Source organism: Lactuca serriola, chromosome 1 (assembly GCF_051521515.1).
Source record: "Lactuca serriola cultivar US96UC23 chromosome 1, Lser_US96UC23_V15, whole genome shotgun sequence".
Lineage (NCBI taxonomy): Eukaryota > Viridiplantae > Streptophyta > Magnoliopsida > Asterales > Asteraceae > Lactuca > Lactuca serriola.
The window spans coordinates 252,304,216-252,376,304 of NC_136408.1; the positions used below are offsets into that span (position 1 = coordinate 252,304,216).

A 72,089-nucleotide genomic window follows, 5' to 3' on the forward strand; every position below is an offset into this window, starting at 1 on the left:
AACTTTATGTGAAACCAAGGAGCTAAAGGCCCAAAACACTCTAATGCTAGGGTTTAAGACAAAGGGGATTCACCAACAACTTATTGACATAAACTTTATGACCTTCAGGACCAACACAAGTCTAGATCTGAGATAGCAACCTCAGATCTAGGCCTCTAACTCGACATAGATCTTAATCATGCCCAAAATGTCCCAAATCTCAAACATATGATAGATCTAATTGAAATAAAGCCAAAGAAACAGCTTATTACCTTCAATATATGCTCCAACTGAAGTAGATCTCGAATCTACACCACTCCTTTGCAGCAAGCCTCTTGACCTCCAAGCCCCTTTCCACCAAAATCACTTATTTAGGGTTTATGGATATCAAAAGGGGAGTAAAGAGGCTGGGGAAGGGATGTAATGTTCTTTAAATAGGGCACAACCCTCGGGATTAGGGTTTTCTCGCCCAAACCAGACTCGTCGAGTCGGTCACTTACTCTATGCCCCAGATCCCGCTCCGACTCGTCGAGTTCCTCCCTGGACTCGACGAGTTTACTCATAACTTAGATATTTTCCTTTCTTTTCTTGGTCTTTCTGATTCTAGGGGTTACAACTCTCCCCCACTTAAACTAGACTTCGTCATCGATGTCCGCTATGGCCATCTGACCTACAATCCTCTTGCATCACCCTTGCCTGATGAATATAACTCCGGCCGACCACCTCCATGGACCTTCCGCCCGGTTACCCAGAATAAACTAGTCCTTTTAGATATCAATCCTCAAGTGCACTCAAATCCCATCAATCCTGAGCACCCAACTCACTCAACTGACAATCCTTCCAGTACTCCCCGAGTACTTATGCTTGAAAATCCTAGGGGTTCAACCCTCCTTTTTCCATGCGTGTTTTCTGGCCTTCCCAAGGCAGCATTCTACCATGAACCACCTCCTCTACTATTGCAAAAGACATATCCTTCCTGGTATCCATTAATCCAGCCACTCCTAGTGCTCGTCACAACTGTCGATGCCTACTTAACACTTCATGCTACTATAACTTCGCGCTGAGCACCCAGCCCAGCATATGGATCAGATAATCCTTCAAGTCAAAGATTCATCCCCGTAACGGTTAGACTCCTACGACAGTTGCGCAACAGGGTCAAACCCTTCCCTCTGAGATTATCCCACCTTGTTGCGAGAGGTGTAGCACTCCTTGGTCAACTAGCTGTCTCGCGCTATACTTCTCTGTCATCACTTCCCTGCCTTAAAGTCCTGCCATTTCTCATTCTCCTTCCGAATGGACCGAGCCCACCCTGGTCCCTCTACAAATTTTGTCGATAACAGGGTTATTGGATATTCACCGGTCACGATAACTAGCACAATCTCTTAGTCGCTCACAGCAACTTCCGAAGAAAATTTGGCTATCTAAACTGCTCTATCTATCCTACCACTCTGGCGCTACAAGTGTTGGGATCCTCGATCCCCAATCTTGACCCTAAGGTCCCTACCAGGACCCACCTGCACTGCTATAATCTCACGGGCCTAGCCCATGGGTCTCACCCGACTATACTACTAAGCAATCCTGCTCCCAAGTCTCACCTATACTATTGCTAACATACGGGCCTCGCCCACGGGTCTCACCCAACTGCATATTGGAGTGGCCTCACCTAACAAGGGCTATGCAGGCCAACTCCATACTAACCTCAACGACTTAGCCTTTCCCGATCCCTATCGATCTAACTAGGAGATACGGGCCTCCGCCCACACTCCGCAAATTAGGAGATACAGGCCTCTGCCCACACTCTGCGAACTAAACTGCTAATGAATGCTACAGCCCACCCACAGTCTTACATCACTTCCCTCACTGACTCGCTGCTGGGGAATGTTGCGGCTATCTTGCAGTCCTACTACACCCTCCATGTGGTCTCTACCACTGACTACTATTCCGAGGGCATCCTGACTCACCTGAGTCCTGCTAACGATCCTTCAACCAGCCCTCAGTCATCACATGCTACAACCACCTTGTGGTCTTACTTCCTTGCTATACTCGCGTCCTGTCAGGAAATCCTCAACTTGGTTTCCCAAACCAATCGTCTACTAATCCCAAATACATGAATCCGACATTGGGAACTTTCCCCAAATTCCCAACTCTTGTACTCCTGGACCCACTCAACCCCTTGGGCTGCTTTTGCTTCCTTCTCGGAGGTCTCAAATCCTTCTGAGTTTAGCATGCTACCGCCTCAGAATACTTGAAGGGTTCTCCCTCACTTTGATCCTGCTAATACCTTACGGCTCAGTGCTTGAAAAGGATTCCCAATCCTTCCTATCATCCACTGACTGATCTGCTGAACACCCCAAGCTTACCACAGCTAGGGATCTACCCGATCTATCCCCAAACGACACCTTCCTAAAACTAGCGAGGCTACCGACCGAGTCTCGCATATACATGCTACAGCTACTACCTCTGAAGTAACCTGCTCTACAGGGGACGTCCTCAACTATCATTCTAAATCCAAGGTATGCAGATGGCATATAACTCAATCTCAACCACGCCGCAAAATTCTGAAGTATCATTATTAATACCGAAGTAGAACCATAACAATAAAACCATATCATAAGCTGATAGAGAAATGAAATAAGATATGTACCTGACATATCAGGCTGCTCACACCTCATCTGAAACCAACTGATACGCCCTGCTCCTCGCTGCAAGCGTCTCTGCCCGACCCTGACGCCCGTTAGTGATCCTCAAGGTTGCAGGGACAGGTGCTATCACCTATCCCGCTGAATGCAAAATCGGACATTGGGCCTTCTTGTGGCCCTTCGGACTGTAATTGAAACATAATAGTTCTGATCCCTGGGTGGTGGTGGCAGTACAATCTCTACTGAAATAACCAATTTGGCCGCACTTGAAGCAACCAGAATCACCACCGCTGCCACTCTTACACACACCCTCATGCGTCCTGCCGCACTTGCCACAGTGGCCCCGGTCCTGAGGACCTCTTAATCTAGAGTCGGTTGTCTCGGGCCTCTTGCCCGATCCCGTAGATACCTGAACCTCCTCCGGCTTCCTCTTCCCGAGGTGCTCCAGGTCGATCTCCTTTTCCCTGGCCTGACCAATCATATCCTCCAGCGTCTTGCAGCTGGACCGACTCACAAACTCTCTAATGTCGTCTCTCATCATATCGTGATATCGATCCTTCTTCATCTCCTCATTCGTGACATATTGCAGAACAAGAAGAGCCCTCTCCCTGAACTTGGCGGTGATCTCCACCACCGTCTCGGTCGTCTGCTGTAGATCCTAGAACTCCCAGGCTAACGATTGCACCTCAATAATCGGTGCAAACTCGGCCTTGAACCTGGCCAAGAAATCACTCCATGTCATCATGTCCAATGCGGCATCATTCCCAATAGCATGACCAACCTCCTCCCACCAATCCTGTTCTCTGTCCTTCAGAAGACAGGAGGTGAGTCGAACCTTATCCCGCTTGGGACACCGGATAGAACGAAAAGCATTGGCAACATCAGCCAACCATCTGCTACTAGTAATGGGATCCCTAGCCCCATGATAATCTGGAGCTCCACAAGCCCTGAACTCCCGGAAAGTCAAAGTACGTGCTCCCAACATAGCCATTAGCTCTGTGCGAAAGGCTCCAAGCCTCTCATCCAAAATCTCCTAAATGCCCTCCTTGACCGTGCCAAAGATCATAGGAGTCTGGTCAAGAATACCGTGCGTAATCTCAGCTAATACAAACTCTCTCATCCGCTCCTCGAGCTGCTCGATCCGTGAACCCGAGCCTGATCCCTCTCTGACACCTGATCCATCCACTGGTCCATCTTGCGATGTCATCATACTGAAAGCATGCCATAATAATCATCAAAATACACATCACTGCTAAGGGACCTCACACGCACTGCAAGTTCCCTGGTTTTGTCTCGGCCCCTCTTGAATCGAGTACGGATCCTCTGCTTGCAGTAGTACGGGCCCATACTACCTTTCACATCTATCCGTACTTTCCTTAAGAGTTCCCTCGACTCCACCAAGTCCCTTGCACGACTACCACTGCTCCCAGCACTAAACTCATCCTAGGCCTACCCTAGGGAAATCTCTGACCCAAACCAGTCCTTAGCTACTAAAGGTTTCCTCATAATGCCTATCAGCCATTACTTGCATACCATCACATGTGAAGAAGCTCAGATAATCCTTCAAGTAAAGGACTCGTCCCTACAATGGTTAGACTCAAACAAGAGCTGTGCAGTTGGGTCAAATTCAGAACTCTGAGATTATTCAACCCTGATCACCCGTGACTTAATGTATTCATCTAACAGCTAAATCCCATCACTCAGAATCCCACAAAGCACAAAGCAAGCAGCATTCAGACCAAAGGGAAATCTAACCAGAACATAATTAAGCAGTTCTATCAAAATATAAGAATATGTACTAGCATGCAATATAAGCTCACATAATCAGGCATAACCTAAACAGGTCATCCTACCACTATCTAACCAATGCTAGCATATAGCTCAAAAAGCATATATAACAAGAACATAAGGCATCCTCCTAGATCCTTAGCCCTAAATCTAGCATGTTGATCACATAATCATATCATAGCATAAACTTGTATGGGTAATTTGGGAGAACTCACTTGAGCTCGGTTGATTGCATGCACCACAACCTTTTCTCTTTTCAAAGTTCCTTTTGCTTTTTCTAAAACCCTTTTATTTCCTCAAAATCCTTTTATAAATATGGTTTTTCTTTTGGAAAATTTTATACCACTTCCTCAGTTTGAGTTTAGACACCCGAGAGTGTGCCCGAATCCCTCAAACCAAGGCTCTGATACCAACTTGTAACATCCCAAATTTCGAGTCCAAAAATTTCTTTTAAAAACTTTACTAATTTATAGCGTTAAGTCATTCAAACATACAAAAAGGTTTTATATGACAAATCATAGTTTCATTTCCAAAACACTTATTTAATTAGTAGAGTAAACATCCCAGGCTAGCTTGCCATGGTGTGTGCACTGCAACCCTCCCGAGCTCCTCTTCTGAAAACTGAAAACCTGAAACCAAAACTGAAAACCGTAAGCACGAAGCTTAGTGAGTTCCCCAACCTACCGCATACCATACATATCTGTTGGTCCATACATGCCATACATAACACTGAGCACATAACCACATACTGGGCTCCCTCCCGCTACATTGGGCCTCACCCGCTATCGCACCCCATCCGCCACCAGGTCCCGCCTGGCTTCCAGCCCCGCTCGGCATACAAATTTGTTTTCCTTAGGCCACGCCTGTCTCCGGGCCCCGCTCACTAACATATACTTGCATACAATCATATCACAACACATAACTAACATACTATACCGGATTATTGTACTAAGGCCTCGCCTATCCTGAGCCTTTCCCCTGTCCTGCTACTTACGAGTCGTGGAACCCCGTCCACACTCCTACTGACAGTGAGATACGGCCCTAGCCCACTCTCACCCTTTTCCTAACTTGGGCCGCGCCCCTGCTCTACTGCTAATGAGGTATGGAACACCGTCCACACTCTGCTATTGGTGAGATACGGGACCTCGCCCACACTCACCTCCCTACCAAGCACATACATGTATCACACAAACAACAAGTATAACTACCATACAAACCATTCCTTGGGCACCCACCCACTAACATTGGACCTTAGTCTGAATGTCATACTAGCATACTGTGCCTAGGGCTAACCCCCGGGTCTTCCTACTCATAACTATATGGGCCGACATTGTGGCCGTAGACCCATTCACATAAAGGGAAACTCACCTGCACTACTGAACTTTTGCTGATAACCCTCTAGCTGCTGACAGACAACTCTCTGAACTGTTGCTCCTCTAACTCCCTGAGCTACTAATATCAATATAACACTTAGTTCCAAACTAAACTCTAGAAGTCAAACTAAGTCAACTCCGGTCAAAGTCAAAGCCCTGGTCAAAGTCAACCTTCTAGTTGACTCGACTCGCCGAGTCAACTCATAGACTCACCGAGTCCTTAAACTCAGAAACTCTCAAAATACGACTCAACTCGCCGAGTTACCCCAAGACTCGTCGAGTTCAATGATCTCTGAGTCCCATCCTATCCAACTCGCTGAGTCAGCACTCAACTCACTGATCTGCGTCTTCACCAGAAAAGGTTGAGGTGCTGCGATCAGACTCGCTGAGTCCAAGAACAGACTCGCCGAGTCCAATGCAATCTTCAATAGACTCGCCGAGTTGTTCTTCCAACTCGTCGAGTCCATCCTCATGTTCATAAAACTCGTCGAGTACACCCATGTGACTCGCCGAGTCTCTTCAGATCTCAATCCATACAGTGGCTTTTCAAGCCATGTAGGGGCTCTAATCCATAGATCCACTGTTCTACAGTCTATCCCCCACGTAAATTTGCAAACTTTACGTGAAACCAAGGAGCTAAAGGCCCAAAACACTCTAAGCTAGGGTTTAAGACAAAGGGGCTTCACCAACAACTTATTGACATAAACTTTATGACCTTCAGACCAACACAAGTCTAGATCTGAGGTAGCAACCTCAGATCTAGGCCTCTAACTCGACATAGATCTCAATCATGCCCAAAATGCCCCAAATCTCAAACATATGATAGATCTAATTGCAATAAATCCAAAGCAACAGCTTATTACCTCCAATATATGCTCCAACTGAAGTAGATCCCGAATCTACACCACTCCTTTCTAGCAAGTGTGACAACCCTATATTATCCAAAAGCATTGTAACACTCGAAAGCCAAATACAACGAAAGTAACCTCGAAAATAAAGTGTTCAAGTATCTAAGTTGGGATGCATCAAATATTAGATATCATGCCAAGGTTTCCAAAAACATAAAGAAGGCTCAAAACCGGGTTATATTGAAGAAATTATAACCACTCGTATATTTACGACACGACGTTAAAACATTATTTGACGTAAAAAGTAAAAATCTAAATAAAATGCATTTTAGCCTTAAGTATCTAAACAAAAGTCGTAGATCTCGTTGAAAGGTGAGCGTGCATAAAAACATCGCCCAAATTGGACTTCGTATGAAGAAGTTACAAATTTCCTAAGTTTCGTAACAGTAGTAGAGGGCTAAAAACTCAAATTGAAGATTGAGTGTTATTTAGCTATCACCACCTAAACGGAAGTTGAAGATCTCCACAGTAGTAATAAAACGATAAAAAGACAAACGAAAACCGACGTCGAATAAAAAACCTATGAATTTTTTACGAACTTTAGGAGGCCCGGCCTATTAAAAATATATCATTAAAAATAAAGTCAAAACTAGCCGACGGAGTCTAAATGAAAGTTGTAGAACATAATCTCACCTACGCGTGGATATTAAGAACACGAAAAACGGAGCTCGTACGCGAAAGTTACGGAATTTAGAAGAGGACAGGCCGGATTACGCCCCGCGTCCTCTGGGAGTACGCCCCGCGTACTAGACCCAGAGTCGAGTCCCATCGGCCCGCCCCCTCTACGCTTAGCTAGCCATGAGTCGTAAGCCATGACGCCATATTACGCCCAGCGTAACGAGGTGCGCGACGCGTACTCCAAAATTACGCCCCGCGTACTCACTCTTCCAGCACTATAAATAGATGGCATGAGCTTCGAGTTATGGCACACCTTCACAATTCCTCAGCCATTCTCCCAGCTCCAGAGACCATTTCCTTACCTTGGTTTCCGCACTCGAGCCCCCGACGAAACTCTGCTCAACTTTTCACGGTCGAAACTCTGCTCAACTCTAGCCTCTCTCTTCAAACTTAACGAGTGAGTTCATACCCCTACTTTTCAATTCTTTTCACGCTTTAGAGGGGGGGAATACAAGTACATTACAAGTCAAAGTATCATTTCATAAACATAATTATAATATCGTTCTTATAGGGTTTTGATACAAAAATAACGTTATGTTTAAAGGGCTATTATATCACCAAGTTGTTCTTACTAAATGGAAACATACTTTTGAGAAACTATAATGAGTGTAGTATTCAAGTGATTCATACATTTTACATATACATCTCGACAAATGAAATGCTTTCAAAAGAAGTAAAGTCTTTATTATCGTAAATCTGTTTATACCAAGTAATGTGAGACATTTAAACTTCAACGTACTCGTATGTATGCATTTCAAGTCCTGTATTATATACCATAATCTCTTGGAGAGAGAGCGTGATACTTGTGTATAGATCTATACGGGATTGACAACCCCGCACCTAAACTATTAGCTATAGTTAGACCGACAGGTCTGGGGTGACAAATGTCATAACACTACAACACCTGAAGAATGTTGTTACAGGCCGTCAGTGTCAATAGTATGGTTATAAAACTCACATAAAAGTATAAAAACAAGTTTGATTTACGAGATTCATATATGCATTTCAGTTTTCCATTTTATTGTTAACACAAATTTTATCACTATTATTCAAGTATGGAAAACACTAACGCACTCCAACACGGGAAACTTTTCAAATCATTTATAGAAAATATTGGATTTTCTGAAAACCTCGTTCATGGATTTACTATCAAAAAGGACATACTTTTCAATGCAAAACACTTATGAACTCACCAACTTAATTGTTGACACTTTTTCGAAACCACTTGTATTTCTCAGGGAATCAGTAATACAGGTAACCACCAGCTTTTGGAGAAGGGAACACTAAGGATGTTTTATTATTGAACATTTATCATCTTATTGTAATATTCTTTTGCTAATATGTATAACGCAACAACATACGTTTTCATTATATATGTGATGGTTGTGTTACTTTCTTTACAATATTCAATGGTTGTGATACTACGTGAAGTCATCCATCCCCGAATGTTTTCGCCATTCTGGTTTGGGGGTGTGACAGATTGGTATCAGAGCATTGTTTATAGTGAACTAAGTATATCGAACCACATACAATATACAAACTATAAATGCAAAGGGGACCAAAAACCCTCTGACGAAACATTTTCATGAACAAAATACTTTCTTTTAAAGATATACATTTTTACAAGCATGCATTAATCTCGTATCAAAACAAGTTGTACTAAAAAGTATTAAGGCAAGTTACGACACTACGATTGAGCCTCGGGGTATGTAATCAGGTCGAGAATAAATATAGCCTGATCAACTATATTTATCCTGGATTTGACCAACGTACGTCGAGGAATGGTCGTAGTGGACAACAAGCCAAAAACTTACCAAATACAAATTATTTTAGTTTCGCCAAGTTGAAACATTATAGGAGTATTTTTAAAAATAGTTGTACAATAAAAATTATAGTTAAAAATAGTAAGTCGTTAAATAGAAATTTCTTTTCTTATAAAGTTCTCATACATCTATCCTAGTACAGACAAATGGCCGGATTCCATTTACCAGGAGATCCCTACTACCCAAACCAAGGCAACGGCGGTTGGATAGAAGAAGACCCGGAGGAAGACCCAGAGGAAATCGAAGAAGAGGTCGAGGAAGAACCCGAAGGGCTTATCGAGGAAGAATTTGAAGTCGAAGTCGGAGAGGAATTCGAAATCGACGAAGAGATCGAGGAGATTTCTAGTGGGACAGACTCCGAGCCGGAAGTGATCGACCCTCCCATCCCTCATCCTCCCGTAATCAGACCATATCAACCGGGACCCATCCCCATCTGGGGAAGCCACCTCTACTACTGGAGCCGCTAGCAAGGTGTACGCCCTCCTTTCGGCATGTGCCGAGATTTTTACAATGTCAGTGGGGGAGGCTCAGCTGATCGAGCACTTCCTGTCGTCGTGAATGCTATAGCTAACCAGAACTACCAGGCGGACCAACAAGCAGCCAGAGTTCGCGAGATCAATGCTGCTACCCAAGGTAACGCCGCTGACATCCGCCGTTTGGAAGGACTACATGAGAATACCCAAATCTACACAGGAACACTTCAGAACCAAATGATAATGGCTCTGGCAGAAATAAGAGAGATGAAGGAACAACAAGCAGATCTCGAGAGGCGACTGATGGGAGTCAAATGGTCGGATGCCGAATCTAGCTCCAAACCCCGCAAGTAGAACTTGTTCGAGCCCCAACAATTTTGTTATAGATTAGGATTTCAGATAAAAGTTTTTCCCTTATTTCCCTTTTGTATCTGTAATCGGAGACATTTTAGCGGGGTCAAATTTTCCAAACAAGATATGTAATGTAACACACCTCAGGTGTGACCTATATGTATAAATATGAAGTATTTCTTATTATATACCTCTCAGAAATTATGAGTTTTAAATTTCTATGCCTACCTTGAAACCATAAACTAAAGTCAAAACAAATTACAAGATACAACTAACACACGATTGTCAAAACATTAGAAACTTATAGTGTTCATTCTTATTTTTCTCTACCAGAACATGCCTCCTCGTAGATCAACACGCAGAAACTCAACTTCAACACCACCTCCACCACCTCCTCCAATTATGGACACTGTTATGTTCCAGACTGCTGTAACCGCTGCTGTAACTGCAGCAATGGCACAAATGAGCAACAACGGATCGGGGGGAGGAACAAACAGTTTTACAAATGGCCAAGGTCAAAGCCGTTCAGGGGTATGCACTTACAAAGACTTCACCAACGGAAAACCTATTCCCTTTTACGGGACTGGGGGAGTATTGGCTCTATCTCAATGGATAGAGAAAACGGAAGTTGTATTCGAAATTTGTGCATGTCCTGAAGAAAGCAAAGTAAAGTTTGCCGCTTTTACTTTCTCTGAACGCGCCCTGACATGGTGGAACGGCCACGTCCAGACACTAACCCTAGTGGTGGCGAACTCCATGGGTTGGGAAAACCTGAAAAGAATGCTCCTTCGAGAATACTGCCCAAGAGGCGAGATTCAGAAGCTTGAACAGGAACTGTGGAACCTCTCGATGGTAGGTTCGGATATAGCAGGTTACACCAACTGGTTCAGTGACTTAATAACACTTTGCCCAGGAATGTTATCCCTGGAAAGCCAAAAGGTCGAGAGATACATCTGGGGACTATCACCCCAACTTTGAGGAAGTGTGTTAGCTTCCAAACCCTTGACCTTCGCCAGCGCCAAGGAACTAGCGCAATCTCTTGTTGATCATGGTGTCTGTCAAGGAGTCATGGCTATTATGGCTGAACCAACCAAAGGGAACAACAACAACGAGATCAATGCCAACAACAACAAGAAGAAGAAATTCTGGAACAAAAGGAAGGGGCAAACTTCGCAAGAACCTTCAAAGAAGCAAATGGTTGCGGTTCATGCTGCTACTACCCCCACCACAACTCCTGCTACCTCTGCACCAACAAAACCATATGCGGGAAATCTGCCCAAGTGCAGCAAGTGCAACTACCATCACCACGGTAATTGTCGCGAGATGCACTGCAAGAACTGTGACAGAAAAGGGCACACAGCCCGTTTCTGTAAAGCACCGGCACGACCAATCACTCAAGTTTCTGGTACTGGAGTAAGCCAGGCGTGTTATGGGTGCGGAGAGACTGGACACTTCAGGAGAAATTGTCCCAAGGAAAGGAACGTTGGCGGTGTGGGGAGAGTGTTGGCAGTAGGACAGAATGAAGCAATAGCAGACCCCACGGTGGTTACGGGTACGTTCCTACTCAACAACACTTATGCATGCATACTTTTTGACTGCGGTGCGGAGAGAAGTTTTGTGAGTCATAAATTCAAACACCTACTTAGTCAAAAACCCAAACCACTCAATAAAATGTTCACTGTAGAAATGGCAAACGGTAAAACAGAACACGCAAACGATTTATACGTAGGGTGCACACTAAATTTAAAAGAGCGCTTGTTTCGAGTCAATCTTATGCCCATTTCCATAAGAAGTTTCGATGTCATCATCGGTATGGACTGGTTGAGCCTTCACCATGCCGATATCCTTTGCCACGAAAGGGCTATTCGCCTAAATCTGCCAAACGGCGAAACTATTGTCATTTATGGCGACAAACCTAGTTCAAATTTACAAATCATTTCCCGTATTAAAGCACAAAAGTATCTTCGTAAGGAATATCATGCCTTTCTAGCCCACGTAGTAGACAAGAAACGAGAATCGAAAAACATTAAAGACATTCCAGAAGTCTGCAACTTCCCAGATATTTTCCCAGAAGATCTTCCAGGAATCCCACCGGAACGTCAAGTCGAGTTCAGAATCGACTTAATCCCCGGAGCTACCCCGGTAGCAAAGTCACCTTACCGCTTAGCCCCAGCCGAAATACAGGAACTATCCAGTCAATTAAACGAGCTGCTGAGCAAGGCATTCATCAGACCGAGCTTCTCACCATGGGGAGCACCATTCCTATTCGTGAAAAAGAAGGACGGATCCTTCCGCATGTGCATCGATTATCAGGAGCTAAACAAACTCACGATCAAGAACCGATATCCCTTACCGCGCATAGACGATCTATTCGACCAACTACAGGGAGCAAGCTACTTCTCAAAGATCGATCTAAGATCTGGTTATCACCAACTATGAGTACTGAAAGGAGACATCTCCAAAACGGCTTTCCGAACACGTTATGGTCACTACGAATTTGTGGTAATGCCCTTCGGATTGACAAATGCTCCAGCAGTGTTCATGGACTTGATGAACCGAGTATGTCGTCCCTTCCTGGATAAATTCGTGATCGTGTTCATAGATGATATACTTATCTATTCAAGAAGCCAGGAAGAACACAGTCAACATCTCCGCCAAGTACTGGAAACATTAAGGGCAGAGAAACTTTACGCAAAATTTTCCAAATGTGAATTTTGGATTCGGGAAGTGGATTTCCTAGGACATGTTGTAAGCAAAGAAGGAATACACGTGGACCCCTCCAAGATAAAGGCAATAGATAGTTGGACTACTCCAAGAACCCCTATAGAAATCCGGCAATTTTTGGGACTCGCCGGGTATTACCGAAGATTCATACCAAACTTTTCAAAGATTGCCAAGCCACTTACCACCCTAACCTAGAAGAATGTGACCTTCGACTGGGGAGAAAAACAAGACAACGCATTTCAGACACTAAAGCGAGCCTTATGTAGTGCGCCCATCTTAACCCTGCCAAAGGGAACGGAGGACTTCGTGGTCTATTGTGATGCATCAAACCAAGGACTTGGGTGTGTCTTAATGCAAAGAGGGAAGGTCATCGCCTACGCCTCAAGGCAACTAAAGACGCACGAAGTGAACTACACAACGCACGATCTTGAACTAGGGGCAGTCGTCTTCGCTCGGAAGATATGGAGACACTACCTCTACGGCACAAAATGTACAATCTTCACCGATCATAAAAGCCTCCAACATATCCTCAATCAAAAGGAACTCAACAGATTACGAATGCGAAATTCGATATCACCCCGGAAAGGCTAATGTAGTGGCTGATGCACTCAGTCGGAAGGAGTACTCAGGTCGCCGAGTGAAGTCCCTAACTATGACGATCCATTCACACCTGTTCACGCAAATCAAGGAAGCCCAAATAGAAGCCTTGAAATTCGAAAATGTGACAGGAGAAGCCCTAAGGGGAATGGATAAGAACCTTGAGACCAAGAGCAACGAGATTCGTTATTTCATGGATCGAATTTGGATACCGAAGTTGGGTGGATTCAGAGAAATCATTATGGACGAAGCCCATAAAACACGATACTCCATACATCCCGGCGCCGATAAGATGTATCTCGACCTCAAGAAGTTGTACTGGTGGCAAAACATGAAAGCCGAAATTGCTACCTACGTGAGCAAATGCCTGACATGTGCCAAAGTCAAGGTGGAATACCAGAAGCCCTCGGGTTTATTACAACAACCAGAAATACCCGAATGGAAGTGGGAGCGGATAACCATGGATTTCATAACAAAATTACCCAAAACAACAAGCAGACTCGACACCATTTGGGTAATTGTCGACAGGTTAACTAAGTCAGTGCATTTCCTACCAATCAAAGAGACGGATAAATTGGAGAAGTTAACAAGGACATACCTCAGAGAAATTGTACGACTGCATGGTGTGCCCATATCCATTATCTCGGACCGAGATAGTAGATTCACCTCAAAGTTCTGGCAGTCGCTACAAAAAGCTTTGGGGACGAGACTAGACATGAGTACCGCTTATCACCCACAAACCGACGGCCAGAGCGAGAGAACCATACAAACACTAGAAGACATGCTGAGAGCTTGCGTGATCGATTTTGGCAAAGCATGGGACACACATCTACCCTTGGTCGAGTTCTCGTACAACAATAGCTACCACACCAGTATCAAAGCTGCCCCGTTCGAAGCCCTCTATGGCCGCAAATGCAGGTCACCTTTGTGCTGGGCCGAAGTGGGGGACACACAACTAGCAAAAGGGCAAGCAACTGACAACACGCTCACTGGACCAGAAATCATAAGGGAGACTACGGAGAAGATTGTTCAAATCCGAGAACGTCTAAAAGCATCAAGGGATAGACAAAAGAGTTACGCAGATAAGAGACGAAAACCCTTGGAATTCCAAGTTGGAGACCATGTCCTACTCAAAGTCTCGCCTTGGAAAGGTTTAATACGCTTCGGAAAACGTGGAAAACTGAACCCTAGATACATCGGACCATTCGAGATCCTTGCCAGGATCGGTCCAGTGGCTTACAAACTTAGACTACCTCAAGAGCTCCACAACGTACACCCTACCTTTCACATATCGAACCTAAAGAAGTGCTTATCCGACGAGACCCTTGTCGTCCCTCTATACGAAATTGCAATAAATGAAAACCTCCAATTTGTGGAGGAACCAGTAGAGATCATGGATCGGGAAATCAAAAGGACTAAACAAAGCCGCATACCCATTGTAAAGGTCCGCTGGAACGCCAAGCAAGGACCTGAATACACCTGGGAACGCGAAGATCAGATCAAACAAAAGTACCCGCATCTTTTTCCTAAAACTGTAAACTTTATCTTAGATTAAATTTCGGGACGAAATTCCCTTAACAGGGGGATGATGTGACAACCCTATATTATCCAAAAGCATTGTAACACTCGAAAGCCAAATACAACGAAATTAACCTCGAAAATAAAGTGTTCAAGTATCTAAGTTGGGATGCATCAAATATTAGATATCATGCCAAGGTTTCCAAAAACATAAAGAACGCTCAAAACCGGGTTATATTGAAGAAATTATAACTACTCGTATATTTACGACACGACGTTAAAACATTATTTGACGTAAAAAGTAAAAATCTCAATAAAATGCATTTTAGCCTTAAGTATCTAAAAAAAAGTCGTAGATCTCATTGAAAGGTGAGCGTGCATAAAAAGATCGCCCAAATTGGACTTCGTATGAAGAAGTTACGAATTTCCTAAGTTTCGTAACAGTAGTAGAGGGCTAAAAACTCAAATTGAAGATTGAGTGTTATTTAGCTATCGCCACCTAAATGGAAGTTGAAGATCTCCACAGTAGTAATAAAACGATAAAAAGACAAACGAAAACCGACGTCGAATAAAGAACCTATGAATTTTTAACGAACTTTAGGAGGCCCGGCCTATTAAAAATATATCATTAAAAATAAAGTCAAAACTAGCCGACGGAGTCTAAATGAAAGTTGTAGAGCATAATCTCACCTACGCGTGGATATAAAGAACACGAAAAACGGAGCTCGTACGCGAAAGTTACGGAATTTAGAAGAGGACAGGCCGGATTACGCCCCGCATCCTCTTGGAGTATTAGGCCTGGCAATGGAGCGGGTTTTGACCCTGATCCGATCCAAACCCTTAACAATTATACGGGTTTGGAGCATAGTTTTTGATCCGTTTAACCGTTAACGACCCATACCCGCTAACCCTTTTATTAAAAGGGTCGGGTATGGATCATCACCGATCCGATCCGTTTATAACCCACCCCATATAAATTTTAGAATTATACATTTATATTATATATTTCATAAAGTTTACATTAAATTCCAATCAAAAGTCTAAAAGGAAAAGGCCAAAAACTAAACTGTTTTTACATAGGACTCGAGGACTCAACTTCTAGACTTCTAGTCTTCTCCCAAGAGCCATAATTTCATTTCATTTATATATCATCATGTAATCACTAATTTCATTTATAAATCAATAAGGTCATTTATCAACCGGAAGAAAGTTTGTAATTCTTATTCCCTATCAATGCAATCGACGGTCAAAAACCAATTAGAAGTAACTAAATTAATGATTTTAATTCCAATAGAAAGTCCTCGAGTACATAATGCATTTTCTAAATCAACACTTAGTTTTACTTAATAAATGTGATTTTATGATTTAAGTAAAATGTGTTTGATTATTCAAAAAACCTACGGGTTACGGGGCGGGTTTGGATATCTACTGATTTGGTGGATAAGGGTGTGGGTTTGATTATTCAAAACCCTGCGGGTTACGGAGCGGGTTTGGATCGGATTTTAAAATTTGTTAAAAGGTTTTGGATCAAGGTCGATTCGCTCCAAACCCGCCCCATTGCCAGGTCTAGGGAGTATGCCCCGCGTACTAGACCCAGAGTCGAGTCCCATCGGCCCGCCCCCTCTACGCTTAGCTAGCCAGGAGTCGTAAGCCATGACGCCATATTACGCCCAGCGTAACGAGGTACGCGCCACGTACGTGAGTACGCCCCGCGTACTCCAAAATTACGCCCCGCGTACTCACTCTTCCAGCACTATAAATAGATGGAATGAGCTTCGAGTTTTGGCACACCTTCACAATTCCTCAGCCATTCTCCCAGCTCCAGAGACCATTTCCTTACCTTGGTTTCCGCACTCGAGCCCCCGACGAAGGATCTACGCTGCAGAGATTCCCGAGAACCCGAAGACGCAACTTTCCACGGTCAAAACTCTGCTCAACTCTAGCCTCTCTCTTCAAACTTAACGAGTGAGTTCATACCCCTACTTTTCAATTCTTTTCACGCTTTAGGGGGGGAATACAAGTACATTACAAGTCAAAGTATCATTTCATAAACATAATTATAATATCGTTCTTATAGGGTTTTGATACAAAAATAACGTTATGTTTAAAGGGCTATTATATCACCAAGTTGTTCTTACTAAATGGAAACATACTTTTGAGAAACTATAATGAGTGTAGTATTCAAGTGATTCATACATTTTACATATACATCTCGACAAATGAAATGCTTTCAAAAGAAGTAAAGTCTTTATTATCGTAAATCTGTTCATACCAAGTAATGTGAGACATTTAAACTTCAACGTACTCGTATGTATGCATTTCAAGTCCTGTATTATATACCATAATCTCTTGGAGAGAGAGCGTGATACTTGTGTATAGATCTATACGGGATTGACAACCCCGCACCTAAACTATTAGCTATAGTTAGACCGGCAGGTCTGGGGTGACAAATGTCATAACACTACAACACCTGAAGAATGTTGTTACAGGCCGTCAGTGTCAATAGTATGGTTATAAAACTCACATAAAAGTATAAAAACAAGTTTGATTTACGAGATTCATATATGCATTTCAGTTTTCCATTTTATTATTAACACAAATTTTATCACTATTATTCAAGTATGGAAAACACTAACGCACTCCAACACGGGAAACTTTTCAAATCATTTATAGAAAATATTGGATTTTCTGAAAACCTCGTTCATCGATTTACTATCAAAAAGGACATACTTTTCAATGCAAAACACTTATGAACTCACCAACTTAATTGTTGACACTTTTTCGAAACCACTTGTATTTCTCAGGGAATCAGTAATACAGGTAACCACCAGCTTTTGGAGAAGGGAACACTAAGGATGTTTTATTATTGAACATTTATCATCTTATTGTAATATTCTTTTGCTAATATGTATAACGCAACAACATACGTTTTCATTATATATGTGATGGTTGTGTTACTTTCTTTACAATATTCAATGGTTGTGATACTACGTGAAGTCATCCATCCCCGAATGTTTCCGCCATTCTGGTTTTGGGGTGTGACAGCAAGCCTCTTGACCTCCAAGCCCCTTTCCACCAAAATCACTTATCTAGGCCCAAAATTTCTCCCAAGGGCTCTCACTCATGATTTAGGGTTTCTGGATCTCAAAAGGGGAGTAAAGAGGTTGGGGAAGGGATGTAATGTTCTTTAAATAGGGCACAGCCCTCGGGATTAGGGTTTTCTCGCCCAGACCAGACTCGTCGAGTCCACTCGCCGACTCACCGAGTCGGTCACTTACTCTATGCCCCGGATCCCGATCTGACTCGTCGAGTTCCTCCCTGGACTCGACGAGTTTACTCATGACTTAGAGATTTTCCTTTCTTTTCTTGGTCTTTCTGATTCTGGGTGTTACACGAAAGGTGGTGGCACGGCATGGAGTGTCGACATTGACAGTGTCAAATCGAGATATGCATTTTACTTCCAGGTTCTAGAAGAAATTTCATGTGGAGTTAGGTACCCGTTTTCACTTCAGTACCACATGTCACCCACAGACAGACGGGCAGAGTGAGCGGACGATTCTAACACTCGAGGACATGCTATGTGCATGTGTTATGGACTTCGGTGGAAGTTGGGACACTTATTTGCCCTTGGCTGAGTTTTCATACAACAAGAGCCATCATTCAAGTATTGGTATGCCTCCCTTTGAGCTCTTATATGGGAGGAGGTTTCGGACTCCCATCTGTTGGGGAGAGGTAGGGTAGAGAGTGATGGGGGCACTGAGATAGTACTCAAGAGGATAGAGCAGATCCAACATGTCATATAGAGGTTACTGACGGCCCAGATTCGCCAGAAGAGTTACACCGATCGGCGTTGTTCAGAGCTAGAGTTTTAGGTTGGAGATTTTGTCCTCCTAAAGGTATCCACATGGAAAGGGGTGATCCGATTCAGGAAACGGGGTAAGTTGGGCCCTAGAAACATTGGTCCTTTTAGGGTCGTCTCCCGAATGGGTAAGGTAGCTTATCAGTTGGAGTTGCCAGCAGAGTTGAGCCAAATTCATAACACCTTCCACGTGTCCCAGCGGAGGAAGTGTGTAGCCAATGAGATGACAGTCGTCCCTTTAGAGGACATTCAGGTTGATGAAAACTTGAACTACATAGAGAGGACTATAGTGATCTTGGGTAGGAAGGTGAAGGTCATGAGGAATAAAGAGGTTCCCTAGGTTCAGGTTCAGTGGCAACATCGGAAGGGATCTGAGTGGAATTGGGAGCCGGATTCTGAGATACAGGAGTAGTACCCAGAGTTGTTTCCATAGGATGACTTCGAGGGTGAAGTCTGATTCTAGTGGGGGAGAATTGTAACATCTTGACTCCCAGGTATAATTTTAAATTAATTTACATTCATAATTTCAAAACAAATAGATGAGTTGGATGCCCCAACTCGCTGAGTAGAGGAGTTAACGATCGCATGATTTTTAGAATCTACTCGACGATTTGGAGGACCCCAACTCGACGAGTAGGTACTAAGTGAGAAAACCCTAATTTTCAGGGTTTGTGTTCTATTTAAAGGACCTTAAGCCTTCATTTCCGCCTCCCTTATCACTGTAACACTTTGTGAGAAACTCTAATCAATCTATAACCTTGTGTGAGAGAAAGAGAGGCTAATATTGTGTGTTTTAGTGCATTTTTGGAGGAAAGTTGAGGAGAAAAAGGCTTGAGATGAGAGGGAGCTTTTGGATGATGTGTTCATTCATTCCAAGCTTCTATTTGAAGGTAAAAAGTCACCACCTTGCTCATTGTTTGATTAGATCTTGTTTCTAGGGAGTTTAGGGTCTTTTCCATCCTTCTTTGAGTTATAGAGTGTTCTAAGCTTTCCATGGAGATTAGACTTCAAATATGGTGTCACACCCCCAAACCAAGGATGGCGGAAACGTCCGGGGGTGGAGGACTTCATGTATAGTATCACAACAACGTGTATAATAGTGCTCAAAGTAAATGCAACCATCATAAATATAATCGAAAAATTTACATCAAAGTATATGTTTACATGTTCCAAAATCAATTACATTATGATGACAAAAGTAAATTGTTGACGGTTTAACGTCCCATCCTCAAAGCGCTGAAGTTTTCCTGTTTCACTAATTTCCTGAGAATACAAGTAGTTTTGAAAAAGTGTCAACAATTAAGTTAGTGAGTTCATAAGAGTTTTGTTTGAAGTAGAAACTGTTTTCCTTGTAAAATCGATAGAGTTTGATTTCCGGAAAATCCAATATTTTCTTAGTTAAGTGTAAACAGACTATTCCTATATGACGCGTTAATGAACCCTGGAATGACCCGTAGATTTCCCCTATAAACGTATATAAGTTATATAAGATTTAAGTTAGATAAAAACGTTGAATATAATGGGTCTGCCCTAGGTCCACAACCCAACGAGGAACAGGAGATGAGGCGGGCACCACCAATTCTAAGCCAATCAAGACTAAATTCTTATATGACTCAAGCATATACGCTCAACGATTATAGTTGAAGTCTAACAATTCAAGATGAAATATAGTTTTAATATCATAACAACTATTTTATGTGAACCTGGTACTTTGGAATGTACCCCATTTGTAGTTAAAAACCCGGTACCTTGTATCTGTACCCCTTTTTGTATAAAACCCGGTACTTTGGAATGTACCCCATTTATATGAAAACCCGGTACTTTGTATCTGTACCCCTTTTTGTATAAAACCCGGTACTTTGTATCTGTACCCCCTTTTTGTATAAAACCCGGTACTTTGTATCTGTACCCCTTTTGTAATTAAAAACCCAGCACTTTGGAATGTACCCCATTTATGTGAAAACCCGGTACTTTGGAATGTACCTTATTCGTGTGAAAACCTTTTGTAATGTAATGATCATAAACTATACCTATTATAGTTTATCAAAATGTTTGAAATGTACATGCAACTTAACTATACTTATTATAGTTTAGTATGTTTATTTGTGGTGTATTTGAACCCTTTCTATGTAAGTCAAATGTATAGTACAATATAGCTATGTTTATCTTGCTTTGTTCTGTACTAATGGTTATGATAGCGGATTCTTATAAATTCAGTAAGTAATTTTCCTATTATATAAATATATCATCATAAGAAATACATGTAATATATGAAGTCATCAAAGATTTAACACTTTGCTCAACATGTTACAAAGTGTTTTGAAAGTTAGAAGCTGTTAACTAACTCTTAACGTTTCTGCATTGTTTTAGAAAAATCATACGAAGTCGAAAACTAGATCCGTAAATTCTGAGAGTTCCTACATTGTGTCTAGTTTACTCATAATTTTTATCATGATTTTTGGAAGCCTTTAACTTGTATTAAAATGCTCATATTCACAGACTGGTCCGGATTTGTTTTTGAAAAGACAGGCTGTTTTGTAAAAATCACCATAAATTGTAGAAAAATCGTGTGGAGATGTCCAAGTAGTCATTTTAAAGCTAAGAAGTGGAACTACATGCACCTAAAACAGTTTTGAAAACTAAAATGTTTAAGTTGTCCAAAACAGTCTGTGAATGGAGTTGAACTTTTCTGATGAAGGCTGTTAGAAAAGTTTAGTTATGTTCTTGGTGTTTTAACTTGTATTCCCCCCCTAAAAACTTGAGAAAACATGAAAATGCAGGGGTATAAACTCACCTTAAGTGATTTCAGTAGATGATTGTTGAAGAATGGAAGTGTTTAACTCAAGAACACTTGGAGATGCCTTGAAGATTTTCGAGAATCTAGCATCATAGTTATGGAGTTTGTGTAAGCAATCAATGATTTGAGTAGAATGAAGTGCAATAATCACAAGAAGGATGAATTATACTTACCAAGAGTGGAAGAACACTTGATGATCAGCCTTAGGATCTCGAATTAGAGAGAAAAGTTTGAGGGAAAAGTTGGAGTTGGATCTTTGGTGAAATGAGAGTAATTGAAAGAAAAATGAGGAGAGAGGTTGAGTGACCAGCCCTAAAAACGTGGGGATGGCTTGTGAGACAGTTATAAGTACAAGGAAGTGACAAGGTATGGTGGGGAGGAGTGTGGGTTAGACATGGAGTGGATATGGGGTTGCTTATGTCATAAAAAGAGGTAAAGTCAACACTCTACCTTTGTACTTCACCTACTCTCTTTTGGATAAGGTTTTATCCTTAAAACGTGATTATTCATTACTTAAGGGGTCTTATATGTTAAAATAAAGTTTTAGGTGAAAATCCCGTGTTAAAACAATTAAAAACGGGCCTACAACGCAACATTAGTCGAAAACCGGGAGAGAAGAGGCTTCCCAACGAGACCTCTCGGTCTTGGCCGAGGTTCGGTCCTCCTGAGGCTGGGTTCGATCCCTAATGCTGCTAGGCGCAAAGTGAAGGGGGCGAGGAAGCGAGAGGCGAGGGCTCGGTGTTTTCAGAAGCGAAGGATCGGTCTTCAGAAGAGAAAGTGATCAGACCCGAAATGTGCCGAAGGTTCGGGTTCGGGTGTGTAGGCGAGGTTCGGGCCCGAGAGGACCTTTCGGGTTCGGTTCAGCAGCCTTCGGCTCAGAAGGGTTCGGTTCCTAAGAGGACTTTCGGGTCCTAAGAGGGGTTTCGGGTCCTAAGAGGGGTTTCGGCTCCTTAAGTCTGTTTTTCGCGTAGACTTCCGTTTTTGGGCTGTTTTTGCCAAATCCGAGGGTCGGGATGCCCCAAGTGATTATAGAAAGTTGAGAGAGATTTTGAGAGAGATTTGGGAGAGATTTGTGATACTTGGAGAGATTTGGCATACTTAGAGAGATTTGGGAGAGATTTGACATACTTGGAGAGATTTCTCATACAAGGAGATATTTGAGAGAGATTTCACATACTTAGAGAGATTTGGGAGATATTTGACATTCTTGGAGAGATTTCACATATAAAGAGAGATTCGGGAGATATTTGACATTCTTGGAGAGATTTCACATACAAAGAGAGAATTGGGAGAGATTTCACATACTTAGAGAGATTCGAGAGAGATTTGACATTCTTGGAGAGATTTCTCATACAAAGAGAGATTTGGGAGAGATTTCACATACTTAGAGAGATTTGGGAGAGATTTCTCAATAAGACGAGATAGAGTGAAAACGATTGAGAGAGGTTTCATTTGTGACATTTTTGAGTGTCCAGCTTTGCAATGCAAGGTCCGTAAACCCTGTTAAGCCTTGTTTAAGGATCTTACACACTCCCGATGAGTATGCAACATTGTTTTATCGATTTGGCTCACCACGTACCACAGTTTTAGGTTAAGGAGATCTATATGTACGCACTTTTCGATTTATGATCTCTCATTAGAATAGCGAGTTGCCTAGTAATTACATAACGTAAGCCCTAGTACACAAGGGTTAGTTAGGTTGACCGGTTTGACTTGTTGACTTTATTTGACTTTGAATTGACCAGAATTTGACGATTGTCACATCATCCCCCCGTTAGAGGGAATTTCGTCTCGAAATTTGAACTTTGAATGGGGATCCAAGAATTCGGAGGAAAGATGGGGGAAACTTTTCGCAATACAAGAAATCGATTATGGTGAGGAATAACCCGCCTGATGTCACATGTCGGCCTTGGAATTTCTTATTGTTTATGCTCTCATTTTAATCTTTGGCATTACTACTATGCATGCTTTAATCGATGCTAGATTTAACATATAAAGAAATTTAGAATTTAAACGTTGATGTTAGAAACACGTACTGATATTTGCGGGTTCCGGGGTGGTCTCTCCTTCGGTGATCGCAAGCACCCTTCCACCACCACTGGCATCTCTTGTTTTTGGGTAGTCCCTTTTAAAGTGTCCCGTTTCTCCACACTTGTAACAGGTTGGGCTTGCTCCAAAGCCAGGGACCTGATTGATGGGTCGTGTTGGTGCCTTACAGAAACGGACAGTGTGCCCCTCTCTATCGCAATTTTTGAAATGCATCTTCCAGCAAGCCCCAGTGTGATGGAAGTTACACTTGTTGCATTTCGGAAGGGTTCCAGCGTATTGTTTCATGGGTGTTGGCCTGGTGAGGGTTGTGGCAGCATGAACAGCAAAAATTGGCGTGGTTGTCGTAGTGTCATGGCTGGCACGATGGTCGATGAGTTGTTGTGCCAACTCCTTGGCACTGTCGAAGGTAGTTGGTCTTGAGGCCAATATACTATCATGAATCTGGGATGATAGCCCCCAAAGTTATCATTCTACCTTTTTCTCCTCTAGGGTGACCATTGCAGGACAGAGGAGTGCTAGGTCATTGAATCGGGAGGTGTAAGCTTCGAGATCCGTCCCCGACATTTTGAGGTTCTAGAGTTCCTCTTCCAGTTTTTGCACTTCGCCTCTTGGGCAATATTCTTTCAGCATCAAAGCTTTTAAATCCTCCCAGCTTATAGAGTTAGCCACTGCAGGAGTAAGCGACTTAACTCTGTCATTCCACCAAATAAGAGCTTTTCTTGTGAAGGTGAATGCCGCATACTTGAGCTTGCTCGCTTCGGGACAAGCATAGATTTCGAAGACTGCTTCAGTCCTTTCGAACCATTGCATCAGCACGATGACGCCCCCGCTTCCGTCGAAAGGATTGGGTTTGCCATTCGTGAAGTCTTTGTAAGAACACTCCTTAGTACGCCCCGTGTTGTCCCCTTGATTCGAGTTAGTATTCCCGGATCTGAAACCGCCGGAACCATTTGTACCCATTTGCGACATTGTTGCCGCCACGGCTGCTGTTACTACAGCCGGAAACATCACAGGATCAAACTCCGGAGGTGGTGGCGGAGGGGGCGGTGCTAAGTTTCCGGAAGGTCTTGGTCTTTTCCTCGGTGGCATGGTTCTGTCATAAAATTTGCAAGAGAATGATCAGATGGTAAGTTCCTACTAGCAAAGACAAGTCAGTTGTCATTGAATTAGATTTTTCTGCATTATGCTCCGATTTAAGAATGCCTTATATGTAATTCATAAAGGATGTCCATATGAATGAATTTCATGAGTTTAGTAGGTTTTGTATCCAAGTGAAACCTTGATATTTGATCAAACCTTTGAAAGAGAATTGGGAATGATCCCGGAGCTAAGTTACTCTAGTCCAACAACTTGACTAGAGTGGGTTTCAGATATACTCTTATGGTAGCATGATGGAAGTATTTGGACAAAGAGTGTCACAGAATTTAGCCGATTGACAAAGTCATTGATGTTTAAGATGTAACAGGCTTGGGAAAATTGACCTTGTAGAGGGTCTTACATCCCATCCGGAGCAGGAGAGTTTTGGCCGCCAAAAGGCCTAACCAAAAGCACCTACAGAACAAGATAGTTTCATAGAGAATGCCACATAAGACATAGATAGGAAAAACGATTCTCTCTCTCTTTTTTTTAACAGGGAAAGAAAGTAAGGCATCTACTACTGGCGACTGTCATCCCTCTGGTGAACCCTCAGTTCAGCTAGTTGCCACTCCATATCAAGCATGTGCCTTTCGTACACCCTCTGGTGTACTCGGAGTTCTATGACTTCGGTTCGTGTTCCAGCCAGTGCTTGCAGCAGGGTTTCAAGGTCTCTCTCAGATTTCTCACGAGTGTGCTCAAGGTGATTGATGCGGATTTTATGCATTCTTGTATTTGCATCGACCTCTACGATATGGTGGAGAGTTGTGCTGCCCTGAATCTCGTTTCGAGCAACTCTACGGACCAGGATTGGAAGAATTCCATCTGCTGAGCTTCCTTCGATTATGTCGTAGAAGCTTCGGTCTCCACTAAACGGCATGGGTTGGCCTTGCTCTTCGCTCCAGGTTTCCAAGCACTCTACCCAAGGAGGCGTCGGGCCTTGAAAAGCCGGATGAGGGCTAGGATTCGGAACAAGAGCCATCGGGGTAGGTTCTCCACTTCCGGTTCAGATTCGGAACCGTCAGCAAAGCCTTCAGCTTGGTGACCATCCACAGGGATTGGGTAATCATTCTCTGGCTCCTCTCCGAGCCATTCAGTATTGTCGTGGTTAGGGTAGTACGGGTCGTCGTGGGGATGAAATCCAGCCAGGACATCTTCGCGAGAAATGGGAATAACTAAGTAGACATACTAATTAGATAATTATAAGATGATCTTTACCAGGTACTTCAATACATTGTTTAGTGCATACTAGTCACATGTATTTGGGACAGGATAGACCTTCGAATAAGCGACCCTAACTCTAAATCCCCAATCCAATGAGAACAGGAAGTAAAGCAAAGATCCATATATTCTAAGTCTATGACGTCCTGGATACATATAATTTTAATGTATCCACTAAGCAATTATTGACCTATTGATAAAAATCTATTTAGTTCTCAGATAAATAATTATAATAACACCAAATACCCCTATGGTATTTCATTGTGGTAGTGTTGGTAAGTTTTTAGACTTGTTGCCATATCACAACCATTGTTGGGCATGTGCTACTCACTCCTCGGACCAACATAGTTGATCAGGTTATGCCACTCCCAAGACTGACCATACATCCCCGAGCTTACCTGTGATATCCAACAATCATTACTTTTGTTTTGTTCTAGAATGATGCTGACCTTAGTATGTATGCATGCATGTATACTTTTAATAAGAAACTATTTATTTCTAAAAGTATAATTGTTTTGAAAACTTAAATCAGAGACTCTAGTCCCAATGCATTTATATTTTGTATATCTTATGTGGTTCGATATACTGAGTTCACTATAAACAATGCTCTGATACCAATCTGTCACACCCCCAAACCAAGGATGGCGGAAACGTCCGGGGGTGGAGGACTTCATGTATAGTATCACAACAACGTGTATAATAGTGCTCAAAGTAAATGCAACCATCATAAATATAATCGAAAAATTTACATCAAAGTATATGTTTACATGTTCCAAAATCAATTACATTATGATGACAAAAGTAAATTGTTGACGGTTTAACGTCCCATCCTCAAAGCGCTGAAGTTTTCCTGTTTCACTAATTTCCTGAGAATACAAGTAGTTTTGAAAAAGTGTCAACAATTAAGTTGGTGAGTTCATAAGAGTTTTGTTTGAAGTAGAAACCATTTTCCTTGTAAAATCGATAGAGTTTGATTTCCAGAAAATCCAATATTTTCTTAGTTAAGTGTAAACAGACTATTCCTATATGACGCGTTAATGAACCCTGGAATGACCCGTAGATTTCCCCTAGAATCGTCCAACGTATATAAGTTATATAAGATTTAAGTTAGATAAAACGTTGAATATAATGGGTCTGCCCTAGGTCCACAACCCAACGAGGAACAGGAGATGAGGCGGGCACCACCAATTCTAAGCCAATCAAGACTAAGTTCTTATATGACTCAAGCATATACGCTCAACGATTATAGTTGAAGTCTAACAATTCAAGATGAAATATAGTTTTAATATCATAACAACTATTTTATGTGAACCTGGTACTTTGGAATGTACCCCATTTGTAGTTAAAAACCCGGTACCTTGTATCTGTACCCCTTTTTGTATAAAACCCGGTACTTTGGAATGTACCCCATTTATATGAAAACCCGGTACTTTGTATCTGTACCCCTTTTTGTATAAAACCCGGTACTTTGTATCTGTACCCCCTTTTTGTATAAAACCCGGTACTTTGTATCTGTACCCCTTTTGTAATTAAAAACCCGGTACTTTGGAATGTACCCCATTTATGTGAAAACCCGGTACTTTGGAATGTACCCTATTCGTGTGAAAACCTTTTGTAATGTAATGATCATAAACTATACCTATTATAGTTTATCAAAATGTTTGAAATGTACATGCAACTTAACTATACTTATTATAGTTTAGTATGTTTATTTGTGGTGTATTTGAACCCTTTCTATGTAAGTCAAATGTATAGTACAATATAGCTATGTTTATCTTGCTTTGTTCTGTACTAATGGTTATGGTGGAGGATTCTTATAAATTCAGTAAGTAATTTTCCTATTATATAAATATATCATTACAAGAAATACATGTAATATATGAAGTCATCAATGATTTAACACTTTGCTCAACATGTTACAAAGTGTTTTGAAAGTTAGAAGCTGTTAACTAACTCTTAACGTTTCTGCACTGTTTTAGAAAAATCATACGAAGTCGAAAACTAGATCCGTAAATTCTGAGAGTTCCTAAATTGTGTCTAGTTTACTCATAATTTTTATCATGATTTTTGGAAGCCTTTAACTTGTATTAAAATGCTCATATTCACAGACTGGTCCGGATTTGTGTTTGAAAAGACAGGCTGTTTTGTAAAAATCACCATAAATTGTAGAAAAAATCGTGTGGAGATGTGCAAGTAGTCATTTTAAAGATAAGAAGTGGAACTACATGCACCTAAAACAGTTTTGAGAACTAAAATGTTTAAGTTGTCCAAAACAGTCCGTGAATGGAGTTGAACTTTTCTGATGAAGAATGTTAGAAAAGTTTAGTTATGTTCTTGGTGTTTTAACTTGTATTCCCCCCCCCCCCCTAAAAACTTGAGAAAACATGAAAATTCAGGGGTATGAACTCACCTTAAGTGATTTCAATAGATGATTGTTGAAGAATGGAAGTGTTTAACTCAAGAACACTTGGAGATGCCTTGAAGATTTTCGAGAATCTAGCATCATAGTTATGGAGTTTGTGTAAGCAATCAATGATTTGAGTAGAATGAAGTGCAATAATCACAAGAAGGATGAATTATACTTACCAAGAGTGGAAGAACACTTGATGATCAGCCTTAGGATCTCGAATTAGAGAGAAAAGTTTGAGGGAAAAGTTGGAGTTGGATCTTTGGTGAAATGAGAGTAATTGAAAGAAAAATGAGGAGAGAGGTTGAGTGACCAGCCCTAAAAACGTGGGGATGGCTTGTGAGACAGTTATAAGTACAAGGAAGTGACAAGGTATGGTGGGGAGGAGTGTGGGTTAGACATGGAGTGGATATGGGGTTGCTTATGTCATAAAAAGAGGTAAAGTCAACACTCTACCTTTGTACTTCACCTACTCTCTTTTGGATAAGGTTTTATCCTTAAAACGTGATTATTCATTACTTAAGGGGTCTTATATGTTAAAATAAAGTTTTGTGTGAAAATCCCGTGTTAAAACAATTAAAAACGGGCCTACAACGCAACATTAGTCGAAAACCGGGAGAAAAGAGGCTTCCCAGCGAGACCTCTCGGTCCTGGCCGAGGTTTGGTCCTCCTGAGGCTGGGTCCGGTCCCTAATGCTGCTAGGCGCAAAGCGAAGGGGGCGAGGAAGCGAGAGGCGAGGGCTCGGTGTTCTCAGAAGCGAAGGATCGGTCTTCAGAAGAGAAAGTGATCAGACCCGAAATGTGCCGAAGGTTCGGGTTCGGGTGTGTAGGCGAGGTTCGGGCCCGAGAGGACCTTTCGGGTTCGGTTCAGCAGCCTTCGGCTCAGAAGGGTTCGGTTCCTAAGAGGACTTTCGGGTCCTAAGAGGGGTTTTGGGTCCTAAGAGGGGTTTCGGCTCCTTAAGTCTGTTTTTCGCGTAGACTTCCGTTTTTGGGCTGTTTTCGCCAAATCCAAGGGTCGGGATGCCCCAAGTGATTATAGAAAGTTGAGAGAGATTTTGAGAGAGATTTGGGAGAGATTTGTCATACTTGGAGAGATTTGGCATACTTAGAGAGATTTAGGAGAGATTCGACATACTTGGAGAGATTTCTCATACAAGGAGATATTTGAGAGAGATTTCACATACTTAGAGAGATTTGGGAGAGATTTGACATTCTTGGAGAGATTTCACATATAAAGAGAGATTCGGGAGAGATTTGACATTCTTGGAGAGATTTCACATACAAAGAGAGATTTGGGAGAGATTTCACATACTTAGAGAGATTCGAGAGAGATTTGACATTCTTGGAGAGATTTCTCATACAAAGAGAGATTTGGGAGAGATTTCACATACTTAGAGAGATTTGGGAGAGATTTCTCAATAAGACGAGATAGAGTGAAAACGATTGAGAGAGGTTTCATTTGTGACATTTTTGAGTGTCCGGCTTTGCAATGCAAGGTCCGTAAACCCTGTTAAGCCTTGTTTAAGGATCTTACACACTCCCGATGAGTATGCAACATTGTTTTGTCGGTTTGGCTCGCCACGTACCACAGTTTTAGGTTAAGGAGATCTAGATGTACGCACTTTTCGATTTATGATCTCTCATTAGAATAGCGAGTTGCTTAGTAATTACATAACGTAAGCCCTAGTACACAAGGGTTAGTTGGGTTGACGGGTTTGACTTGTTGACTTTATTTGACTTTGAATTGACCAAAATTTGACGATTGTCACATATGGACCATATGTATTCCCTTGAGCCCAAAGATCCAAGCTTTATCAAGCTGGTGGCAAGTTTTTATGCATTAAACCCTATATCGAGCTTGTTTTGGCATTTCGAGCCCTAGATACCATGCATGCATGTAAAGCTTGCAGCTTTACGTGGTATTTCAGCCTTGGGAGGCTAGATCTAGATTTTGGGGACATTATTTCTGCTTAGAATCGTCTGAATGAGAATTGGTCTAGAGGGACTCGACGAGTGCATGAGCCAACTCGACGAGTCAACTAAGGTTTTCCCCGATGGATTAGACGCGCTACAACTCAGCGAGTTGATGAGACAACTCGACGAGTTGAGTTGGATTTTCCCAATACTTCAGAGGAAGCGAAGGAACTCGACAAGTCGCATAGATGCACTCGACGAGTTTAGTCAACATGGACTGTTGACTTGAGCGTTGACTTTTAGGGTTTGGTCAACTATGGACCTTGGACACCATGGAGGGGTAAAATGGTCTTTTCACCCTTTTGAGATTTAGTGGAGGAGTTAGATTAGCATCTCGAAGTGGTTATTACAAATTGCTTATTAGAGATAATTATATTATGTAGGCGGAGTCTAGACTGCTCTTGGGGTACTAGATCTACTTGCTTACTTCTGAGGTGAGTCTTCTCACTATACTTGCCTGAGCGGTAATATTGTGTGACCAGAGGGTCTTATTTGAGTTATCGGTTGGAGGGTCCTATGTTCTTATACTGAGTTATCTGATATTATGCATTTTTCTTTGTGATATATGTTATATTATTCTGTGTTTTACTAAGTTAGGATCGGAAGGTCCAAACCGAGTTGTGAGACCGCAGGGTCTTCACTGAGAAACATGACCGGAGCATCCACACCGAGCCCTGAGACCGAAGGGTCCTCATCGAGATGCATGAGACTGGAGGGTCTGTGCCGAGTTATAGCCATGAGAGGCTTATTATTTGTGTATGTGGTATTTTGGGGAACTCATTAAGCTTCGTGCTTACCGTGTTGTGTGTTATGTGTTTCAGGTATTTCTCAGGATCGCAGGAAGGCGCCGACTTGATTGTACACACCTGTTTGAGACTATGATGAGGATTCTAGGATATTATCAGTTGTTTTGTTGAATTATGTTTTTGACATTTGATACATTGGGGTTTTGAGAAAATGTGATACTGATTTTATGTGATTTAAAAATGAAAAAAAAATTGTTTGGAAATTTAGAGTGTTACATATCATAAGGCTTCGGGCTTCGGGAAAGAAAGGTTTAGACCCATTTGGATTTGGGTAATGTAGATTATGTGATCCAAGAGTTCGGTTTGTGCTTTGGAGTCAAAGGTCAAAATGGGAAAAGTAGTGTTTCAGACTTATTTTATGAATTATGGATTTTAGTTCGATGCGTTTGATGTCAAAAGTAATTATATACGGTTGTAGAGCTCCCCAATACCTTTCCATGCATATAAAGATCGTCGAAATCAGAGTTGAAACGAAGAAGTTATGACCGTTTGAAGTTAGGACGATTTTTGGGTCAGCCACGTGCGTTGGGCATACGAGGAGTACGTTGGGTGTACTAGGGCATCCCTAGTATGCTAGGCGTACGCAGTCAGTGCCCAAACCCTATTTTCGTGGTTTGAGGCCTATTTAAGCTCCTTAACTTCCCCGAACCTATTCCATTCTCAACCTCCACCTCTCCCAACACCCTCTCTTGAAACCCTAACCCTAGTTTGAGCCTAGTGAGCAAAAAGAATGTGTTTTTAAGTGCTTTGGAGTGTTCTTGGTGCACCATGGAGAAAAAGGAACTCATTGAAGAAGCGTTGGTTACATTGGAGCTTGTAGATCCAAATCGTGTTCACCTTGATCTTTCTTTTGGTGGTATAAAGTTTGAATCTTGATGATGAAATGTTAGATCTGGCTAGTTTTGGGTGTTATGAACTTTTGGTCACTTTAAGTGCATAAAGTTTAGAACTTGAAAGTTTGTGACCTTGTATGGATAAAATTGGAAACTTTATCCATCTAAACATCATATTGATTCAGATCTAAAGGTTGGAGACTTTGACTTAATGGATTAAGTTGAAAAAGATGCATGTTTGGTCCCTTTGAGACTTAAAGACTAGATCTTGTTTGTTGGGACTATTCTAATGGATAAAGTTGGAAACGTTATCCATTATGGACAAGGGCGAAGCTTTATTAGGAACAGCTCCCTGATTTTTTGGTTAGAAGTAGCCCTTATACTTTAGTTTTATACATATTAGGGCCAAAAATGTAAAATTTTGGTTGTCCCCCCCCCCCCCAAAAAAAAAAAAAAAATCAAATGTTGAAGCTCCGCCCCTGATTATGGAGTCATTAGGAACCATAAAAAATGTGACCTTGGTCCCTAGTTTTCCTCCATGCATGGTCTTAGATGTCTTAATGGGTTAAGAAGTTAGGGTTTTTGGATGTTGAAGACTTAATAGCCATGCAAGACCATAAAGTTGGAAACTTTATTTTTAAGGATATCATTTGAGGGTTAGATCTGGATTTTAGACGAAAGAGCTTAAAGGATTAAGCTCTTAATGGATTTGGAGGATGGTAGCCACGTACGTTGGGCGTACTAAAGGGTATGTTGCATGTACATGGTCAGCCCCTCGACTTCTGGTCAAGGCGTAGTATGCCCCGCATACGTGTTGAGTACGCCCAACATACTCAACTGAATTGACCCGGTCGACTCCGTTGACATTTGACTTTGACCAAGTTTGACCTAAGGGCATTTTGGGTAAGTTGATTTATAGTTTGAGATTTGAGTTCCTGTTAATTGTATAGATGATCGGTAGAGATAACTTTTAGAGCAGTGATCCGTGCAGCTATTCTTTCAGACCGTGAGGTGAATTTTCTCATTATATCCATGGGTCGAAGGCACCAACGCCGACCCATTACTTGTTATGTGGAATGCTAGTTGTCTCTGTGATGTTTGCATGAAAGACCACAATCTAGCCCCTGACAATTGAATGAAATACCAGGATCTGGTCCCTGGCAATTATATAAAAGACCTCTGACAATTGTATGAATGACCAAGATCTGGCCCCTAACACTTGTATGTAAGACAGGGATTTAGCCATTGACATTGCAAGGATAGACCATGGAGGTAACCCATGACACTTGTATGTTTTGGTATGTGGTATTTTTGAGAACTCACTAAGCTTTGTGCTTACGGTTTCATATTTATAGTTTCAGGTACTTTCGGTTCGAAAAGGAAGGGTCCGGCGTGACTGCACATCATCCCTAGAGTTTTCCGCATTGGCAATTAATGATATTACTTTGATGTTTAAACAATATATTCACTTTGATTGGTTTTGAAACAACTCGATTGTATGATTTATTGCTTTAAAAAATTAAAATTTTACCTTGGATTTTTGAAACGTTACACGCGCATCATAATACATAATATAATTTTAAAAGATGAAGCTAAAATATTTTGTATATTTGATGATGTTGATATTCAATCCGGACATTAAGAATTGGAGCATGATCAACAATGTCACCAAGCTAATCATCGGTCAAAATACATAACAATGTAACACATCTAATTTCCGCTCAAGTTTAGTGGATCATATTTTTAAAACTCGAAACAACCAAAACTATATGATTTTATTTCGGTTTTTTTATGTTTATGTTTTTTAATTGAAATAATACATTTTGTATATTTTTGGTTTTAAGTTAATGAAAGTTTTAATTACTATTAATTTTTTTCTTAAAATTTAAATATTATTTGTATTAGGAAAATGAAAAATAAAAGGAAATTATAACATATATTGAAAGAAAAAAGAAGAAAAAATAAATGGAAACGAGCCGACACAAACCAACACAGAAAGGTTGAAATATATGTTTTAAAAACAATTTTTTTTAGTTGAACTAGTAACTAGTTTCATATTCAACCCGGCTTCCATTTTTATATATAAAACCATGAATGTTTCTTACATCTAGAAATGGTGTGTCACTCATATAAAACCATGAATTTTTCTTACATCTAGAAATGGTGTGTCACTCTTCGAGTTGTATACAGTCTAGATAATCTAAGCAATCAAAACGTTCAATTTGCTTTAAAAATAAGTTGTTTTTATCGGGCTATGTTAAATACAACTATTAAAGTTCAATAAACCAATTCAAAAGATTTTTTTTTATCGATTCTATCGCACCGTTTCAACATGACATTTTAAGAAACCATCTAAATCGATTAAATTTAAAAATTAACATAAAACCGATCATTGTTGAATAGCTCTCATCAACAACCTATTCGATCAGGTTTTTAAAATATTAACCAAAAAGGTTAAAGGTAAAACACCCAACTAAGTAGTTTGAATCACAATGCTATATTAAGTTAATTTATATTTTCAGGACTTATCCAAACTTGGTTTTTAAGGATTAATGCCATAAATGGATAACATACTATTTATACTTCACTATCATTATATATATAATGGTAACCATCTATTTATATTTTTCACAAATTATCATTGAAAATCATCATAATAATGGTACTTTGTGAGTATAAACTTCCAGTTAATTACTTAATCAATGATATTTTATGAAAAACAAAATAGTTTATAAGCATTTACCATTTTTTTAAACTTAATAATGTCCATTTTAACAACCAGATCAACATGCAACAAAACAAGCAAATACCATCATGATTTGAATGACAAAAAAAGGTGGAATACTGTGTACTAAAATCTAAAACCTGAGCAATTATAGAAATTTTCCAAAAAAAACAAGCATAAGAATAGACAAATATATTGAATATAAAGTAACTTGATTGTCAAAGGGATCCCATTTTAGCATCCAACAAAAGTAATTCACACCAAACATTTCATATAAATCTAATCAACAACAAAACCCCAACATGGGCATCAAATACCTTACAAAAAACTACACCTTTTTTTCCTGGGTTTTCCAATAGCAACACAAAAACCAATTAAAAATAGAAATAAAAATTAATTTTTTTTTCATTTTTTTTCATATATCTTGATTTTACCAATCTCATATGAACTGAGAATTCAGAAAGCCTATTTTGAAAGAAAAAAAAAACAGGAACCAAATCGTGTAAATGTGTTGTATAAAACAGGTGCTTCGATTAGCTCTAACCAAATTTACGGTGTTCTAAAAACTGATTTACCTCCCACTCACGCAGCTGTAACTTTTTTTTTATAATAAATTCACAATCAATCCTCCAATCTTCATAACTTTTCACATCTCCAGATACCTTTTCCTAGGCAGCAATTCCTGAAAATCATATATCACAACAAAAAAACAAAGTACGACTTAATAAAACAATGTCATGGAAAATATGACTTAATTCTGAAAGTTGGAGAAAACTATATTATACATTGGTGTTTCTTTTTAATTTAATACAAGAAAGAACAACTTAATAAATATAGTCAGTGAAAGCTATATTCGGATGTTTTTTTTCTTTTTTATTGCACAAAGAACAAATTAATAAATAAAGTCGGTGAAAACTAAAGATAAATGTTTCTGTTTTTATTTAATTTGATACATTCCCATGTTAAACCTATATTTATATATAGATTGTATATTAAGCAAACCCATGTTAAACCTTATTTTCTCCTTAAATATAGCGCATCATATATCTATTATCTCTCTCTATTCCAGAAAAATTGCAATGTTTATCATGTCACCCAATATAAGGAAAGTGATTGACCATTAATCTGACATAAATCATAGGTACAAAATTAAAAAAAAAAATATATATATATATATATATATATATATATATATATATATATATATATATATATATATATATATATATATTTTAGACCTAAATCAGTGAAAGAAAGAGAGACGCAAAGAAACTGTTGTTTTTCCTTGAAATATTCGCAAGATTATTCTTTATATGATTAAATGCAAGACTATTTCTTTCATTTACCTATTTTTTTTCAAAATACCACTTACGCCATGTATAAGCCAAAAAAATTCAACCTTGAAACTACACATCACAAAATAATAATAATAATAATAATAACAAAAAGAAATAAGAGAAAAAGTTACCTCTATTTGATCTATTTGTCACACTATAACCAACATAGCCAACTGAGTTTTTTGGTATATCATCCGAAGCTCCACCTCCAAGACTATATCCAAACAAACCAGGTACTTCCAGCTCCGGCGAAGACGACCGCCAGGTGGAGTCGGCATAAAACGAACCACCACCACCACCACCACCGCCACCATACAAATTATTACCACCACCAACAATTTCACCATCATCAATCACACCATATGAATAGCCATTACCATTGTTCCTCCTATACCCAAGACTACTCTCTTCATTTCCATACCCAAGATTACCACCAATAAAACCACCATTACCACCACCGCCACCACCACCACCACCGGAGTTACCCCAAATCGCTCCAATCCCGCCAGACGCATTTCCCGGAGCCAAAAAGTTGCTTAGATTTGGAGAAGAATTTGTAGCGAAAGATTGGCTTCCATTTCCCCACATGCTATGGTTGGAGTTCAAGAGAGAACCATTTCCACCACCACTGCCACCACCACCTCCACCGCCACTATTGCCGCCATACCCAATCGGATCACCATACCTATTCGAACCCACACCATACATTGGACTAATTGCACGTGGGTATCCAAGATTAGACCCAAAGTTTCCATTTCCATTTCCATTTCCATAGTTGATACCCAAAATGGAATCGGAATTGAGGCCTAAATTATTATAGGTAGAGGGACTAAAAGGCGGAAACCCATTCCTCCCAACAGTCACAGGACTAAACCTACCATCCATTCTTCCACCATAACTTGGACTATTATACCCCTGACCTTGAGTATACCCGTTAAGAAAACTACTAGCCCTACTTAAACCATAGTTAAATCCACCACTTATCTGACTCTGACCACGGTTAGGTCCAGGAGAAGATTCTTTTGGAACAGCTCGTTTCACTTCCACCATTTTCCCATTCAGTTCATGGAATGTTTTAAGCAATGCCTTATCAACAGATTCCTCTGAATCATATGTGATGAATCCAAAACCTCTTGGCCTTTGGGTATTATGGTCATACATCACAACCACATCAGTGATTATTCCAAATTGGTCAAAATAGGTCTTGAAATCACTTTCAGTTACTGATGATGCTAACCCTCCTACGAATATCTTTTTTGTTCGTGTGGGACCCGGTGAACCTTGAATGCTCCCATTGCTTCTGTTCAGGATTTGTTGATCGTCTCTTGGAACTGCCTTTTTTGCTTCTACCTAAACATTGAAATTGAATAAACGGGATCAGAATTACATAACAATGGATGTGAATTTGTTTATGTTAATTAAACTAAAAACATTGTGAATTGCTTTGTGTTTGGACTTCATTTGCTATGATTGGGTCAAATTTGAAATTACAAGGTTGTGTAAGAAGAAGAGATGAAAGTATAAATGAATGTACATTGTACATTGCTGTTTCTTGCGTTTAAGAGTAAATAGAACAAGGGTAAAATGGAAGTAGAAGAGTAATTTTACTCTGCTGTTTCTCTACTAAACTGATTATAATGAATTTCAAATCGCACATAGAAAATTTATGAAAGAAACATTTGGTAATTAAGAAAAACACATTATGATTGACGACATGAGCAATGCAATAGTTTTAGTAGATTTACAATCTGTTCAGTTATGAGAAGAATCGATGAAAGGTGAGATTATAATTTATAACAATAAATCACGATTAAAAAGAAAAAACAGAGAAAACTTACAGTTCTACCATCAATGGTGTGTTTTTCTTTGACGACTCTTTCAGCAACAGCAGGGTCAGAGAAAACAACAAAACCAAACCCACGGGCACGACCTGTGGTTCGATCCTTCATAATTACGGCTTCAATTACTTCACCAAAAGTTTCGAAATACTCTTTCAATCGTTCTTCATTTGTGTCCCATGAAATTCCACCGATGAACAGCTTCCCATGCTCCATTTCCATTCTGCAAAATCAAATCGATGATTCATTTTCAAGTAGAGAATTTCATCAAGTAAATTAGATGGACTTCAAAAGGATCCTAACACACAGATCTCATCAAAACCATATATAACACAGCACCTAGATGCATATGTATGTCAGATTCTTCGAGTTCATTAATCAAAAGCCTTATCTTCATACCCATCAGGATGTAGATTAACTAAAAACAACACATAAAAACGTTGAAATTTTAAGAAATCTACCAGAAAGTTTGCGGATTCTTTGTAACTGAGAAATGGGTATTCTTGGAATCAATCAAAAAGCATCGGATCTCCCACAGATCGATACTTGATCAACACACAAAAGCACAAGTCCTACAAGACGAGAATAAAGTTTGTGATTTTAGGATCGAAAACTGTAAAATTGATGAAAAATATCAACAACCCATGATTGTTATAGTCGTGGTGATTTTACCAAGTAACAAAAGCGATCGAAAATCTAAGATCTGATTAGAGGCATAAGAAACAAGATGAGAGGGCGAGCGACGCCCCCTTTCGGCAATTCAGTGTTGATGATTATAGTTATATAAAACGAGTCTTTTTCGTGTTAGATGATGAAGATTGAAGGGAGAGAAAGAGAGGCGATGGAAGAGAAGAAGATTTATGTGTAATGGTTGACAGCAGAAGAAGATCTCTCTTGTTATAGATTGCAGAGAGAAGGAGAGGGAGGGGGAGATGGAGAGGGAGATGGAGATGGAGAGGGCTCTTTAGCTGCCCCCTTCTCGTGTAAGAAATTGTACAAACCGGTGAGTGCAAAGTTTTAAATTACTCCTCCATTTCACACAATTTTCAATAATTTATTTCCACTATTCAATGTTGTGAAAAATTAGAATGTTTTTATTTTTGGCTAAAATAAAAACAATATCAAGTACTTGATTATAATTAGATTATTATATTCTAAAATTTGTAATCAAGATAATTTAACTATTTTAGAATTTTGGATTGAAAACTTGTAAAATATTTATGATTTTCTAAAATCATATACATTTTTAATTGTGGTTTTTAACATATATGCGGTATTACGGTTGTAAAATGGTTTAAAAAAATATTTATATTATGTTATCTAATACCAAAATGTAATGTAATAATTGTATAATTCTTTTTAATAGTCGGCAAACCATATTTTTTGTGTAACGAGAAAATAAATTATCAAAAATTTCTTATTTAAATAAATAAGTAATGGAAAAATAACTTATAAAAAAATCTTATATGAATCGATATGTGTTAATTTTATTTCATCCAAATACTTAAAATAACTTATTACCGTTTCAAATCACATCAAGTCAATAAACAATCTCAATTATACATAAAATGATATTGAAATTATTTTTTTAAGTAATTATTTGGGTATAATATTTGTTTGTAGACATTATTGAAAAAATAAATATTACATTCAAATAATATCTTTAATAATATCATACAATTATCATTATATCAAATTTTAATATGAAATTTCATATGAATTTATATGACCGAATTCCATTAAAATCAGGTTATGTAAACTTGTTTTCTATTTTGATGTTTTTGTTTATACAATGTGGGTTTTTTTTTAATGTTTATATTTAACTAAATATTTTTCTTAAAATGATAAGAATTAGATAGTTAAATACTTAAAGGGGTAAAAGGATAATTCCTAAGAAAGTTTGGTAGAGGTTTGCTAATAAATAGAGGGTAGGATTTTATTGTTAGTCAGCAAGAAATATCTTAGATCGGTGTTAGTCTCTAGAGTGAGATTGACTCATTGGGTAGGCCTTTGAGAGAGGGATTCATCCCTGGGGAATCATCCTATCAGGAGATTGTGTTCTCTATCTTGTTTCATTCAATCATCAATTGATCCGACCTGCCGGATTCAAACCAGCGACCTAAGGATTAGATAGTTAAATACTTAAAGGGGTAAAAGGGTAATTCCTAAGAAAGTTTAGTAGAGGTTTGCTAATAAAATCCTACCCTCTATTTATTAGCAAACCTCTACCAAACTTTCTTAAGAATTACCCTTTTACCCCTTTAAATATTTAATTATCTAATTCCTATCATATAATGTCGGCATATTCTACTAATTATGATTTATTTTAATTGATTAAATCGTGTACTTCTGCTTTGGTAATTACTTATTGAAACCGGTCATACATACATGTAAATAATCAAGTACACCGATATTGTTATATTGTTTTAAGCGAGAGTTTTTTCTAAGGTGTGTGTAAAACAGTTTGGTCTGATTTTTAGCTAAAATTAAATTATAATCATTATAAATGGTTAATGCATTTTGATAGTCATTGAGTATTGATTAATAATGATTTTGATTAACAGTTTTTGTTGGTTAAAGGTTAATAGCGGTTAATCATATTATCATAATAGTTAAAAATAGGATAAAAATAAAAAATCATTTGCTATGACATGTGGAAAACATAAAATACATTGTTGTAAAAAGATGAAGGATTTAATGTTTTTAACCTTATTAATATGCTAGAAGAGTAGGTATCTTATTCAATTCAAATAATTACCTTTTAAATTTTCAACTCCAAATATAATTACATATCATATATTTAATGTTCTATTATATTATACAATTATTAATAGTATTGATTCGGTTTGGTTTTTAGTGGTTTGGTTTTGGATGAAACAATAACCAAATCATGTATTTGGTTAATCAAAAACAAAAAGCGTCCCACCTTTTTTAGTAATGATTCAGTTATTTCGGTTAGTTTGGTTTTTCGGTTAATATGTTCACCTTTAGTTTTTTCATGGTTTTTAAAAAATTGTGTTGTATTGTAATTTTGGCATTTTCCAAACATAAGATTGTTTTATATAGGTCTTTAGCCTCAACGACATTGAGGCTCATGGAACACCCCCCCCCCCCCCCCCCACCTCGGTACAATTATTAATACTATTGGCAGGGGCGGCTCAACCAGTCTAGGAGCTCTAAGCGAACCAAAAATTTAGGGTTCTTTGTCATTACTATACCTAATGTTATAAATTAAACCCTCATCCTTTCCAAAACCCAACTTGACACAACGAATATTAAAAAAAATTAAGCCATATTAACCCTAATAGATAGTCTAATCGGAAAAAAGAATCATTCAAGAATATTCTATAACCTACATAAAAGTTTAAAAAACTGATTTTCTCATTTTGTACACAAAATAAAAAAAAACAGATTTCTACATGACTACATCAAACAAAAATTCATCAAAATAACAAAATTTATCGATTATCATAGATAATAGATTATCAAATTTTCACAAATTCGCAATCATAGATAATCCGCAATGAAGAATGGACTAAGTTGTGGTGAAATAGAGAATCAGAGGAAGAACCAAAGAAGAACAATAGAACATACATTTTCAACCTTTCAAGTTTCAGGATTCAGGAAAACAATCACCAAATCAGTTGAATTAATCTTGACACTTGACATCCTTTTCAAAAAAAAAATCAATCAACTTATAAAAAATCTCCGGAAAGAAGATTAGAAGAAGAATTAAAAATCAGAGAAGTAATGGTTTTGTGGGATTTTGGGTAGAATCAAGAATGAAATCACTAATAAGTTAATTAGAATCAGAGGACAAAGAAAGAAGAAGAAGTGAAGAACAATTGTCGAGTCGCCATTTATGCCGAATGGTGAATGAAGAATCTGAATAAACAATCTCCTAATTTAAATCTGGGTTAAGGGGCCCCTTACTAAGCAAGGGCTTATTTCTTTGTACAGTAAGGACGGCCCTGACTATTGGTTTATTTTGGTTTTTAGTGGTTTGGTTTTGGATGAAACCATAACCAAACCATGTGTATTTGGTTAATCAAAAATAAAAACCGCACCTCCTTTTTTAGTAATGATTCAGTTATTTCAGTTAATTTGGTTTTGGTTTGGTCTTTTCGGTTAATATGTTCATCTTTAGTTTTTTCATGGTTTTTAAAAAATTGTGTTGTATTGTAATATTGGCATTTTCCAAACATAAGGTTGTTTTATATGGGTCTTTAGCCCCAACGACGTTGAGGCTCATGAAACACCCCCCTCCCCCTCGGTTGTATTGTTTCTCGTGGCCTTCTCAACACAGCTCACAGGAGTAAAAGGTGAAACGGTCATATGACCTTTGGTGCCAATGTCATATTTTAAAAAATAAATTACATATAAATACATGTCATCTTACTCAATTTTATTTACACTATTCTTTTCATTCTCTTTATTCTATTCAATTTGTAAACCTCTTCAATCAAAAAATGGTGCAACACCCGAACAAAATGTTTATGGGTAACAATCAAATTTGCAACAAAATCTTTCTGTTATGAATTGTTTTTTTTAAACACTATAAAAGTCAGAACATGATACACACAAAACTAAGATAACTCAGTTCAAACGACACTCGGCTTATAACCACTACTAAGGAATTACCACCATTCCATCTTAAAAAAAACTCACGGTAGAAAGGTGCCTCCCCATAGACCAATAAGGCGCGCCCTCAACAACACGTCAACAAACCCTCCACTGTACGACACTACTGTCTTTCAGGCCGCTGTAAGCCGCCATAACTCAAATCCACACAAGTGGTACCAGTGGGTTGAATAATGTGAAACAACCCAAAATACGACCCAAAAATTTTTGTTTTAATATTACTAAAAATCACATCATCGGATATCATAAATAATAAAAATCATAGAATGAGTAACTCCAATGTCATAATAAATGTGTCTAAACAAAAACTGTATCAATCATAACATTATCCGAATAAAACTCACAAGATAAAACTGAGGCTGTAGTGTGTGTGATGCCATCATCCCGAGCTCTTCCCCTTGCTAGTGGAAGTACCTGAAACTAGAAACTGAAAACTATAAGCACAAAGCTTAGTGAGCTCCCCCAAACTACCTCATACCATGCTATGACATATAAGCAAATACTGGGCCCCGCCCACTGCATCGGGCCCCGTCCGTTATCGGACCGAAGTCCGGAACTAGCTTGGGCCCCGCCCGACATTGGACCAAAGTCTGGAACTAGCTTGGGCCCCGCCTGGCATCGGACCGAAGTCCGGAACTAATTAACATGGAATAAACATATATCTTAAAAACATATACTATATCGGGTCCCCCGCCCGACATCAGACCGAAGTATGGAACATATAGCACATAACATAATTGAACATAACATGCATGAATCACGAAGACATCAAGCATACGTATCTACTTCTTGGGACCCTTCCGGTATCGGACCGAAGTCCAAAACTACTATCTAAACGGGTCGGTATTGTGGCCGTAGACCCGTTACTACTGGAAGGAAACTCACCTCGTAACTCTGGCTGCTGAGATGCTAAATCTAAAACTTGCTGACTGCTGCTCTGGAACTCCCCGGCTACAATCCTATAAACACTAAATAATATTACCGATAACTGAACTGAGGGTAAAATGACTATTTTACCCCTAGTCAAAGTCAACTCTTTGGTTGACCGGACTCGCCGAGTCATGTCGCAGACTCGCCGAGTCCCTCCTCTACTAACTCGGACTTTAACTCACTGAGTCCCTTTCCCACTCACTGATTCACCCTGAACTCACAACTTGAAGAAAAACAGGGACTCACGACTTGACTCGCGACTCGACTCGTCGAGTCTGAAGAACACTCGTCGAGTCCTATCGTGTAGAATCCATACAATCGAATTCTAATCCATTACAGGGCATCTAACTCGTAGATCTGAGTCCCTGGGACCATCTGAACACATACAATTACTAACTTTACATGTAACTACGAAGGAATGAAGCTCTTTCACTCAAACACTAGTTTTCTCTGGAAAACTCATTCGACTTGCCAAGTTGTAGAACAACTCGTCGAGTCTAAAGCAATCTTCATCGGACTCGCCGAGTTGCTCATCCAACTCGTCGAGTCCACGACTATCTTCATATGACTCACCGATTCCATTCAGTCCTGTTTCCATACAGACCTGGTTTGAGCCATGCAATGGCTCCAAATCACAGATCCAAGCTTCTAGGGCATGTTTATCACGTAAAGTTGCAAACTTTACGTGCATGCATGGCTTTAAAGGCTTCCAATGACAAAACTAAGCTCTTAATGGGGTTCTAAGCTCAAGAGGGACCTCAATCACAACCAATACTGAAACTTTACACTTCATTACCTGAATGAAAAATAGATGCAAGCTAGCTCCTAGATCTTCCTTCTCTTCTATGGACCTTCTTTCCCTTCCAAAGCTTCCAAGCTATCATAAACACACTCAAACTCAACAATGGGGGCTAGGGTTTACAGAGGAATGGTTCTGAGAGTGATAGAGGCAAGGTTGGGGTGTATAAGTGTGTTTAAATAGGGTGCAAACCCTTAAAATTAGGGCTTCATCCAGACAGGCGGACTCACCGAGTCCAACATATGGACTCGTCGAGTAGCCAGCTTAACCCGCGTGATCATCCTGTCTCTACTCGATGAGTCGGGCTACAGACTCGTCGAGTACTCCTCAAGAAATGAAAAACTTATTTAAATCACATACCAGAAATGGACCGTTGCAAATCTCCCCCACTTATCTTAGACTTCGTCCTCGAAGTATGCTACTGCGGCTGCTGTGTCTGAAAATAACTCTGGATAATGCTCCCTCATCTCCCTCTCGAACTCCCACGTCCACTCTGAACCCTTTCGGTGCTGCCACTACACCTTCACCAACTGAACCACCTTGTTCCTCAAGGTCTTCGCCTTTTGATCTAAGATCACAACTGGTCTCTCGATGTAATTCAGGTTGCTATCAACCTGAATATCCTCCAAGGGTACAACTGCTGCCTCGTTCACCAAGAACTTTCTCAACTGAGAAACATGGAAAGTGTTGTGGATCTGGCTAAGCTCTACCGGAAGACCCAACCAATAAGCCACGCGACCCACCCAGGCCAAAACCCTAAAAGGACCAATGAACCTGGGGCCCAGCTTGCCCCTCTTCCGAAACCTGATAATGCCATCACAGGGTGATACCTTCAGGAGGACCATATCGCCCACCTGAAACTCCAGGTCCGAACGCCTCATGTCGGCGTAACTCTTCTGCCTACTTTGCACAGTCTGCAGCCTGCTACGAACCTGCTGAATCAACTCTGTGGTCTTGAGCACCACCTCGGTGCTCCCGATGACTCGCTGACCAACCTCGCCCCAACAAATCGGGGTCCTACACTTCCTTCCATAGAGCATCTCGAAAGGAGGACAGTCAATGCTAGAGTGATAATTGTTGTTATACGAAAATTCCGCTAGTGGAAGATACGTATCCCAACTGCCACCGAAGTCTAGAACACATCCCCGGAGCATGTCCTCGAGAGTCTGAATCGCCCTCTTGCTCTGCCCGTCCGTCTGAGGGTGGAAAGTGGTGCTAAAATGAAGATGAGTCCCCATCTCGTCATGAAACCGCTTCCAAAATCTGGAAGTAAAACGGACGTCTTGGTCTGACACTACGGAAACAGGCACTCTGTGCCATACCGCTACCTCGCGCACATAGATGTCGGCTAGCTTCTCAGCCGATATGCTCTCCTGGATAGGTATAAAGTGTGCGCTCTTGGTCAGCCGATCCACTATGACCCAAATCGAATCCACTCCCCATGCGGTCCTGGGAAGCTTAGTGATAAAATCCATGGTAATGTCCTCCCATTTCCATACGGGAATGTTTAATGGCTGCATCTTTCCGTGGGGTCTCTGGTGCTCTGCCTTGACCTTCCTGTAGGTCAGGCATCTCTCCACATACCAGACGACATTCTGCTTCATGTAGGGCCACCAATAATCGGGTCGAAGATCTCTGTACATCTTCGTCGCCCCTAGTTGGCTGGAAAATAGAGACTTATAGGCCTCTTCCATTAACACCTGCCGTACTCCGCCCCAGTACGGTACCCAAACTCTCCCATGAAGGGTCAACAATCCCTGGCTGTCATAATCAAAAGAAGCTACTCGGCCCACAATCCTCTCACACTTCTGCCTCTCCTCCTTGAGGCCCTCGACTTGTGCCTCCCTGATCTGCTCCAACAATGGAGTAATCACTGTCATCCTCAAGCATATATCCCTGATCGAGGCCACTTCCGTCTTACGTCTCAGGGCATCGGCTACTACGTTGGCCTTCCCCGGGTGATAAAGGATCTCACAATCGTAATCCTTCACCACATCTAACCACCGACACTGCCTCATGTTAAGATTCGGCTGGTCCATGAGGTTTCTCAGACTCTTGTGATCTATGTAGATGGTACAACGGACCCCATAAAGGTAGTGTCTCCAAATATTGAGGGCGAACACCATTGCCCCCAACTCCAAATCGTGCGTCGGATAGTTAGCCTCATGAGGCTTCAACTGTCTAGAGGTGTAAGCTATCACATGCCCCCGCTGCATCAACACTGCTCCCATAACTTTGATCGAGGCATCACAATAAACTACAAAAGCATCCACTCCCTCTGGCAGGGTCAGAATCGGTGCCTCACACAATCGCTGTCCGAGGGTCTCAAATGCCGCCTGCTGCTCAGGCCCCCAACGAAACACCACCGACTTCTTGGTTAGTCGGGTAAGTGGAACTGCTATCTTGGAGAAATCCTGGATGAATCTCCTATAGTACCCTGCCAATCCTATGAAGCTCCGAATCTATGATGGAGAGCTCGGGACCTCCCACTGCATCACGGCCTCGATCTTGACTTGATCCACTAGAATACCCTTCTGGTTGACGAGGTGACCAAGGAACTGCACCTCACACAACCAGAACCCGCACTTGGAGAACTTCGCAAAAAGTCTTTCCCTTCTCAGCGTCTCCAACACTTCTCTCAAGTGTTCCTCGTGCTGCTCCCGAGTCTTGGAGTAAACTAGGATGTCATCAATGAATACTATCACAGACCGATCCAGCATTGGCCTGTATACGCGGTTCATGAGGTCCATGAACGCGGCTGGGGCGTTGGTGAGCCCAAATGGCATCACCACAAACTAATAATGACCATAGCGGGTCCTAAAAGCTGTCTTCTGAACATCCTCTCCCCTGACCCGCATCTGATGATAACCGGAGCACAGATCAATCTTGGAAAACCAAGAGGCTCCCTGAAGCTAATCGAACAAGTCATCTATCCTCGGGAGTGGATAACGGTTCTTCATCGTTACCTTGTTCAACTCCCGGTAATCTATGCACATACGGTGCGACCCATCCTTCTTCTTCACGAACAGGATCGGGGCTCCCCATGGTGAAGTACCCGGTCTGATGAAACCCTTGTCTAGCAGCTCCTGCAGCTGCGTAGACAACTCCTACATCTCTGGAGGAGCCAACCGATATGGTGCCTAGGCTATCGGAGCCGCACCAGGAACTAGGTCAATCCTGAACTCAACCTGTCTCTCCGGAGGTATCCCAGGCAGATCCTCCAGGAATACGTCCGGGTAGTCTCGCACTACCGGTACATCGTCGACTGTCGCATTGCCCTTCTCCCGAGCATCCAAGACATAGGCAACGAACCCTGTGCAACCCTGCTGGAAGTAGCACCTCGCTCTCGCTGCTGAACAAAGAATTGGTATGCGTTGTGGCCTCTCGCCCTGAATCACTAACTCTCCCCCGCTGGGAGTGTGGACCTTCACTAGCTGCAACTCACAATCAATCACCGCCCCATTGGGGATTAGCCAATCCATGCCTACTATGACCTTGTTCTCTCTCAAAGGAATAGGGACCAGGTCTACTGAAAACTGCTCATCGAATAGCTGCAGCGAGCATGCCTTATGCACTCTCGCGACCCTGACGGTCCTATCATTGGCTATCTCCACCTCGAGTGGACAATCTAGCTCTCTTAGAGCTCTGCTAAACCTCTTGCTAAGCGCAAGAGAGACAAACGATCGGGTAGCCCCTGAATCAAATAACATTGTAGCTGAAATGTCATTCACTAAGAATGACCCTATATGCAAACATATATCATTAGAAACAATCAATAATAAATGAAGAGATAAAAGGAAAATACATACCCATCACCACATCTGAAGTCGCTCGCGCCTCCTCTGCTGTCATCTGGAAAGCTCTACTCTTTGCCACCGGCGCCTCGGCCCGGCCCTAACGACCGTCCGTAATCCTCAATGTAGAAGGGGCAGGTGCCGACACCTTCCCTGCTGTAGCTAAACTCAGGCATTGGGACTTTTTATGTCCCCTCTGATTGCAATGGAAGCAAATCAGATCTGATGCTGCGGTGGTGGTGGTAGAAGTTGTACAATCTCTGCTCATATGCCCAGTAGGGCAGCACTTAAAGCAGCCAGGACTCCCCGCTTTGCACACCCCATCGTGCACTCTCCCACACTTGCCACACCGACTGTGGCTCTGCTGTCCCTTGGACCTATGATCTGACACCGTAGGCCTTTTGCCTGAACTCCCTGTACCTGTAGCCACCTCTGGCTTCCTCTTCCTTTCCATCTCTAGATCTATCTCTCTCTCCCGAGCCCTCGCAATCATATCATCCAGCGTCTTGTAGCTGGATCGGCTCACAAACTGGTGGATATCACTCCAAAACATCTCATGATAACGAGCCTTCTTCATTTCCTCGTCAGCTGCGTACAAAGGAACAAGAAGAGCCCTCTCCCTAAACTTGGCGGTGATCTCCGCCACTGTCTCTGTGGTCTGCGTAAGATCCTGGAACTCTCTGGCTAACTGTTGTAACTCAATAACCGGTGCAAACTCAGCTCTGAACCTGGTAGTAAAATCAACCTAAGTCATGGCATCAAGTGCCTGCTTCATCCCCGATGACATGCCCAACCTCTTCCCACCAATCACGTGCCCTGTCCTTCATATGGTAGGACGCTAATATGACCTTGCCCCATCGGGACATCTGCTCGTGCGGAACGCGTTGGCAACATCTGCCAACCACCTGGTACTCGCAATGGGGTCTCGTGCCCCGTGATAGTCTGGAGCTCCACAGGCCCCGAACTCCCTGAAGGTGAGTATGCGCGACCCTATTATGGCCGTCATCTCAGCACGGAAGGTGCTCAACTTCTCATCCATAAACTCTAAGATACCCTCCTTGATCGAACCAAAGATCACCGGAGTCTGCTCTAGTATGATACGAGTAACCTCTGAAGTGAAAAACTCCCTAGTCTGCTCATCCAACTGCTCGGCCCCCGAGCCTGATCTTGATCCCTCTCCGGCACCTGAACTGCTGCCTGCCGGTCTAGGGCGCAAAACCACCATTCTGAAAACACATTACGATAAACATCAGAAACACTGATATATCTCGAGGGATCACTACTACTACAGGTTTCCCGGTCGCATCTCAGCCTTCCTTAATTCAAGTACAGATCCTCTGCTTCCAGTAGTATGGTTCCCTACTACCTTCCACATCTATCCATACCTTCCTCAAGAACTGCCTCGACTCCACCAAGTTACTACTACTGCTATAGATCTCTGCTACTCTCATCCTAGGCTTGCCCTAGGGAAATCTCCGACTCAACCCAAACCAGTCCTCAGCAGCTGAAGGCCTCCTTGTAATGCCAATTAGTCATCACCTGAATACAATCACATATGGCGAGGCTCGGATAATCCTTCGAATAAAAGACTCGTCCCTACAACAGTTAGACTCAAACAAGAGCTGCGTAGTAGGGCCAAATCCAGCACTCTGAGATTATTCAACCCTGATCACATGTGATGTGATGTATTCACCTAATGGCTAACTCCCATTACTCGAAGTCCCACAAAGCACAAAGCAAACAGCATTCGAACACAGGAAACTACTTAAGTAATTCTATCCTCATAACGAGGAACTGTACTAGCATATAATGCTAAGCTCATACTATCAGACATAACCTAAACAGGCTATCCTACTGATGTCTACTCAATACTAGCATGCAATTTTCATATAGCAGGCACATAAGGCATCTTCCTAGATCCTTAGTCCTATTCTAGCATGCTGTTCTACTGAAACTGAAATAGATAATCATAATATAAACTTGTATGGGTAATTTGGGAGTACTTACTTGAGCTCGGCTTTTAACACTGATTTTTCAAAACAAAATTTTCAAATTTCATAATTCATAATAAAATCAAAATGTATCTCAAATCTTAAACATCCATCTCAAAATATAAGTAATCAAAAACATCTCCCCAGAATCTCATAAAAACACTTCAACAATGTGTACAATCAAGCTGGCGCCTTCCCGCGATCCTCGCTGGTACCTGAAACACATGTCACACAACATGGTAAGCATAAATGCTTAGTGAGTTCCCCAAAATACCACATACAACACATACTCCACTCAAGGCTACAATATGACCCTCTGGTCGGTGTGTCCCAACGTAACCCTCCAGTTTCGTATCGTTGGGTTCTCCGACCCGGTCTGTCTTGTTGGACCCTCCGGCCCAGTCTATATCATTGGACCCTCCGGTCCGGTCTATATCACATAGCATACATATATCACAAACACATATACACAAATAGCACATAACACATAACATATAAGACCCTCCGGTCTGCTCAGGGTTTCCACACTAGGTAATGTATAGTGAGAAGACTCACCTCGGGAATGTCTCAGAAAGTCACAACTCGGTATCTCTGAACCTCGAAACAACGACCTAGCCCCGCCTAATCACATAAGGTAATTATTTAAATCATTAACGGCTCTCAAGGCTAGACTACACCCCTTCCTAAAATCCACAGAAGGGTAAAAGACCATTTTACCCCTTTCTGATCCAAAAGTACAATTTTTGACCAAACCCTAAAAGTCAACGAAAGTCAATGGTCAAACTTTGACCCGACTCATCGAGTGCACGATGGCGACTCAACGAGTCTACATGTATCCACTAACTCTTTAGTCCCGCTTGGCGCGTCGAGTCCCTCCCCTTGCTCGACGAGTCACCAGGCATGAATCGCGGGGCCACCCCGACTCAACTCGCCGAGTCTCAAGAACAACTCGGCGAGTACATGCCATGCATAAACTCCATTGACCTCTTGAGGTCAGATCTATTCCTCTAATCCATAGATCTGGCCTTCCCAGGCATAATAATCACGTAAAGCTCAGACCTTGACACTCATATATCATCTAGATGGTATCATTTGGTGATTTAGCCCCAAAAATGACATTCTAAGTTCATGGCTCCCAAAATAACTCATAAAGCTCCAAGGTTTAAGGTCTTTGGACCCCTTTGAGTCCAGATCCAAAGCATAAACTCGAGAAGGGACCAATTACTCCACATAACCCTCCTCAAAAGGGGTTAGAAAACCCTAACTCTAAGAATCAACACCAAAACTGAAAAAGGTCCGAATAAATACCTCAAGATGAAGTCTCTGAACACTGAAATCACTAGAATCGCACCTCCTTCAGCCTCCCCTTGCTCTTGATCACCTTCTTCTTTCTAAACAAATGATAGAAAGATCAAATATGGCCTCTCCTTCCTCACAAACGATTTAGCTCACTTAGGGTTCTCTCAAGGGACTGGTAGCCACAATGGGAGGCTATGAGTGCCCTTAAATAGGCTCCAAACCCGATGGATTAGGGTTTCATTAAACAGCATGGACTCACCGAGTCCAGTCGCAAACCCGCATGATAATCCGCGACCCTACTCGGCGAGTCTAAGCACCAACTCGCCGAGTTCCTCCACAAACTCCAAAAATAAAATATTAGAATAATATACCTGGGAATCCGGATGTTACAATTCTCCCCCACTAGAATCAGACTTCGCCCTCGAAGTCTTACTCGACAAACAACTCTGGGTGCTGCTCACACATCTCCCGCTCCAGCTCCCAAGTCAGCTCTGACCCTTTCCAATGCTGCCACTGGACCTGCACCAGAGGAACTTCCTTGTTCCTCAAAATCTTTACCCTCCGATCTCGAATCGCAATCGGCTTCTCAATATAATTCAGACCCGTATCCACCTGGATATCTCCTAACGGAACCACTGCCGACTCATCAGCGATACACTTCCTCAACTAGGACACGTGGAAGGTATCGTGAATCTGACTCAACTCCGCAGGCAACTCTAAGCGGTAGGCTACCTTGCCTACCCGCGCGATCACCCTGAAAGGAACAATATATCGGGGCCCTAGCTTTCCCCTCTTCCTGAATCGGATCACTCCTTTCCAAGGAGAGACCTTCAGGAGCACGAAGGCGTCGACCTGAAACTCGAGCTCGGACCGACGTCTGTCCACATAACTCTTCTGGCGACTCTAAGCGGTCAACAACCTTTTCCTGACCTGCTATATCTGCTCTGACGTCTGAAGCATGACCTCTGTACTACCCATTACACGTTGCCCCACCTCTCCCCAACAAATGGGGGTCCGACACCTCCTCCCATACAACAGCTCAAAGGGTGGCATTCCAATGCTCGAATGATGGCTGTTGTTGTAGGAAAACTATGACAAGGGAAAATACATGTCCCAACTCCCGCCGAAATCCAACACACATGCTCGGAGCATGTCCTCGAGCGTCTGAATCGTCCGCTCGCTCTGCCCGCCAGTCTGTGGGTGGTATGCGGTACTAAAATGCAGCCTCGTACCCAATTCCTCATGAAATTTCTTCCAGAATCTTAAAGTGAAACGTACGTCTCGATCTGAGACAATCGAGATCGGCACTCCATGCCACGATACCACCTCCCTCACGTACATCTTTGCCAACTTCTCTACGGAAGAGCTCTCACTGATAGCAAGGAAATGAGCGCTCTTCGTCAACCGGTCTACAATCACCCAAATTGCATCGACGCCCCTTGCAGTCCTCGGCAATTTGGTGATAAAGTCCATAGTAATCTGTTCCCACTTTGGCGAAGTGTCTCGAAGGAGGCCTGCTGCTCCGGGCCCCATGAAAAAGCTACACCCTTCTGGATCAACTTGGTGAGTAGCACGACAATCTTGGAGAAATCCCTGATAAATCTCTGATAATAGCCTGCCAATCCTAGGAAACTCCTGATCTCTGTAGGTGGCCTCGGAACCTCCCAACTCATCACCACTTCAATCTTGGCCGGATCGACCAATATCCCTTTCTGGTTAACGAGATGCCCTAGGAACTGGACCTCTCGTAACCAAAAATCGTACTTGGAGAATTTGGCATATGGCCTCTCCGATCTCAAAACCCTGAGGATTTCTCTCAAAGGCTCTTCATACTGCTCTCTGGATCTCGAATACACCAATATGTCGTCAATGAATACGATCACTGAGCGATCTAACATTGGCATGCACACCCTGTTCATGAGGTCCATGAACACCACTGGTGCATTGGTGAGCCTGAAAGGCATCACTACGAACTCGTAATGCCCGTAACGAGTCCTGAACGCTGTCTTCTGGATATCCTCATCTCGCACCCTCACCTGATGATATCCAGACCTCAAATCGATCTTGGAGAACCAAGATGCTCCCTGCAACTGATCAAACAAATCGTCGATCCTCGACAATGGGTAACGGTTCTTGACCATCAACTTGTTCAACTCCCGGTAATCAATGCATATCCGGTGTGAACCATCCTTTTTCTTTACAAAAAGGATAGGCGCTCCCCACGGCAAACTACTCGTCCGAATAAACCCCTTCCCAAGCAGCTCCTGAAGCTGCGAGGATAACTCCTGCATCTTTGGAGGCGCAAGGTGATAGGACGCCTTAGCGATAGGCGCAGCCCTCGGAACCAAATTGATACTGAACTCTACCTGCCTCTCGGGAGGCACACCTGACAACTCTTCCGGAAATACATCTGGGAACTCACGCACTATCGGAACCTCATCAATCGACCTCGGCCTCTCTGAATCCATCCTCGTGTCCATCACATACGCTACAAATCCCTGACAGCCCTGTTGTAGGCTCTGTCTTGCTCTAGCAACTGAACAAAATGCCGACCCCGATCGCGTACCCTCACCATACACTGTAAGCTCTCCCCCACTAGGGTTCCGAATGGTCACCAACCGTCGCTCACAGTCGATAACCGCCCCAAATCTACTCAACCAGTCCATGCCTACAATGACACAGACATCCCCCATAGGAATCGGAATCAAGTCTATCAGAAACTTCACCTCGAAGATCTCAAGTACACACCCACGGATCACATCGGTAGCATGTACCACTCGTTCCTCAGCTATGGAAACTCGTAGAGGTCGACTCAATGCCTCTCTCGGAATACTGATATGCTGACTAAAAGCTAAAGATACAAAGGACCAACTCGCACCCGAGTCAAACAACACCAAGGCAGGTACATAACTCACAAGAAAAGTACCTACGCATATCATAACATAAGCACAATAGCATAATCTCAGCACAAATAAATGAAAGAATACATACCAGCCACAACGTCAGGCGCTGCACGGACCTCCTCTGCAGTCAGCTGGAAGGCTCTCCCTCTAGCCTTCGGTGCTTTGGCCTTCGCTGGCCGGGTCTCGGTAACTCGAGCAACAGGTGCGAATCCCTGTGCTGGTTTCTGAAGCTGGGGGCACTCGGCCTTTCGATGGCCGGTCTGGTTGCAATGAAAGCAAACCGAGAACCCCTTAGAGCAATCCCTCGCATAGTGACCTTCTTTCCCACACTTGTAACACCCCCCGTCCTGCACGCCCCATCATGGCTCTTGCCGCACTTCCCACAAGTACGGCCCTTCGGACCACTAGACCTCGAATCAGCAGGCTTCGCCCGCTTGGCGGCCGGCTGCGACTGTGCCGGCCGCCAATCACCCTTCTGGGACTCAGCCTCCTCCCTCGCCTGAGTCTCTAGCTCGATCTCCCTCTTCCGGGCATTTTCCTGGAGTTCGGCAAATGTCCGGTAAGTTGAGTTCGCCACGAACTCATGGATATCCCTCCTCAGTATGCTCAGATAATGACTCATGCGAGCCTGCTCGGTAGACACCTGCTCAGGGCAAAACAATGCCCGCTCATGGTGTTGGAATAGTATCTAAGGCTGCAACTATATTAGGCAAGTATTTGACCCGATGGTGCATGGTCCTTTTGGGTTGCCTTCACCATAGCAACTTGACAGGATGATTTATTATGAGAGAATAAATATTATTAATATATTATAAGAATAATATAAGGAATAATAGTATTGTTATTTGATTAATATAAGTCATAAATTAATTAGAATTAATTTGGTGACTTAAAGAGATTAATTAAATATGAGGGTATAAACTGTCAATTGTTTGATAGTTACACTTTGGGCTGTAAATCCTTCTTGGATAGGGTTGGATGATTTCTAGGGCTTGGGATAAGCCACAAATCGTCCAAGGGCTTATCTTGGAAAGGATTTTGATTGCTTTGAGTAAAGATTATCCAACTAGGGTTTAAGGGTGAAACCCTAGGAGCCTTACAAGTATAAATAGACCCTTGGGGCAAGGGAAATCGGCACCACTGCTAAAGCAAAGAAACCCTGGCCGATTACTTCCCTCTCCTCTGTCTCAAATCATCCTCTTGCTAGTTGGTCTTTGTAAGCCATTAGAAGAGTGACATTTGTGACTCTAAAGCTCCAAGAACTAGAAGATCAAACAAGTCTTTCAAGGTATGCTTCTAACTCTGATTTTGTATTGTTCTTATACTCCATTAGTCATTAGAAGTCTTGGATTCAATGCATGTTTAATTAGAGAAACCTAGATCCAAGCATTAGGGTTTGCATGTGCACATAGGAATGTTCATATGGCCAAAACCCATCAGTGGTATCAGAGCCTATATTGGTTTCTATTAAATTGATGCATGATTGTTTGTATCTTGCTTGCAAAATTCGAATTTTGTGTTTCTGAGTCATGAACTCGGCGAGTCCCATTGTGGACTCGGCGAGTTGGCCTGACTTAGCGAGTCTAGTTGGGAACTCGGCGAGTTGGCCTGACTCAGCGAATTTTGTGTTTCTGAGTCATGAACTCGACGAGTCCCATTTTGGTCCTAAGAACATCCTATGTGCTCATACAAACCCTAATGCTCGGATCTAGGTTTCTCTATTGTACATGCAAGTTATCCAAGACTATAAACCCTAATTCTAGCATTCAAGTAATCATATTAACATGAGAATAGGTTTAAGACATTACCTTGATTTTTATGTAGCAATAACAATCCCAAATCTCCTTGTATTGACTTTGGAAGGCTTAGAGTCACAAGTGTCACTCCTCTAATGGTTCACAAACACCATAAGCAAGAGGATGAAAAGGAGAGAGGATGGAGGCTGCTCAAAAACGTCTAAAAACCCTAGAGATGTCTTAGCCACGCTTTTGGTCATAAGGGATCCATATATATAGGAGGCAATTAGGGTTATCTAATAAGGAAACCCTAATTTGGATGCTTAAGCCCTAAGCAACCCATGGAGCCCTTTCCTTAAGGCCTTGGACGATTTCATATGGGCTTCCCCTATAGAATCCGTCCACCTTATGATATAAGGTAATCCATGCCCCAAATTGCAATTATCTTATAATTACAATTCCAGTCCCTTAAGTTTAATTAATCTCTTTTAGTGACAAAACTAATTACCAATTAATTATTGACTAATATTAATTAAACAATATGATTTTTCCTTTAATATATTATTCTCATAATATATTAATAAATCATATTTAATCCTTTCTCTCCATAATTCATCCTATCAAGTTGCTTTGGTGAAGGCAACCCAAAAGGACCATGCACCATCGGGTCAAGTACATACCAAAATAGTTATGGACTTAGACACTAATCCAACAGTCTCCCACTTGGATAAGTCTAATAAATATTATGTGTATGACTTCAGATCCTGATCTGCAATCGTAGCTTTCCAAAGCCGCTGTCAACTCTGATCTTATCAGATACGCGTGTCCTTAGATAAGGGATCATATATTCCTCCATTCTAGATATCATATGAGACATGATTTCAAATCATTCTCTCTGTACTATCTCTCGACTTCCAATTTATGACGACTGACTAATTGAACAAATCAAATTAGCCCTAGCCCGGCCGAGCATTTATGTTTGTCATCACTAAATCATCGAGGGGCCCAAAGATATCGCTTTTATCCTACTTTGGATAAAAGGAACGGATAAACTTTGATACAATGCTTGCTTGCACTCACTCACCGAATCACACACAACAATATGTTTTATAACACCAAGTTACTAGTGCGTTTACATATTATCAATGTGCAACCGATTTGCAAGATACAACTCACACATCTCGGTTTCAAGAATATAAGATGTTATCGTCTCACCAATCACTCGTGATACAATTCATGGAGTGATCCAAGTGAGCGTGGGTTTAATCCTATGCTCAAATCATATTCATAAGCACTCATGAACGTTGCAGCAAACATTTGCTTATGTCTAATACCTTATAGACAATCCACACACCAATTCATGACAGTCTTCATTCATATCTACTTCCAACATATGAACGACTGTGGCCCGTTCGAATAATTTGACTGTTCTTAACCAATTAAATTATTCAGGAAGTCAAAACATGCAAAGTGAAATACAAGCATAATACTAATCCCATATGGTCTCAACCCTTTGAGCATAAATAAAACACCTTTTATTTATCACCATATCGATTACTCATTATTTGTTGTTTCGGTTAATCAACTTCTTACTTGAATTACAACACTTGTCCCATGCTCCTAGCATGCACACAATGTTTACCTATGGTTCTCACTTTGTGAAATAGACCAAATTGAACACATTTCCAATCATTCTCATTTCACAACTTCCAAATCCATTTTTCATAAGTTAAAGAATAACAAATTCTTGCTACTTATACAATATGATAGATTCTAACATTCTATGCAACTATCCTTTCGTAATGTCACTGCACCAAAGTCACAAAGACTATTGCCAATGATATTACAAAGTCTTCTATCGTAGATTGTTACAATACAATTCCTTAGATATAATGTCTCTCACTCAAAGAACATTCCTTTGAACATCCTTTTGCATAAAAGTTTCTAATCTAGTCATAGATTTTCAATATTCAATTCCCATTATGGATACATTTCCATATTTTCCATATGACAACTCATTCTTAATATAATCTTTTCTATTCATAATAATGTCGATATGGTCTATTCAATACCATGCTTCCAACTACTCACAAGCAACCAATCCACGTCGAACTTGGATTGTCCTTTGATAGTTGTTTAATTATTTTAGTCCAAACCGATTCTAGTCCTTTTTCCCTCTAAATGCGCCAGACATTTGGAAAATTTTAGAATGGTCAAATATTAAAGCATCTGCAATCGATCCTATACCCGAAGCGTATGGGACACGACGCATGATGTTTTATTTGCTATGTTCTCAAAATTCAAATTGCGAAGAGGAATGCCGTAATCATAATTAACTCATAGAACTCATATGCATAATTAACTCAATTGGAACGACATAGAAACAAAATAATGTCACCACGATAGGTTTTAAACCTCAACTCGTGTGCTAGTGATGATTGATAAGGTTTATTTGATTTGTTCTTGAAACTTTTCAAGACCATTAAGAGTCCCACTGACTCCTTGACATATAAGATTCTCTTGTCAAAACATTTCTTGACAAACAAATATTCAAGAGTTAGTGTATCTTTTATCAAACACTTCATAAATTGGTCCTAGTTGGTCTTTGTCTTATCCAAGACATCACAACTTTCCACATTTGATGAATGTTATAAACCTTCTTAATACTTGTTCATTTGTCACAATCTTAACTCCAAGACTTGTTTTTGAACGAAGTATGATTGACTTCTTGATTTAACCATTTCTTCAATTCTTGATTCCTCTTCTTAGACATACAATTGTACTAAGACTCACTTAGAGGATCAATTGAGATATGGTTCTTAATCATTAAGACCTATCATAAAGCATAAAAGGTACTCTCCCTTCTTCTTAGAATGGAGAAACTTTTATCTTTCTGCCTACTTGATTCTTCTTATTCGTTCTACTATTGATTTAAACCTTTTCCAATCAATCTAGAATTACACTTAATCTTGTAAGTATAATCACATTTACTAAACCTTTAGTAAATCATGACGAATATCTTTGTTACTCTTATGGTGGACTTGATTAACACGCAACTTTGTGTGCTCAATCTCCTAGTCCTTCACTTGACACTTTGTCAATGAATTAGTCTAATTTCCAAATATGAAATTTCTCATTCATCGTGCAACCAAGTTGCATGATTCCAAGTTTCTGTCCAATTGAAACTTGGGCGATGAGAAACTCTCCCTATTTGGTAAATTCTCGACTTTCCATAACATAATAAGAACCAAATCCATTATTGCTAATATTCAAACATCAATTTTTCATATACGCCATTGCAAGGATAAATAAATAATATAAAATCAAAATTTATTTTATTGCGGAAAAATTTGTCCTTACAATGCAATTCATTGAAAAACTATGCTAATACATCTTTCTTAGCAATCTAATTCTAACTCTAAGTAGTAGCTCAAGAATCTAATCTTCGAGAAATGCAATCGAAATCCATTCGTTCACGGTTAGATTCTGCTCACTTCTTCCCTTAAGCTTCCTTTCTTTTCTTCAATCCTACAAAACATCAATTGTGATCTTATCACATTATGTATTAAGGATCTAGAATAGAAGCTTAAAAGAGTTAGTTAATGGATTTTTACCTATATTAGAGCCATACGTTTCGACTCTCCCATCTCTTAGATCTCTTAGGTAAATGGGACAGCTTCGTCTCCAATGCCCTTTCTCTTGGCAATAAAAGCAAATTGACTCTTTTGGAACATGACATGGAACTACTTCAGACATTGCCTTTCTCTTATGATCAAACTTTTCGATCATAGCATGTCTTTCGTTGCCATTGTCTATATCCATAGAGGTCTTGAAGGCGGATTCACCAATCAACTTTGCTTTTCTATTGCGCCAAACCATTTCTGATTCAGCAGCAATAAACATATAGGTGAGATCTATAAGGGTCACGTCGCGGTTCATCATATAGTACTCTCTTACGAACTCACTATATGAGTTAGGAAGTGACTGAAGAACCCAATCAACAGCCATTTCCTCACAGACAACGGATCCCGACATTCTTAACCTATCAATGTGTGACTTCATCCCTAGGACGTGTGCACACACCGATTTTCCTTCTTTATGTTTACTTGCCAATGGCATGTTTAAATCTCGATATGCCCCTCTTGTTTGTGATTGGGATGCCGAGGATCACAAAGCGGGTGTGAATAACCATGCAAACTCACATGGTGCCCTCACATGTTACAATCACCTATTCGATGTGCCGGTAAACCACACACGCTCCACCGAACTATGACAAACATTGAGTCACCCTTTGCTACCTTTGCTTAGAACCATTTAGTGTGCCGGTAAACCACACACGCTCCACTTACATCTTTGCAAGGGCACAAAGTGTAATTTCATGGAATTGCATCAATTTACTTTTGCCTAAGTAACTAAGATTGGGAATTTTATGAAAACGTTTAGTTACTTTAATAATTCATTATACTTATAATGGAAGGTTTTCGTCCTATCCTACCCGTTCGGCTAACGACCCTCCACTAGTCAAGAGTGCGGTGAGTAAGAGTGGATACCCATTCAATCGCCATTTTATAGGCAATTTCCTTAAACACCCCTTATAGACTAGCTTCGTGAATGAGGCCTACTAATGGTAAGACTGACTTTTACTCATACATACATATAATGTTAGACTTCTAATGTTATATATATAGTATAGGGTATATTTTACACTTTTAAAATACTAGGTAGTCAAATTTAACAATTATACTTTTATTTCAATTAAATTTTAAACCAAAACTTTTATGGATTTATTAAACCTCTTTTAATTATACACCTTAATTAATTAATAAAACCATAAGGGTGTTATTTGAACATTTTCAAAACAATACTAGGGTTTTAGAATTTAACATTCCTAATTAAACTTTTAATCAACTTTTAAATTCCAAAACTTGAGGGAAAGTTTTTGAAACATTTCAAAACATTAGGTTTAGAATTTAAATATACATCAAAATTAAACTATTAATTCAAAATTTAAATTCCAAAACTTGAGGGCAAGTTTTGAAACCTTTTTCAAAACATTAGGGTTTCAACTATTTAAATTTCAAAACAAAACTTTTTGGGTTCAAATTTAAACTATAAAACCTAAAGGGGAAAATATGAAACTTTTCAAAGCACAAGGATCAAATAACAAATAATCTAAATTAACATTTAATCACATAATTATCCATATTTGATTTATTTAATGATTTCTTGCAAAATAATTTACTAATTTAATCAAAATAATTAATCAATTATCACATAAGGAAACATATATTTTATTAATTGATAAATATCTTCAATTAGATCAAGAATATAGTCAAATATATCATAAAATCGGATTTATATTGATCTAATATGATAAGGCAACTTTCCATAAGCAAAAACAGCAAGAAATCGCGAAGATATCCCCATCTGACGAGTTGACTCGTCGAGTCAGGCTTGGACTCGTCGAGTCTGCATGGACTCGGCGAGTTCAGCTATGGACTCGGCGAGTCCAGCCTCCAGAAACTAAAAAAACGATTTTTTTAAACATATCAAGCATCAATACAATAGAAACCAGTCTAGGCTCTGATACCACTGATGGGTTTTGGTCCTAAGAACATCCTATGTGTTCATACAAACCCTAATGCTCGGATCTAGGTTTCTCTATTGTACATGCAAGTTATCCAAGACTATAAACCGTAATTCTAGCATTCAAGTAATCATATTAACATGAGAATAGGTTTAAGATATTACCTTGATTGTTATGTAGCAATAACAATCCCAAATCTCCTTGTATTGACTTTGGAAGGCTTAGAGTCACAAGTGTCACTCCTCTAATGGTTCACAAACACCATAAGCAAGAGGATGAAAAGGAGAGAGGATGGAGGCTGCCCAAAAACGTCTACAAACCGTAGAGATGTCTTAGCCACGTTTTTGGTCATAAGGGATCCATATATATAGGAGGCAATTAGGGTTATCTAATAAGGAAACCCTAATTTGGATGCTTAAGCCCTAAGCAACCCATGGAGCCCTTTCCTTAAGGCCTTGGACGATTTCATATGGGCTTCCCCCATAGAATTCGTCCACCTTATGATATAAGGCAATCCATGGCCCAAATTGCAATTATCTTATAATTACAATTCCAGTCCCTTAAGTTTAATTAATCTCTTTTAGTGACAAAACTAATTACCAATTAATTATTGACTAATATTAATTAAGCAATATGATTTCTCCTTTAATATATTATTCTCATAATATATTAATAAATCATATTTAATCCTTTCTCTCCATAATTCATCCTATCAAGTTGCTTTGGTGAAGGCAACCCAAAAGGACCATGCACCATCGGGTCAAGTACATACCAAAATAGTTATGGACTTAGACACTAATCCAACAGAAGCTATACCATGTAATGGAATTTATGAAACCGTTATGATTGTAGATAACTTAGGAAATGATGTTTTATGCATGGATTCTTCCAATAGTATGGATAGAGCATCCTTGTGGCATTGTCGTCTTGGACATGTCAACAAGAAGCGCATAACCTAACTCCAAAAGGATGGTGTGTTGGAGTCATTCAACCTTAGGGAAGATGAAACATGCGAGTCTTGTTTACATGGAAAGATGACTAAGTCACCCTTCACAAGTACGTGTGAAAGGGGTGAGGGTCTATTGGACCTAATACATACCGATGTATGTGGACCGTTTAGATCAACCACGAAGGATGGGAACCGCTTCTATGTGACTTTTACCGATGACTATAGTAGATATGGGTATATCTACTTAATCAAGCAAAAGTCAAAAACTTTTGAAAAATTCAAAGAGTTCAAGAATGAAGTGGAGAATCAATTGGGCAGGAAAATCAAGATGCTTCGATCCGATCGAGGACGAGAGTACCTAACTCTTGCCTTCCACGATTATCTCAAGGAGTGTGGAATAGTTTCACAATTGACGCCACCTAGGACACCATAATTGAATGGTGTGGCAGAAAGGCATAATCGAACCTTGTTGGACATGGTTCGCTCTATGATGAGTCGTGCTTCACTATCAATCTCTTTTTGGGGGTATGCCTTAGAGACTGCCGCCCATATCCTTAACCGAGTCCCTAATAAAAAGGTTGCCAAAACACCTCACGAGATGTGGACAGGGAAAGCTCCCTCGTTGCCACATATCAAGGTATGGGGTTGCGAGGCTTTCGTAAGACGAGATAGTCACGACAAGCTCAAACCGCGTAGTGAGCGATGTATTTTCATCGGCTACCCACAGAAATCCTTTGGATATCTCTTCTATAGATCGAAGGATAATTTTGTCTTTGTTGCGAGGAGAGGAGTTTTCCGAGAGCGAGAACTCATAAGCCAAAGAGACAGTGGGAGGCAAATTGAGCTTGAAGAGATTCAAGAATCGATAGATGAAGGAACCTCTACCGCTGGCACTCAACCCGAGGAGGAAACTCCGGTTGAACCGGTTGACGAACCCTTACCTCTTAGACGTTCCGAAAGAGTTAGAGTTCAACCCTAGGTTTATGGTTTTCATATTACTACCGAAGGGGACACGTATATTAGTGATGGTACACTAATAAACCTTGATGAACCTAATAGCTATAAGGAAGCCATGGCAGGCTCGGAGTCTGCGTGATGGAAAGAGACAATGGATAGCGAGATCCAATCCATGTATGATAACCAAGTTTGGAATTTGGTTGATAATGTGCCCGGACGTAAGACCGTTGGGTGCAAATGGATCTTCAAGAAGAAGACCGACGTGGATGGAAAAGTACACACGTATAAGGCGCGATTGGTTGCGAAGGGCTTTACTCAAACTGCCGAAGTTGATTATGATGAGAGCTTCTCACCAGTTGCGAAGATAAAGTCTATTAGAGTGATGCTAACTATTGCTGCATTTCATGATTATGAGATTTGGCAAATGGATGTCAAGACCGCTTTCCTTAATGGGAAGTTGGCTGAGGATGTTTACATGGCTCAGCCAGAGGGGTTTGTGGATCTGAAGCATCCGAATAGAGTGTGTAAGCTTGAGAAGTCCATTTATGGACTTAAGCAAGCATCTCGCAAATGGAATATTTGCTTCGATGAGAAAGTCAAAGAGTTTGGATTTGTACGAAGCGAAGATGAATCATGTGTATATGTCAAAGCCAGTGGGAGTATAGTAAGCTTCCTCGTTCTATATGTCGATGACATATTACTCATAGGAAACGACGTCCCGACTCTGCAGGAGGTTAAGTCCTGGCTCGGGAAGTGCTTCACTATGAAGGACCTCGGAGAGGTTTCTTATATTTTGGGAATAAGGATATTAAGAGAAAGAAGTAAAAGACTAATAGGACTTAGTCAGAACACTTACATAGAGAAGGTACTAAAACGTTTTAGTATGGAAAACTCGAAGAAGGGAGAATTACCGATACAAAGTAATGCCAAGTTGAGTAAGACTCAAAGTCCGAGTACCGAAGCTGAAATAGCAGAAATGAGCCGAGTACCATACGCTTCCGCAGTTGGCTCAATCATGTATGCTATGACTTGTACTCGCCCTGATGTAGCCTTTGCTTTGAGCATGGTTAGCAGATATCAAGGGAACCCTGGCAGAGCTCATTGGATTGCAGTTAAGAATATCCTTAAGTACCTTCGGAGGACGAAGGAATGGTTCTTAGTCCTCGGAGGGAGTGATGACTTGAAGGTGCGAGGGTATAGTGACGCCAACTTTCAGACTGACAGGGACAACTACCATTCGCAGTCGGGCTGGGTCTTTACCCTGAATGGAGGTGCAGTAACTTGGAAAAGTTCCAAGCAGGAAACCGTAGATGATTCAACGTGCGAATCAGAGTACATTGCAGCGAGCGAAGCGTCGAAGGAGGCAATATGGTTGAAGAACTTCATCGGTGATCTTGGAGTTGTACCTGCCATAAAGGAGCCCATGGAAATTTTCTGTGATAATGAAGGAGCGGTTGCCTTGACCAAGGAACCAAGGGATCATGGTAGATCTCGACATATCGACAGAAAAATCACTTTATTAGACATTGTGTAGAAGAAGGACAACTCATAGTGAAGAGGATATCATCTGAAGATAACCCAGCAGATCCGCTTACGAAGGGACTGAGTAGGGTTAAGCACTTGCAGCATGCTAGGAGTATTGGGCTGAAGGATGATATTAGTATAGATTAGATAGTAGTAGAAACGTGTAATAGATAAATGTAATTAACATTTGATGATTAAATAAAAGAGTATTATTTATGAGTAATGTTACTGTCTTTTGTTAATTGTTTAACTATTGTTTCAATTTTTCATGTTTTGACTTCCAGAATAATTGAGTTTATTAAGAATAATCGAATTATTCAAATTGTCCACAATCGTTCATATGTTGGAAGTAGATATGAATGAAGATTGTCATGAATCGGTGTGTAGATTGTCTAAATGGTTTTAGACATAGCAAAGGGTTGCTGCAACGTTCATGAGTGCTTATGAACTGGTTTTGAGCATTGGAACAAACCCGCGCTTGCTGGAATTACCTTATGGAATATGATATAAAAGGGTGATCGCAAGACGATAATATCATATAGTCTTAAAACCTAGATATATGGTTTGTTATTTGTTAATTGGTTGTACATTGATAATGCGAAAATGCATAAGTAACTCGGTGTTATAAAACGCATTGTTGTGTATAGTTGATTATTGAATAAGTAAATGCATATAAGTCGAAGTTTATCTGTTACTTTTATCCCAAGAGGGTAAAAGAGATATCTCGACCGCTCGATGATTTGATTTGACTTATGTGCCGGGCCCGGTCAGAACTAAATTGATGTGTTCAATTAAGTTCTATGTCAAATGAATCAGAGATCGAGAAACCAAATGCTAGACTAATTATTCCATAGAATTGTCAGCATGATATCTAACAGAGGACTGTACGATCCCTTATCTAAAGGACAAGATTGTTTAGAACAGAGTTTGACAACGTCTTTGAGAGCTACGATTGCTAATCGAATTGTACTTGTGCATATAGTTACTAGACTTATCCAAGTGGGAGACTGTTGGAATAGTGTCTAAGGCTGCAACTATATTAGGAAAGTATTTGACCCGATGGTGCATGGTCCTTTTGGGTTGCCTTCACCATAGCAACTTGACAGAATGATTTATTATGAGAGAATAAATATTATTAATATATTATGAGAATAATATAAGGAATAATAATATTGTTATTTGATTAATATAAGTCATAAATTAATTAGAATTAATTTGGTGGCTTAAAGAGATTAATTAAATAAGAGGGTATACACTGTCAATTGTTTGATAGTTACACTTTGGGCTGTAAATCCTTCTTGGATAGGGTTGGATGATTTCTAGGGCTTGGGATAAGCCACAAATCGTCCAAGGGCTTATCGTGGAAAGGATTTGGATTGCTTTGAGTAAAGATTATCCAACTAGGGTTTAAGGGTGAAGCCCTAGGAGCCTTACAAGTATAAATAGACCCTTGGGGCAAGGGAAATCGGCACCTCTGCTAAAGCAAAGAAACCCTAGCCGATTTCTTCCCTCTCCTCTCTCTCAAATCATCCTCTTGCTAGTTGGTGTTTGTAAGCCATTAGAGGAGTGACATTTGTGACTCTAAAGCTCCAAGAACTAGAAGATCAAACAAGTGTTTCAAGGTATGCTTCTAACTCTGATTTTGTATTGTTCTTATACTCCATTAGTCATTAGAAGTCTTGGATCCAATGCATGTTTAATTAGAGAAACCTAGATCCAAGCATTAGGGTTTGCATGTGCACATAGGAATGTTCATATGGCTAAAACCCATCACATGGAACATCCTCGTAATGACTGTCATAGACTCATTCCCCTGCTTGAGGGTCAGAAACTTCTGGGCTAGACGTTCCCTCTCAATTGGGGGAACATACTCATCACGAAACATTGTAGTGAACTTCTCCCAAGTCACTGCAGTCAGCTCTGCCATCGAAAAGTCCACCGTCACAAACTTCCACCAGTCTTTCGCTCCTAAGCGAAGCTGGTTCAACGCGAACCGAACCCTCAAGTGCTCCGGACACGAACACGTATAAAAACATCCCTCAATGTCTGAAATCCACCTCATCGCAGCGATTAGATCCTGCGTACCATCGAACTCTCGGTACAGTAATGAATCACCACCTTGGGGTCTCGCAGCAGTAACAGCTGCAGTGGCTGCGGCTACAACAACATCAGTCAAAGCAACATAACGCTCATCAAACGTCTCGATCAATGTGGTCTTAATAGACCCAAACATCTCGGGAATCTCCGCCCGAATAGCCGTAACTACCTCCTCCTGAATGATCCTCCGAATCTCCTCATCAAGAATACCACCAGTACCATTGTCCCCATCCTGTCGTCTCGTAACCACCATGTTGTCTCTGAAATAAAATCACAAAACAATCAGAGACTCGATCGAGATCACTCACACTCGATCACTCACCCTAGTTGATTCTTTGGTTTCCTAAGGAATCTTACTCGGACTGATTACCAATCTGATGCTTCCAGTAGTACGGGCCCTATACTACCTTCCACATCGTATCAGTACTCACTCCCAGTCTTCTTCCTAGAATCCCAAATCACAAGCATACCATATACAGGCTATACCCTAATCAGCTCCTCATAAGCTCCTTACCGCTACCTACTCACTCACAAGTATTCTCTTAGCAGCAAGAATCACCTAGGCTAAGGCATCACAAATCAGGCCACTCTAGTCCTATCATGATTACCTAGCCTACTCAAGCATGTATAACTCATTACATAATATCTCATAATATAAAACGTAAGGGTATTTTGGGAAATCACCGTTCGGGTGCTTGCTGATTGTACACACTGCTTCTATCCATCTCTTTCATATTTCTTTACTTTAGAAAATTTGTTTGTTTTATAAAAATTTTCTCAAATCCTCAGTTTGAGTTCAAATACACCCGAAGGTGAATTCGAATCCCTCAAACCAAGGCTCTGATACCAACTTGTAACACCGATTTTTCAAAACAAAATTTTCAAATTTCATAATTCATAATAAAATCAAATGTATCTCAAATCATAAACATCCATCTCAAAATATAAGTAATCAAAAACATCTCCCCAGAATCTCATAAAAACACTTCAATAATGTGTACAATCAAGCTGGCGCCTTCCCGCAATCCTCGCTGGTACCTGAAACACATTTCACACAACACGGTAAGCATAAATGGTTAGTGAGTTCCCCAAAATACCACATACAACACATACGCCACTCAAGGCTAAAATATGACTCTATGGTCGGTGTGTCTCAGCGGAACCCTCCAGTTCTGTATCGTTGGGTCCTCCGACCCGGTCCGTCTCGTTGGACCCTCCGGCCCGGTCTATATCATTGGACCCTCCGGTCCGGTCTATATCACATAGCATACATATATCACAAACACATATACACAAATAGCACATAACACATAACATATAAGACCCTCCGGTCTGCTCAGGGTTTCCACACTAGGTAATGTATAGTGAGAGAAGACTCACCTCGGGAATGTCTCAGAAAGTCACAACTCGGTATCTCTGAACCTCGAAACAACGACCTAGCCCCGCTAAATCACATAAGGTAATTATTTAAATCATTAACGGATCTCAAGGCTAGACTACACCCCTTCCTAAAATCCACAGAAGGGTAAAAGACCATTTTACCCCTTTCTGATCCAAAAGTACAATTGTTGACCAAACCCTAAAAGTCAACGAAAGTCACCGGTCAAACTTTGACCCAACTCGTCGAGTGCACGATGGCGACTCAGCGAGTCTACACGTGTCCACTAACTCTTTAGTCCCGCTTGGCGCATCGAGTCCCTCCCCTTGCTCGACGAGTCACCAGGCATGAATCGCAGGGCCACCCCGACTCAACTCGCCGAGTCTCAAGAACAACTCATCGAGTCTAGTCGCGAACAGCGTGGACTCACCGAGTCCACTAATGGACTCGCCGAGTCTAGTCACAAACCTGCATGATAATCCGCGACCCTACTCGGTGAGTCTAAGCACCAACTCGCCGTGTTCCTCCACAAACTCCAAAAATAAAATATTAGAATAATATACCTGGGAATCCGGATGTTACACGGCTAATCGCATGCACCACACCTTTTTTACGTTTTCAAAACTCTTTCTTTTTAAGTTTCTTTCTCAAAAGTTCTTTTGAAAACATTTCTCTTTCGAAAATCTTTTTACTATTTCCTTAGTTTGAGTTCAGTCACAGCCGTAAGTGTGCCTGAATTCCTCAAACCAAGGCTCTGATACCAACTTGAAACAACCCAAAAATTTTTGTTTTAATATTACTGAAAATCACATCATCGGATATCATAAATAATAAAACCATAGAATGAGTAACTCCAATGTCATAATAACTGTGTCTAAACAAAAACTATATCAATCATAACATTATCCGAATCAAACTCCTAGGATAAAACTGAGGCTGTGGTGTGTGCGATGCCATAATCCCGAGCTCTTCCCCTTGCTAGCGGAAGTACCTGAAACAAGAAATTGAAAACTATAAGCACAAAGCTTAATGAGCTCCCCTAAACTACCTCATACCATGCTATGACATATAAGCAAATACTGGGCCCCGCCCGACATCGGACTGAAGTCCGGAACTATCTTGGGCCCCGCTCGGCATCGGACCAAAGTCTGGAACTAGCTTGGGCCCCGCCCGACATCGGACCGAAGTTCGGAACTAATTAACATGGAATAAACATATATCTTAAAAGATATACTATACCGGGCCCCGCTCGGCATTAGACCGAAGTCTGGAACATATAGCACATAACATAGCTGAACATCACATGCATGAATCACGAAGACATCAAACATATGTATCTACTTCTCGGGACCCTCCCGATATCGGACCGAAGTTCGGAACTACTATCTCAACGGGCCGACATTGTGGTACTACTGGAAGGAAACTCACCTCGTAACTCTGGCTGCTGAGATCCTAAATCTGAAACTAGCTGACTGCTGGTCCGGAACTCCCTGGCTACAATTCCCATAAACACTAAATCAGATTACCGATAACTGAACTGATGGTAAAATGACTATTTTACCCCTGGTCAAAGTCAACTCTCTGGTTGACCGGACTCGCCAAGTCAGGGCGCAAACTCGCCGAGTCCCCCCTCTACTAACTCTGACTTTAAATCACCGAGTCCCTTTCCCGCTCACTGATCCACCCTGAACTCACAACTCGAAGAAAAACGGGGACTCGCGACTCGACTCGTCGAGTCCTATCGTGCAGATTCCATACAATCAAATTCTAATCCATTCCAGGGCATCTAACTCATAGATCTGAATGCCTGGGACCATCTGAACGCATAAAATTGCTAACTTTACAAGTAACTACGAAGGAATGAAGCTCTTTCACTCAAACACTACTTTTCTCGGGAAAACTCATCCGACTCGCAGAGTTGTAGAACAACTCATCGAGTCTAAATCAATCTTCATCGGACTCGCCAAGTTGCTCATCCAACTCGTCGAGTCCATGGCTATCTTCATATGACTCGCCGAGTCCATTCAATCCTTTTTCCATACAGACCTGATTTGAGCCATGCAGTGGCTCCAAATCACAGATCCAAGCTTCTAGGGCATGCTTATCACGTAAAGTTGCAAGATGGCTTTTAAGGCTTCCAATGACAAAACTAATCTCTTAATGGGGTTCTAAGCTCAAGAGGGACCTCAATCACAACCAACACTGAAAATTTACACTTCATTACCTGAATGAAAAACAGATACAAGCTAGCTCCTGGATCTTCCTTCTCTTCTATGGACCTTCTTTCCCTTCCAAAGCTTCCAAGCTATCACAAACACACTCAAACTCAACAATGGGGGCTCGGGTTTACAGGGTAATGGTTCTGAGAGTGATAGAGGCGAGGTTGGGGTGTATAAGTGTGTTTAAATAGGGTGCAAACCCTTAAAATTAGGGCTTCATCCAGACAGGCGAACTCGCTGAGTCCAACATATGGACTCGTCGAGTCACCAGCTTAACCCGCGTGATCATCCCGTCTCTACTCGACGAGTTAGGCTACAGACTCGTCGAGTACTCCTCAAGAAATGAAAAACTTATTTAAACCACATACCAGAAATGGGGCGTTACATAATGGTACTAACCATCTGTTAGGTCCAAAAGGTGTTGCGTCTTAGGCTCGCTATTTAGTCCATTTAGTCTCCGGATGGGCCTGTCCATCCGTGAGTTATTTTATAGGGTTTTGTAGTTATAGGTGCTTGCATGCATCCTAGGACGTAAGATTTGGTAATTATTTTGTCAAGCTTTTTGATCTTTATCTTTTGTAACCCTAATATCCTCTACAGCGGAAGTTCTTGATCGAGCTCTGCTGAGGATTGAATCAATTGAATCATTCGACATATTCAGATTCATTCTTGTGTTTGATATTGCTATTTTTCGCTTTCGTGATTTATCTGTTATAAGATCTAAACGATCAAAGAGTTTCTTAAACTCATCAATTGGTATCAGAGCAGGAGGCTGTGTAATTCATACACATCTCTTCTGTGAAAGAAGTGATTAGGGTTTATTCCGCATTTACTGATATTTATTGAGCCGTCACTCCATAATTGACGAATCTCAGTAATTATTCATATTGCCCTAATATTAAGTATTACAAGTCTGATCTTACAACGAGTTAAACGATCAAGCATGGACGATTCTCAATCCAATCCTATCAACATCACAAACAGTATAGGATCTACAACCAAGATTCCAATTCTCTACACTCAAGATTACGAGGTTTGGACGCATCACTTTGAAGACTACGTCATTGGATCTGAAGATAATGGGTATTTGATATGGGAAGCTATTGTGTCTGGACCATTTGCTCATTCAGGAACATCTAGAATTATTAAAACTCAAAAGGAGTATAATGATTTGTTAAAAGATGTGAAAGATGTTGATCAGGACGAAAAGGAGAAGTTTCAGTGCAACATCAAAGCATTGAGACTGATTCGATTCGCTCTTCAATCTGACATGTTTAGATTGGTAAGTTCCTGTAGTACTGCTAAAGAAATTTGGGATCGGCTGCGAGAGCTGTATTCTACAGATGAAGATCTGGAGCACTCAATTCAGACCTTGCTCTTGTCTGAATTTGGAGAGTTCAAGCAAAGCCCTGATGAATCTGTTACACAGACGTTTGATCGCTTCAATCATCTTCT

The 72,089-nt window shown here is 40.9% G+C and overlaps 1 protein-coding gene across 1 annotated transcript; it reads right to left on the reverse strand.

Annotated features, from left to right (window-relative positions):
• Nucleotides 1-34,828: 34,828 nt before the first annotated feature.
• LOC145050592 (heterogeneous nuclear ribonucleoprotein 1-like) lies at nt 34,829-38,834 on the reverse strand. The gene is made up of 5 exons (XM_078998818.1): nt 38,503-38,834; nt 38,292-38,402; nt 37,831-38,053; nt 36,124-37,342; nt 34,829-35,337 (listed from the first exon to the last, which is right to left on the reverse strand). Exons 3-5 carry the CDS (start codon nt 38,050-38,052, stop codon nt 35,324-35,326), a joined length of 1,455 nt encoding a protein of 484 aa, XP_078854944.1. The 5' UTR covers nt 38,053; nt 38,292-38,402; nt 38,503-38,834; the 3' UTR covers nt 34,829-35,323.
• Nucleotides 38,835-72,089: the final 33,255 nt, after the last annotated feature.

What these genes read in the sequence shown, in the direction of transcription:
- LOC145050592 (XM_078998818.1), bottom strand. Translation starts at nt 38,052, where the DNA reads ATGGAAATGGAGCATGGGAAGCTGTTCATCGGTGGAATTTCATGGGAC. An exon ending in ACACCATTGATGGTAGAACT is followed by an intron (nt 37,343 to 37,830) that starts GTAAGTTTTCTC and finishes TTCAATGTTTAG; the next exon opens with GTAGAAGCAAAAAAGGCAGT.